This window comes from Ruditapes philippinarum, unplaced genomic scaffold (assembly GCF_026571515.1).
Source record: "Ruditapes philippinarum isolate M1 unplaced genomic scaffold, ASM2657151v2 ctg14047_1_1_1_1, whole genome shotgun sequence".
In the NCBI taxonomy this organism is placed as follows: domain Eukaryota; kingdom Metazoa; phylum Mollusca; class Bivalvia; order Venerida; family Veneridae; genus Ruditapes; species Ruditapes philippinarum.
The window spans coordinates 1-65,984 of NW_026857812.1; the positions used below are offsets into that span (position 1 = coordinate 1).

The 65,984-nt window shown below is 32.2% G+C and overlaps 4 protein-coding genes across 4 annotated transcripts; 2 read left to right on the forward strand and 2 right to left on the reverse strand.

The window, feature by feature from the left end:
* Positions 1–8,086: 8,086 nt before the first annotated feature.
* On the reverse strand, positions 8,087–9,850 carry LOC132751135 (uncharacterized). The gene has a single exon (XM_060741257.1). The coding sequence runs from the start codon at positions 9,848–9,850 to the stop codon at positions 8,087–8,089; it is 1,764 nt and encodes a 587-aa protein (XP_060597240.1).
* Positions 9,851–10,127: 277 nt separating this feature from the next.
* Positions 10,128–12,314, reverse strand: LOC132751136 (uncharacterized). The gene has a single exon (XM_060741258.1). The coding sequence runs from the start codon at positions 12,312–12,314 to the stop codon at positions 10,128–10,130; it is 2,187 nt and encodes a 728-aa protein (XP_060597241.1).
* A 10,458-nt stretch (positions 12,315–22,772) lies between these two features.
* Positions 22,773–25,316, forward strand: LOC132751138 (snaclec salmorin subunit A-like). Its single transcript, XM_060741260.1, has 2 exons — positions 22,773–22,927; positions 23,522–25,316. The coding sequence occupies exon 2, from the start codon at positions 23,552–23,554 to the stop codon at positions 24,326–24,328; it is 777 nt and encodes a 258-aa protein (XP_060597243.1). The 5' UTR covers positions 22,773–22,927; positions 23,522–23,551; the 3' UTR covers positions 24,329–25,316.
* Positions 25,317–45,165: 19,849 nt separating this feature from the next.
* On the forward strand, positions 45,166–48,206 carry LOC132751139 (uncharacterized). The gene is made up of 2 exons (XM_060741261.1): positions 45,166–45,304; positions 46,504–48,206. Exon 2 carries the CDS (start codon positions 46,569–46,571, stop codon positions 47,166–47,168), a length of 600 nt encoding a protein of 199 aa, XP_060597244.1. The 5' UTR covers positions 45,166–45,304; positions 46,504–46,568; the 3' UTR covers positions 47,169–48,206.
* The last annotated feature ends 17,778 nt before the right edge of the window (positions 48,207–65,984 follow it).

Consider the following 65,984-nt stretch of genomic DNA (forward strand, 5'->3'; position numbering starts at 1 on the left):
ACATTTAAAAATTTCGGGCATTTTCTGAAGATGTACTTAAATTTAGGGGAAAAAGTTTTGGGGGAATATTGAGTTGATGGGGTCATCTTGTTTAAAATTGACCCAGCGGAAGGGCCGGATATAGAGGAATTATTTGCGCGAGCATTCGTAAATTCTCAGGATTATGGATAGATGGTATCCGCCGAGGCACCAGAATGGGAAAAATAATGTTCAAAAACTTTGGGTTTCCTACATTTCCCACTGGGATGGACACAACCCCCAAAACAGCGTGCAAGATTTCCCATTTTGGGAAAGCATCAAAAAGTGGGCTGGCATGATGGAGGTTGTCAAAACAAACATATATTTGCATGTGAAATAATCAGACAATAAAGCTTAACCTGATTTTTTACTCTCTTTTGCTGTGTTTTTGTCTGAGATATACATGGAAATACTGTACATCGTTTTTCAATGTGTTACCAATCAAATACCATAACGAGATTGTAAAGATATCTACCTATTCGACCAATTAATTAATCTGCTTCTTGTTTCTTTTGTTGTTCTTATACTTTATTTTCTGTATCAATTATGCCTATACGAGAGAGAGAGAGAGAGAGAGAGAGAGAGAGAGAGAGAGAGAGAGAGAGAGAGAGAGAGAGAGAGAGAGAGAGAGAGAGAGAGAGGGAGAGAGAGAGAGAGAGAGAGTAAGTTAATAACTATTCGTATACACAAACTTACGTTTACAACCGTTTTTATGCGATAATAACGCATGAATTATCAACATTCATTACTGCAGGAGAGGTTATATATTCATAAAACAAAATCTGCTTGACGTGTTACCATTCTTAATTTGTTAAACATTTTCAGCACACTGTATTTTTAGCTTTTAATGTGCTGGTTTGACATTAATGCACATTTTAAGTATCAGTGAAACGCAGCATACTCATATTAACGGTTACAAACAAAGTTGAATCCTCGCGGAATTTGCTTTCCTCTCTTACTCACTTTCGATGGGGTATACAAGGAGTTAAAATATTTGTTCTTGGAAATCACTCATCCTCTTCATTTCCCTGACCATTCATAAAAAAGTGAAGGCTTTTTATTACATGCTTTTCGGTGGTTTATAGAAATACAAAAAATGTATATCAGTGATATAAAACTGGTAATTTCACTGTTTGAAACAGTGAAATTACCACTTTGATAATTTCACTGTTTTGAATTTAAGCCCCTTACGTTGTTTCAGTGAAATACCAGCGTGCACAATACTGGGTACCAACTTAATGACGTGACGTCGTAAATGACGTCACGTTGTATTATTATTTGGCGCACTTTTCATTCAGTATTAATAGGTTTAAATGTCTTTTTAAAACGTTTACTTGCATATAATAAAAAGAAAATTTGTTTAGTTTAGTGTAAGATCGAAATATATTTCACCTGTGAACACCAAAAGTTCATATTTCAATCGTGGCTGCGCCACTCGTGAAATATACCTTTTTGGTGCTCACTCGGTGAACATATATCCGATCTTACATTGAACTAAACAAAATCCTGTATTTATTACATGCTTTTCGGTGGTGTTTATAGAAATATATCAGTGATATAAAACTGGTAATTTCACTGTTTTGAAACGTGAAATTACCACTTTGATAATTTCCACTGTTTTTTGAATTTTAAGCCCCTTTACGTTGTTTTCAGTGAAATACCAGCGTGCGACAGTACTGGGGGAAACCAACTTTATTGACCGTGAGCGTCGTAAATGACGTCACAGTTGTATTATTATTTGGCGCGCTTTTCATTCAAGTATTAGGTTTAATGTCTTTTTAAAACGTTTACTTGCATTATAATAAAAGAAAATTTGTTTTAGTTTAGTGTAAGATCGAAATATACTTTCACTTGTGAACACCCAAAAGTTTCATGTTTCACTCGTGGGCTGCGCCACTCGTGAAATATACCTTTTGGTGCTCACTGGTGAAATATATTTCCGATTTACACTGAATAAACAAATATCTCTATATAATTGTATTCCTTTCACTAAATGTGTTTTGGCATTATAAATCTTAAACGTTTTATTTGTATGTCACATATTATCGGATGATGAACAAATAATGATATTTATCATTTTTACAAAAACTGAATGGGAAGATTCATTTGTCTCCGTTCTTTGCTCGGGGATTGCCTTGTGCCCTGTTCTGTTTCGTTTGGTGTGCTGTGGGCTCTTGCAGTGGTCATATTTCGGGCGTGTGGGGGTTGCGTTCATTGAATGCCGACGTTTTTGTAGTTCTTGTTTTTCATATTCCATTTTTTAATAAAAAGCATAATAAAAGTTTCGTTTTTACATAGACCATTTCAACGTCGTTGTTGCGTAAAATTTAAATATATAATTTTTCATTTTAACTGATTTGTAATGTACTCGCACAGTATGCGTTACCGGTTGTTTCTTGTATTAAAACTTAACAAAAGTCTTTTTGTGTTGAATATTAAATTTACTCAAATGAATGCAACGTTTCATGTCATTTTAGTGGGGTAAATTGTTTAATCTTTTTAAAATGCATTGGATTAATTAAATATCTTTTTTTCGGTAATGCGTATGCAAATGCTTACCGTTTTGCAAGAACAACAAAAAGGTTTTCAGCAATTAAATTTGATTATGATTTCTAACGAATTTAATACTCATTAAGCATTTTCCGAAATAAAACAGTTTTTTGGATAATTTTGTCCAAGGCATTCCTTTTATTTTGTTGTAGAGGTCAAAATGAATAAAGATGGTCGGACTAACACAGATTTTAAAACCCAAGCTTGGTAAAGATATAAAAATATGCAGTCACGTGTGAAGTTGAATAGTTCTTTATTTTTCCAAGCGCGTTTATTTTAATAGGCACTAATACGCATGTGGGCCATTATATAGCATGTTTCTTTGCCATCCATTGGAACTAAATACCTACATATCTACTACAACCAATTTGTTAAGCTGCATGACGTTCTACTATTGCTTACGTATTCACAGTAATAATGAGAAAATTATTGAAGTGGATAGCAATCAATTTTCTTTTACGATTTTACGATTTATTTAACCTTAGAAAACTTTTTTAATTAATGATCAAATATTTATTGGAGTAGATTCGTTCATTACCGGGCATAAACACGCCCCAACCTAAATTATAATCTTCTGTGATTTAAACAAACATGTTGACATCATAATTTAATTAATTCATTACAGCTCTTATAATGTTGCATTTTGTTTCTTCTTTTTTATTTACTGATGTGTAATAAGCCTGCAGATCAAAAGCTTTCGAAACAAACTATATAATTCGTTTTTACGTTATCAAAGAAAACAAAGTAATAAATCATTTTTGACATGCATATGCTATTGAGCTTTTTTTAATTTCATTTCTGTCCTTTAAGCGTACACAGTTAAGCTATCTTTAAACTCTCCAAATTCTTAATATCGGACGAATGTTTCCTTTGACCTTTTGATAATCCAATAGGTCGTTAACATGGCGTGTTGCAGGCAAGGTCGTCTTTATATGTCCTTATCGGCTTTGATTTTTTTGCCACTGTATTTAATATAAAGATGTAAAGTATTAAAATATGTGCTTAATTTCTTTTTATAAAAAGTTTTATAATAAAGTAATATAAATATATGCAGATGCCAAATGCGATTCAGTAAAAAAGGTACTTAATCGTCCTGCATATTATTTCAGTCGAAGGAAAAATGTAAGTGATTTATTATAGGGATTCTCCTCTTAGCAGTTTGTGCTTCACATATATCTATGTACATCGATATAACAGATTAACAAAAATCTTAGGAACGACAACTGTTTTTAAACTCTAAATACAATAACAAAACCCCATGATAGTGTCACTTTAGTGCTGTTACGCGTTAAGTCCTTCGAAATTTAATATGAGTTAACTAGTTAAGATGACGATATATATATATTCAATTGTCTTAACTTTGGTGTTTAAAGGCACTTTATGCCTCAGAAATAAATATATTTTTATTGTTTAGAAAAATCAAACATGTGTTTAATGTTGTTTTAATAATGGATTAAAAGCTTGTAAGATGTTTTACAACTGAAGAAAGTAGAGCTGAAGTAATTTTAATAAAAGAAGCAAAGTGTAACACAAATAGTATTTGACTTCCAAACAAAATACTAATCCCCTATGATAATACCTATTGCCAACAAAGCAAAGAACGCAAGAAAAAGAATGTTTATATTGTAATATGAATATTTTTGGAACTGCAACAAGAGACGAAAAAAAAGAGGAATGAAGATGACAGCTTTTCTGAGGCATATTGGGCCTTTAATTTGATGCAAAGAAATTCATTGATTTTTATGAATTTATGCATTTAAGTTTGTTTTTCATTTTGTAAAGAAATTTTGATAACTTAGACAATTTATGTAAGTTTTCCTTATTTTTTTTATCTTTAAATAATTCGTTGTTTTATTTGCTGATGTCTGGTTAATAGATATGCATTTTGTAAGATAAAAGCATGCATGACATATGTTACGTATCATCTAGACAAACATAAATTTAGAAAATAAATTCCTACCCCCCTCCCCGAATACAGCACACCATATGTTTTGATTGAAAATCAATATTTAAGACCTTCTACTACATGTAGTTCAAAGTTTTGCATCTGTCAACATGTGTTTGAAGCAATTTTTGAAATAAAATTTCTCTAGCAACTAGAGACATAGAGCTGCATTAACTTAGTAATAAGTGATTTTATTGATGCATTATCTTTTTTATCTGGATGTTTTTTGAAGAAATTTGAAATGGCAATATAAATGTTATTATGATCACACGGAGGTTATGACGGAAATTTGCAATTCTATTCTCAGATTAGAACAGATCTAAATACGAGGGGTGGTCAAGAATTACGTAGACTGGTTCAATACGGACCCATATAAATTATCGTATAAATAATCTTTTTCAATAAAACCGCGATATATAAAACAGCTAACGAGTGTGCACAACACAAACACATGTGCGCTCAAACTCATCCAACATAAGCACAAAAACACGCATGCTCAAATTATTATTTTTACTTAAATACTCTTATACTTTGATAATGGATCAACATATGCTGTGAAGAGACATGATCGTCATATCTAAATATTTAAGTTAAGTGATAGATTACCGCATGTCACTTCTTGAATTTTAAAACGACCATTATGTAATATAAAACATGCGCTGTACTTGCCTAATTGCTGAGACCCAAATATATACATACAAGGTCTCGGCAAGTACAGGACCTATTTTTATGTTATATATACATACAGTCACATGTATGATTCTTCTGGGAAGGACTTTATCTAATTTGTGAGAACTTGTTGCCCAACTCTTTCGCATTTTGATATATACTCATTATTTGTATAATATGTTTGTAAACATGTATTTAATGCAATAAAATATGTTTAAACTATTTATAATTGGCATGAAAAATGACTTTAAATGCATCGCTATAATGTTCATATTTGCATTTTAAAACCTACAAGAATGTATACATTACAGTAACTGTTAATATGACATAATATTTTTACTTTTACCATAAATCATTTACAAAAATGCCGAGGTCAATCGATTGCTAGAGTAGGCTGACAGGCTCTTTTAATTTTTCATATGAATTCTCTTAAAGCGGCCTATTTGAGCTAAATTGTGTATTATATAGTAAATTTATCAAATAACAAAATAGTGTTCATCCGTCCTTTGTCAAAACATTTTTTCCAAACATTTTAATGTTTAAGTTTTTATTAGCCATTTTCGATAATAACGGTTAACAAATTGTTTTTTATTGATTCAATATTCATGAAAAATTTAATTCAACGGGCTATTTTCCTACTTGCGATTTTTATAATAAAATTAAAATCCAATTTTCTCATGTTATATATATATATATATTATATATTTGTTCGTAATGCCGCAAATGTAATTTTGGAAGTTTTTTTAGGCAATATCTATATCACTGTATTGCCCTACATGTGTGGCGAAGTTTAATAACTTTCAGTTTTAGGACTGTAGATTTCTATTTCTTTGCCACACTGGAATTTATTTTATTTTAAGTAAAACACAATAATTTCTTGTTAACTTTCTTTATTTTATAAATCCAATTATTTTATTTTATTTTACAGACAATATTCCTTAATAATCCTCACATGTAATTTTCTCTTAACACAACTCATCTCAACTAAACTAATCCCAAACTAATCCCCGGTTTCCAATTTCACTCCCTTTATATAGGTAACAATTAACCTGAGAATAGCATGAAACTCGTGATACATGAAATATTTAAGTATCGACTCCGACGGATTCTGACGGAGTTCTTTCAGGTTCCGACGGAGTCTTGACTCAACCGGTCATCAACTGACTCCGATAACTTAATTGTATATATACACTCGCTATTTGCGCCACTCCCACCAAAGCGAAATAAACAAAGCATTGCAATAACTTCAAAGTTTTAAGTTCAAATTAAAGTGTTGAAATTTAAACAATATTTATCCTGTATATTCTTATATAATGTAATAAGAACATTTTCAAGTATTCAGATATTATACAACCGTTAATATTCATCTATCATATGTAAATTTGATATTATACTAGTAATTACTTATTACAAAATCATTTCAATCAAAATGTTTTCTAACAATATCATTTCCAAGTCAATATATACAGAAATTGTAAAATATACAAAATAAGATCAATATTTTCATGGCAGTCTCAAATTCTTGTGCTCATATTGAAAAGCAACACCAGTCTTTTTGACATAATTAAACACACGAACACATTTTTTAGTCTATTTGTCAAACTCAAAATAGTCACATTCAATATTCTCTCCTAAAACGTATTCTTGTCCTTGACGTATACATAACGTTTGTCTAAATGTAAAGTTCCACACTTTGGTTTTGTATTGAGACGTGGCTAGTTCGATTTGTTGATATTCTGGGTCACTGTCTCCTCCACTAGATTCTCCGTCACTTGAAATAATAACCATATCTTCATCACAAACGTTATTATTGATAGCGTCGTTGTCACTGCCGTCGTCGGAAAGATCTGTGTCTTTACTATACAAACAACAGTTGTTATTTTCATCAACAATACTTTCAGACGTCGAATTTTCTGTGTTTTGATCATAATGACTGTCAACGTCGACGTCAATATTATCTCCCTCGGAGAAACTTGTTCACGACACTATAACCGTCCTCCTTCTCACTATCACTTTCAGTTTCACTGTTTTTAATTTCTGTATTTTGTCCAGAATCCTTTTGGTTGCCATTTATTCCGTTGACGTTAACGTTGACGTTAACGTCACTTATTGAGTCACAAATATCATTCTGACGTTCACTACAACTATTGTTTATTTCAATTGGAACTTCAACATCCTTGCACTCAACACTTGCCTGACAATCATTTACGTCTACGTCTCTGACGTCATTTCTACTGACGTCATCATACTGACTGTTGTTTGTTTCATCAAGCATGTTCAAATCAAAACTGTCTAAAACTGGCCCAAAGTCGTTGTGTGTGTCGTTGTATGACAATAAATCTAATATAGAATCATCGTCGCTGACGTCATCGTAGTATGAGTTCTGTGAATACGCGTTTCCTCTGGTGGCTGATATAGCAGATTCACGTGACTTCAATGATGTGTAGCCATGTTTTAGTATCAAATGTTTGCACAAATATCCCCGACGAATGAATTTGGATGTGCATTCCTCAACAGGACAATTCCAATGTTCAACCTCTCTGTGTCGTTCTTTAACATGTCGTAGTAGATTTCTCTTATACTTATACATCTTTTGACAAGTATCGCATTGATACATTTTAATATTTTTGCGATTTTTCTAATATTTATCTGTAGGTGTCTACTGTGAAATGATGACACAATACAAAGTTTCTTCTTATTTTATATGCTATTTCCATGATTTGCACGATTTTTGTGAGAAAAACTTTGGGTAATTTTACACAGTAACTATGCTCCGTTGAGGTTATTTGTACATGTGAGTCTTGCGTAAACAAACAAATATCCGGCGGAGCATTCACAGTGTACAATCGTTAACGTTAAAGTGAACATAGTTTTTAATTAAACTCCGCCTTAACTATTCACTTTTTATTCGGATAACTGTTGTTTAATTGCCTTTAACGCTTTTGATGCTGCAGAACGTACATTACGTTCGGACATCTGATAACTTTGCATCTTGTTTTTGTTTCTGTTTGAACCTATTAATTGCTCTTCAAGCACATTTACATCACTTCTTTCTTTTGTAACTATATTATTTTGAGTTGTTTCAATGGGAAAAAGTAAATTCATTGGACGATTCAGAACATTTCCTGAAGCCAATTTAATTTGACATGATCTTATAGCACCATCTCGACTGACATTTAACTTCTCAATTTTTGCCAGTTTCCAGTTGCCTCGAGAAAAGTTTTCTTTTACAATAACAATATCTCCAATTGTTGGATTTACAGGCGACTGAATACGACTTGCTTTCAAACGTGTTTGCATTCTTTCTCGTAAGCTTAGTAAGTAATCATTTTTCCATATTTGCCAAAATTTATTTAAAAGTTTTTGACCTTTCTTCCAAATTTTCAACAACTTTTCCGAAGAGCTTTCTGTTGGCAAATATTCACTGTCATTTTCGTCCGAAACTTGTGGAATACCGATCTTTGGATTCAACGTAAGAAAATGACTCGGTGTTAATGCAATTGTAGAGTTTACATCATCACCAATATAGACTAAAGGTCTTGAGTTCACTACGGCTTCAATTTCTTTGATAAGTGTTTGAGCTTGAATGATAGTTAAGCGTTTTCGCCCCACAGCTTTTCTGAATGATCTTTTTACAAGACCGACTAGCCTCTCGTAAAATCCTCCCATCCAGGGCGCGAGCTCTATAATAAACTTCCATTGGATGTTTGCATTTGCAGAGTAGCTTTGAACTTCATGACTATGTAATATACAATGCCATATCTTATCTATCACTAAACTAGCGGCTTTAAACTGCTTTGCATTATCACTAATTATATGCGATGGAGTACCTCTTTGAGCTATGAAACGACGATAACCTAAGAGAAATTCTTCTGTGGTCATGTCACAAAATAGTTCAAGGTGCACAGCACGAGTTACTAAGCACGTTAATAAGCATACCCATGCCTTTTTCTCGTCACCTGTTGTTGTTTTCAAGTACACTGGACCAAAACAGTCTAGTCCTGTTCTTGAAAATGGTACTGATTCTGTCACTCTTGACCTCGGTAGACAACACAATGGTGGCATTTTATAGCAACCACCTTCGTGGCGTCTGCAGACAACACACTTATTTAACACTCTTTTCACTGTTGCACGACCATGTAAAATCCAGAATCTTTTCCTCGTTGTTGCAAGCGTCTGCGAAACACCGCTATGTAGTAGTTCTTTATGCGTTTTTTCCACAATCAATTCAGTAAAATGATCGTTTCTTGGAAGAAGTATTGGTTGTCTGGCACCTTCACTTAAATTTGCATTTTCAAGCCTTCCAGTGCATCTTAATAACCCTCGTTCGTCAAGAAATAGCCCTAATTGTTGTTGTCTATTTGTACCTTTTTTAGCTTGAATAGAATTGATGTCACTTTGAAAATGAGTTTCTTGAATATGCTTAATCCACATGTTCTCAGCTTCTAACAATTCTTCACATTCTAAATAACCATATTTTCTTTTAACTTTCTTTAGTTTCTGTATGAATCGCAACACAAAAGCTGTTACTCTTAGCAGTTTTGTAAGAGAAGAAAATCTTTTACTGTCAATGTCAAATGGAGGATTATTATTATGTTCTTCCGCATTAATTTTAGCTAACATTAACATTGTCTCTTTATTGTCTTGTTTGTTTGTTTGTTCTTCCATTTCAACTATTTGTGAGCTATCATCGTTTTTTTTTATAATCTGTATGCCAATCAGAGGAAGGCTTCAACAACCACTTAGGACCGTGCCACCAATTAGAGTCAGTTGCTATTTTTTCCAGTGTTGTCCCTCGGGATGCAACATCTGCTGGATTTTCTTTACTTGGTATGTATGTCATGTTAACATCAATGTGCTCTTTGATTTCACTGACTCTGTTCTTTACAAATAACGGTAATTTCTTATCCGACGTAACCCATTGTAAAACACATTTCGAATCTGTTCATAAAAATTGCTTTTCAATAGGCACTCTTAATTGCTCTTTAACAAATTTTAAGCACCTCAGTCCGATCAGAACTGCTAGAAGCTCCAACCTAGGAATTGTTAGTTTCTTAATAGGCGCAAGTCTTGTCTTTGCAAATATTACATTTACATCGGTTGTATTTTTCTCTGAAACATGCAGATATATCACTGTTGAAAATGCCTTTTCCGATGCATCACAGAAACATAACAATAAATATTTCTTAGAATGTCCTGTGAACGCACAAACGCATCTTTGAATTTGCAACGTGTCTATTTTGCGAATATCTATTAAAATAGACAACCATTTTTCTTGATCTTCTTTAGTCAAATTGTCATCCCAGTCGATATTTTTCTGCCATAATGATTGAATAAACACTTTTCCTCGTAAGAGTACTGGTGATAGCAAGCCAAGTGGATAAAAAACCGACGAAATTGTTTTCAACACAGTACGTTTTGTCCACTCCGGTTCATTTGATTTGTTTTTTGGACCTGCTATTGTAACTGTATCTTCATTGACATTCCAATGATGTCCAAGTACTTTAACACTTTTCGTATCGGCTCTGTCTTCCTTTGGAATGAATTTATTTACAAAATCACTATTGGTAATCCATTCCCGTAAATTCATCGAGGCATCTGCAAACATTGCCTTTGAATTTGTATATAGCTGTATTGCTTCACTTGTGTTTTCAGCTCCGGTGATAACATTGTCTACATAAATGTTGTTTCTTAGATTTTCTGCAACTGGATTTTCATAACATTTTAAATGGAAGTCTACCGTTGCTCCTAATAAGAACGGACTACTGATTACTCCAAAAGGAATCCTACAAAATCTAAATTCTTGTATATTGTCAGTAACTACAGTAGGATTTTTACAGTCTTTCAACCAAAGAAATCTTGTGACATCACGCTGACTAGGTTTTAATCCAATTTGCAAAAATGCTTTTTCTATATCGGCAACGATTGCTATTGGATGCATCCTGAATCGTAGTAACATACCAAAGAGGTCCTGTAGCATTAATGGTACCCTATACATGCACTCATTTAGACTTTTATTTTCTTGTCTTGTTCTCGCCGAAGCATCGTATACTACGCGTATCTTAGTTGTTGTTTTCTGCGGTGTGATAATAGCATGGTGTGGCAAATAATGTACCAAACCATCTACTGGTGATTTTTCAACTTTCTCTATAACACCTTTACTTAGCTGATCTTTCATAACTTCATCATATTTCATCATTAACTCACGTTTTGTTTTTAGTTTATTAACACAGCTTTTTAAGCGACCTATTGCCAAGTCCCTGTTCACAGGTAAGTCAGGAAATTCTTCAGTCCAAGGCCACGTGACTTGGTATCGGCCATTTTCAAACTGAATTGTATCCTGAAACATTTTCATTGCATGTTCATCATCTGAGATATTTTGTTTTTCTATAATACCTATTGACTCCACATTCCAAAAGTCTTCTAAATTTGGTTTCACAGGTACAACACTATCCACATCGGCAAATAAACTTGTATTTGTTGCATTATTACCATGCGTTAGAATAAGCATACATGGGCCATCGCTATCTTGATCAAAAGTTCTTCCGGTAAGGATCCATCCTAACTTGGACCCAAGAAGGAACAAACCAGGAATTAGTTCGATCTTTTGATACAGAATAAAATCCAAATAATAGTCGTTACCAACTAACATTTCTATTGATGATGTTTCGTTTCTAGTTAGTAATGTATCAGCTAAATCAACACTTCCAATAATATGTTTAACGTGCTCCTTATCCAAAACACCTGCTGGACTTCGATGCAAATTGCCACTTATTGTCGGAACTTTGTTCACACTGATTGAATGGTATTCACCATTTTTCAGTTTAACATCAATGTTAGCACATTTTGTTTTGATGCATTGCGTACTATTATTACCAAACGTTACAAGTTTTATTTCCTGTTCTCCCGTTACTTTGAGATGTAACTTTCTTGCTAAGTTTTCAGTTATATATGTCCGATGAGACCCAGAGTCCAACAAAAGTCTAACGGACTGTGTTGCAGAGGTATCTGGATTTTTAATATCTGTAATCGCCGTCTGCATTAGAACCATTTCATTTGACGACACGAGAACATTTTCCTCAGAATTTTCAGTCTCTTTATATTCTGTTTCTTCGTTTGCTAAATGCGTCATTGATTCCTTCACCTTGAATATTTGAGGACACAAACTTCTGTGATGCTTGTTCACTTCACCACAGTGTGCACAAATTTTGTTTGTTTTACTTACATTCACTTGATTTGTGACTTGTCTTTAAACACTTGAAGCAGCTGTCTTTCAATTGCTGTTTTCTTTCATTTATAGTTCGGCATTGTGTGCACTCATCGCTCCAATGTTTCTGCTGACAATAACGACATTTATCTGCATAATTTTCAGTCTGTTGTCTTTGTGTAAGTTGCTTAGGGTTATTCACTATAAGCACATGAGCAGAACTTGAATAACTTCTTGATTGTGCTGATTTCGAATAACTCCTCGGTTGGGGTGAATTTGTATTATTTCTTGACTGAGCTGAATATGTATAGCTCCTTAGTTGAGCTGAATTTTGCTTGTATCCTGATTGAATAGACGATGCATGTATTCTCTTTTCCAACACATTATCTTTTCTTTTCTGCTCTTTCCCTGGCAAGAATATATTCATTCAATCGTTTTCGGAGCTTGTCTATACTCCACTCATTGTTCGACCCATTTAATATTTCTAACTGAACAAGAACTTCCTAAGGTAGTTTAGCTCCTATCATTGACACAAACACAGCTTGATCAATATCTTTGATGTAACACTTCTAGACTGCGTAAATGCCTTTCAACTGTATCGAGCAAGCTTCTTAAACTTCCGGTTTTATTCGATGCTGGCTCAAAATTGATTAATTTATTGTAATGTAAGTCAACTACTTCTTGCACTTTTCCAAATCTTTCCCTTAAGATATCGATTGCAATTTTATAATTAGCGTCCGATATTGTTAGACCTGAGATCGCACGTTGAGCCTCTCCGAATACTTTATTTCGTAAATAATTGAATTTTTCACTATTTGAAAGTGATTGATTTCCATGCACTGAACATTTAAATGAATCCCAGAATTCACTCCATTTTGTCTTATCTCCTCCAAATGATATTAAATCTAGTTTAGGTAATTTTGTAGAAGAATGTTTACCTTTGTTTACTTCAATGTCCAGTAGTCTTTCTTGTTGTTGAATTTGTAGCTGCATGAGTTTTTGCATGTCCTTGTGTAGTGCCATAAACTCATCTGAATGTGTTTCTACACTTGATTCACTTTTAACATGTTTCATTTCGCTCTTCTCTTTTTCGTTGAGAAGCATTTCTTTAAATTGTTGTAGATTTATAGAGCATTCTACAGCTTCAGAACACAGTTCACAATCTTCTTCAGTAATTGTTTCAATTACTTTTGAATCACCTTCTTCGATTGCTGCTGCCAATTTTTCACTTTGAACTTCTAACTTTTCACAATACACTTTTAAAGTTTGAATACATTTATTTGTTTCCAGCACATTTTTCTCAATATTACAGCTTTCGATATCAATACTAAACAGATCGTTTCCAAAATCAATATTTTTCTGCAGAATATTTCTAAATTTTGTCCTAACACCTTTTAAATGTTTAACTTTAGTCATTTTTAGTTTTAGTTGAAGTCACACTCACCAAATAAATTTATCTAAGATAACAAACAATTCTTCACTGAACAATATCCAAATCATTATTCTTATTAAAAGCACTCTCCTTCACTTATTGTATCCACTGAATGTTATCCACTGAATGTTATCCACTGACTGTTATCCACTGACTGTCATCCGGTTCGCGGGACCAAACAATGTGGCGAAGTTTAATAACTTTTAGTTTTAGGACTGTAGATTTCTATTTCTTTGCCACACTGGAATTTATTTTATTTTAAGTAAAACACAATAATTTCTTGTTAACTTTCTTTATTTTATAAATCCAATTATTTTATTTTATTTTACAGACAATAGTCCTTAATAATCCTCATATGTAATTTTCTCTTAACACAACTCATCTCAACTAAACTAATCCCAAACTAATAACCCCGGTTTCCAATTTCATTCCCTTTATATAGGTAACAATTAACCTGAAAATAGCATGAAACTCGTGATACATGAAATATTTAAGTATCGACTCCGACGGATTCTGACGGAGTTCTTTCAGGTTCCGACGGAGTCTTGACTCAACCGGTCATCAACTGACTCCGATAACTTAATTGTATATATACACTCGCTATTTGCGACAACATGTCGGTTACACCTCCGGGTTATACATCAAAACATCTGTAATCAGTGAGTAAGTGAGTGATTCATTCATTCATTCATTCATTCATTCATGATCCACATTTTACTTTTAGTGATATATCCAAAGAGGGGTCATTTGTATTTTTCACACCATGCAATGCTATCTCAATCTGATTTTAGGGTAATAAAACTTAATTGATCGATCTGCACTTCTGTTGCGTAATATGTTAACTAAATAATGACCTGTGATGATTATGTCTTTCACAAGCTTTTTTTTTGGGTGGGGGGGGGGGTGAACATGCATTAGGGGCCAATCAGATATGTCATTGATTTATATTGCAATCCAAACAATTTATATGCAGAATGATAATTTTGTTTTTTCATTGGTAATTGAAAACGAGAACTATAATAGCCAAACCCCGCCCAATTTTATTGCTTTAATAATTATGTAACGGTAAAAGAAATTTTAGGCAATCATCTAATCAAAATCATATTTTTTAAATGTTTATTCATTTATGATATTCTTTGCTAATCTTCATGCTAAATACATTTGTTACAGAAATTTATTAACTTCTTATTGAAAATGAAAATGTTTTGACACATTTAGAAGGTGAAATTCGGCATTATGAAGAAGCAAATAACAACAATATTTTTTTAAATTATTTTTTTTTTAAATTATAGCCATAATGTATATATAATGTAACAAAAATATATATACTTGCCAATTACAGGTAAGGTGATACGATATTTTGATGATAGGCACTAATTTTCGTACATTTTGATATATTTATGTGAAATATTGGCATAACACAGTTTTTACAACACCTTTTTATAAAATATTAAAATAATAATAGTATAAGAGGCAAAATATCAGCGCGTTTTCAACTGAAATTGCAGATTGTATTAAGCAAATCAAGGTAGGGTGATTTCTTTGAAGACCTGTCGTATATGTGGCAGGATTTTAAAATGTATATTATCATTTTTACACAATAGACTAACCTGCATTTTGAAACTATAATCATGTTTTAAAATCGGTCGTGATTTGACAAATTTACAAGCAAAAGTTTGACGTTAATTTTCATAATTGGAAAAATCTAGATAGGGGGAAGAATTTTATATATACACGAGCTGTGAACTATAAAATAAATATTTCGAAAATATAAGAAATAATTAAAGGTAATGTGCTATAAGCATTAGTAATGAATTACAAACCCTGTTAAATGAAGCATGATTATGTTTGTTTAAATAACAACAAATATTTAGTGAATGGCGAGATGTTTTGCAATGGCGAAAATTACCGATATTTTAATCAACAATGGCTCGCGACTAATATTCATTTGGCGTGCGTATTCATACACTTGAGATAGACTTTAACATACATGTATTAAAAATTAATTAACATTTGTGAATGAATGAATGAATGAGTGAGTGAGTGAATGAGTGAATGAGTGAATGAGTGAATGAGTGAATGTTAGGCATATAGGGTTATATACATCGGACAAAAGAGGACAAAATTCTAAAACTTCTAAAGATTCAACGTGTTAAAGTAAGTTTTTGGAACAAACAGCATAATCCACGGTACTACTCGACTTACAGGTATTTTTCCCCATTAAATCACCTTTAGTCCTGCCATTTAGTATTAAAAAATTATTGAATTGCAGGAATTCTATGAATTTATAACCAAAATTATTACAGCTTTTATCTTGACTGACTCGTTCAAGATTAATATTTGTATCTTTAAAACAGTCCATGTCCGATTGAAATTCATAATACAAATCGTCTGATCCATTTTCATGAAAGAGGTCAAAATCTGGTTCTATATAATCTTTCATATTTCTTATTCTTGAGTTCCAATCTCCTAACAGACAGACAGAAGAATATTTATTACTGAATGAATCAAGTTCACCTTGAATTTCTGCAAAAGGGTCGCCAGTAAAAAAATCAAATGATTCAGGTGGCAAATACACGACACCATATAAAATATCATTACTTTTTGTTACTTGTTTGGACCGTACAAACCATAGAATAAGTTTACTTTCTGATTCAATAATGCGCACAAATGGTGTTAGGTAATTTTTAATCCCTAGACAAAGGCCGCCTGACCGTCTGTTCATTACATCCTTGCGATTTTTGAAATGCAATTTAGTGTTTTCAAAATTCACAATACATAAAGAATAAAGTTTGGTTTCCTCAAAACATACAATGTCAAATTTATCAATAAATTCACAAAAATCAGGACAATTGTGTTTACATGATAAACCGCATACATTCAAATTAAGTATTTTCAAACAGCATATATTGTTATTGTGTAAAAACGTTCTTATCACAACTACAAAAATCATTTTTGTAATACACATTCACAATAATTATTGGTAACCGAAGTGTCAATTTGCACGGTTAAATATCCCGACCTGTCCTAGATTTTGCCACTGGTGGTCACGTGACTGACTGTCGCGCCGGCCTTGGCAAACTAATCATGTTTATAGGTACACTTTCACTGGTATTGTTTGAAATGGAATTTTCGGCGATAAAACTCGAGTTTGGTTCATTATCGCAAAAACGTTTTAATTCCGTGTCTTCTAATGGCGAGTTTGCTTTGTGTTTATTCTGCTGCTCGTGTTGACGCAAAGGATCAAAACGATTGCTGGTAGGAGTCACAAAGTTTAAATTTTGCTTGGCAGATGTATACGATCTAGAATTTTGAGCACGATAAACCTTTCTATCGTTTATTGGATTCGATTTTGGGGAACCATTTCTGGAGGATATGGTATCTAAATTTGTATTCCTAGCCTGCAAACGGGGGTTCGAGCAGGATGATTGAGTGGTGCTGGCTTCTTTTGGTTTAGGGGGTCAAACAATGCCTCGGTATCAGGATCGTATGTGAGTCCGTTCAAATTCAGTGTGTCATTCTTAAAATGCACTGTATATTGATCTCTTTTGCCCTTGTATTTACGAAGCACAGGGAAAATCTTGCGTCGCCTAAGTTCAACATCTTGTGGGAAGTGCTCATTTATAAAATATTTGCTTTTCCTGGCATTTAATTTCACCCCTGCTTCACGTATTAGCTCCCTTTGTTCAAAAGTTTCAAAAGTCACTAAAATTGGACGTGTTCTGTGGTTTTTGACTATGTTGCCGTGACCCCTTACCGGACCTAGCCGTTGTGCTGTTTTGATTGCAATATGATCCGCTATAATGTCTCTTTTGAGATTTAGGTCATTGTCACGCTCTATATTATTGTATATGAAATTGTGCACAGTTGACAGACAATCCTCATTCGGTTCATCTTGTGACAAATTCCTGTATACTTTGGATTACTAGATTGTTTTTTAACTCATTACAGCGGAATTCATTTAACTGACTCCGGAGATCAATGGACATAGTTTTAAGTGCATAATTATTGACTGTCAGAACCTCGACATCAGAACTCAAATTTTTGTTTGTGTTCTCTGTATCTCGCATAAATTTAGAAAATGCCTGCTTGTGAGTATGTAAATCATCATGCGTATCACTCATGGATTGACAGGATGTTTCAACTTCCAAAAGTCTTTTTTTGATGTCTTTGTTTTCAATTTGTAAGCTGGTTTTGGACTTGAGCGACACTGCTTTCAACAGTTCAATTGAGCTCAATTTTTGCATGCTAGTATTTGAGGCTTGTTCTATGGCAAAGAGTCTTTGTCCATTTTACGTAACATGTCTATCAATAAAGACGTGTTGGGATCATGCGGCAAAAAGCCAGGGGGATAAGGTTGGAATAATGGACGAATACCTTGTGGAGAGTGTGTCACACATGATCTGGTCTGCTGAGAGTTTTGAGGAATTGGTGTTCGTTGTTGGTTTAGTTGTTGGTTACATGCGTCGGCCCCATCATTTATCAAGTTAGAGATGGCAAAGTCATTGTTCACAGAAGTAGCATTCTTGATGGTTACTCCACCCACTGCTCCTTTCGGTTTGTTTGTGATACATGTAGAATTTTTCTCCGACATTGTTTAAATACAGATTTGTCCAAACAATGAATGATAAAACACACTTTTTACTTTAAAGACAAATAAATCCACCAAATTTTCACTATAGATATCAATATTCAATTTGTTTTCCGATATTTACTTAACAAATTTAAAAAAACCGCCATATTCGACCGGAGCCTCGTTTTCAACTCGTTTCAATCCAATCAATTTATTAGCCGTAATTCCTTTATTTATTGGTAATTGAAAATCATAACTGCAATAGTCAAACCCCGCCCAACTTTATTACATGATGATTCTGTTACGGCCAATGAACTTTTAGGTAATCATCCAATCAAAATCATAATTTTTCATATTTTTATTCATTAATGTTACTCTTTGCTAATCTTTATGTAAATACTTTTGTTGCAGAAATTCATTAAAATGTAGAAAGTTGTTTATAGTTAACATGTCAAGAGTAAAAGAATGCACAAAATATGTGTGAAAAACTGGGTCTTTTCAAAAATAAACTGCCTGATCTTTTAATGTTTATTCATACAATGATTACCTATTGCGTTTTGTTTAAAACAGAATATATCCTCTCTGTGTGTAGTCGAAAGACCTTTTTTAACATTTTAAAAGAAACTGTATAAAATAATCAGTATTTGCAAATATCAAATTTGGGCATAATATATCCTTTCTTTTTTGTGATAAGGGGTCATTTGTGTTTTTCACACCATGCAATGCTATCTCAATCTGATTTTAGGGTAATAAAACTTAATTTTATAAAGTTACTCCAAAGACACTCCAATGAGATTTTGGAAATGACTGGACTTAAAATAATTTTTAGCGATTCATATTTAATTCGCTACCAAGGACCCATAACTACACAACCATGTATAAAATTGATTTATACCATGGGGCTTTAACCCGTCCAAAACAAAGCCATTGACATATCGCATGAAATGATGATGAAATTCAGGTTAAAACAATTTTTTGTTCATGAGTACGACCTGTTAAGACTCTTCTGGATCAAATTTTTACTCGTAAGTAATGTCATTCTTTATCAGGTATCCATGTCTATATAAACATGTATGATAAAAAAATAATATCAGGCCCGACAAGCCCAAAACCATTGAAATGTCACATAAATAATAATGAAATTCAATTTCGAACACTACTCAATAGTGCGAATTACTGAGAACCAATATGAACCATGTATTATTTTAATACCTTTCATTCCCATTGAGCTTTAATTAGAATAGTTACAATTAAGATATCTTATAGACTTCGATAAAATTCATCTTCTAGCACTGATTACTCACCTTGTGCGAACTGTTGAAACCCCTAAGAACCGAATGCATACTAAAATATGTTCACACGCTTAAAAAGGGGCCCTTATTTACACATCTACACCTTCATGATTTGCATTTTTTCTCAATTAACATAGATTTTTTTTTATCCCAAATGGCTATTATTATATACAGGCATACATTTTTATGATATTTATAAGTGATCAATGCAGTGATCAAATACAATTTATTACATATCATGTTAACTTAATTTTATGTGTGGTAGGTCAAGCAAATCAGGACACACAAAAAAAGTCATGTAAAGTTTTAAAACATTATTTCAGTTTATATTTAACTTTCTTGTCGTTCATATATAGAATCATGTGTGTAAATTTACTAAATACAGAAATTGACAGAGCGTTGTAACTCAATTGGATACCTCAATATTGAAAAAATATTTCTTCAGTAATCATTTTGGCACTTAAAAGGGCCGTTTACATTTATTACCGGATGAGAAATTTCAAGCTGTAAGGCAGAAGAACTGTTTTTCTCGAAAATTAAAAATGTTTGTTGAGACAATTTTTTGAATGTTGCCCATGTCGTTTCCAACAAAATGTATTAAATTTAAAGGATACTTCTTCTTGAGTTTCTGTCTGTCAAAGTAGGTCCTGTCTACACGAACAGACATTCATCTTGACATGAATAGGCAAGGTCATCTTGAATTCCTTTCTGTTACAGAGGGCCCTGTTTACACGAACAGACACAGTCATCTTGAGTTTCTATCTGTTAAAGGAGGCCCTGCCTACACGAACAGACAAAGTCATTGTGAGTTTCTGTCTGTTATAAGAGTCACTGCTTTCACGAACAGACAAAGTCCTCGTGAGTTTCTGTCTGCCAAAAGAGGCCCTGCCTCTATGAACAGACAAGTCATCTTGAGTTTATGCATTGGTTCATTTTATGAAGTGGTGGATAGTTGGTAAATTTTGTAAAAACAGGAACTGCATATCGTGTCAAAGATTATTTTCTTAAAACATTCACTAGAGATTATTCATGTGCAAATTTCAAAACTAATATGAAATGGATTGATTAAGATTGGACTAATTAAGAAGCTATTATAATAATCCTTAAACAATACACAAACGTGCATATTGAGACTTATGTCATTAAAATCGGCCAAAGACTGTCAAATATGGAAGTAAAAGTTAGACGTTATATTTTCATAATTTAATGATACGCAATGCACATCTTTTTGAATATTAATTTTCTTACAACATTCTCAAGAGATTGTCCATGTGTACATTTAAAGTCTAATATTTAATAAATAGAATCAGATTTTACAGATTTAGAAGCTAAATTTGGAAGTTGCGTTCCTGAAAATGTAATTACACCTGCAAATTACAGGTGAGGTGGTAAGATTTTATTTTTTTGCCATTTAAAGTCTTGTTTTAAAATAAAATTTCATATTTTAATGTGACAACAGTGTCATAACGAACAATACATTTTCATTTATGTAAAAATCGAGAGAAGATAACGAAATTAAGGGGCAAAAAGTTGGCGCACACATCTGAAATTAGAAATTGATATTATGCAAAGCAGGGCAGGGGTTAGATTTCTTTAAAAAGCAGCCTTATTTAGTGTTGGATTTCAAATCCTATTATTAAATTTCTGAATCAATACATAGACGTGCATTTAAATACTAACAAAACGAAACCGAATTTGATGTTAGATTTAAAATCTAATTATACAGTTCCTTAATTAATACATAGATGTGCATTTTGACTAATGTCATTGAAATCGACCAAAATTTGACAAAATTTTAAGCAAAAGTTCGACGTTATTTTTTCTTATATTCATGAATTGGTCCGCCAAATACGGATGGTGGTAAACTTTTTAAATATACGCAATGCACTTCGTTTTGAATATAAATTTTCTTACAACATTCTCAAGAGATTGTTCATGTGCACATTTAAAGACTTTTATAATTATTAAATAAATAGAATAAGATTTCACTGATTTAGAAGCTAAAATTGAATGCTGCATACCTGAAAATGTTATTATATCGCAAATTACAGGTGAGGCAATTAGATTATTTATTTTTTGCTATTTATAGGAGCTAAAGATAGAAAAAACCTACATTTTTAACAATCTAGCGGTCACATATTTGACTCAATCATCATCAAACTTTGTCAGGATGCTTGTCATGTAAATGCTCGGATGAGTTCGAACATGTGTCATCTCGGATAAAAAACTAGGTCACAGGAGCTAAAAATAGAAAACCTTGTTAACACTCTAGTGGTCACATTTTTTTTACTCAATTATCATAAAACTTGGTCAGGATACTTGTCTAGGTTATTGCTTGCATAAGTTCGAACATGGGTCACATTGGGTCAAAAACTAGGCCACATTGCTCAAATATGGAAAATCCTTGTTAACAATCTAGTGGTCACATTTTTGACTCGCCTGCCATGAAACTTGATCAGAATGCTTGTCTAGGTAATTGCTTGGATGAGTTCGATGAGCCAGGTGAGCGATTTAGGGCCATGATGGCCCTCTTGTTTTGGTAAAGGGTAAAACTGAGCCTTTTCTGTCAAACCTTTGACAAGAACGTTCAATAGTTTAAATTTGGTTGAACATCACAAAATATTCTTATGCTTATGAAATATATAATGATAATCGTTGATTTCATTATATTCCGTCGGTTTCCGTCTCGCAGGTTTCAAAAACGGTATGACGGTAGGGGTTCGGAATCGTATTAGATACATAGACAAAAATAATAAACTATCTTTGTGTTGATAGTTTATCGCACTGAATGGCAGTTAAACGTTATTTACATCACATGCAACGAAGAGATTTCAACTAAATTATATTTTTTTTTCGATAGCGCATGATAATGATGGACAACACTTTTACAGTAGAATTGCATTGTTTCATGCAATAATTTAACATATATATTTTCATAGTCACTTTGCAAATATTCGATGATCGTTAATTATTTGTCGGTAATTATCGGATTCTGAAGGAGTAACCCATACGGTTTTCACTGTATGGTACAACAGTATATGTATAAAGTAGAATTACAAGTAGAATTACCAGCATATCATTTTCCGTCTGAACTATGTATATGGATTAAAACGCAATCGTGGCCGACTCAAAGTTCAAGTGTAGTTATAAGTCAGCCGCTTTCACGTAATTGAAATAAGTTTGTGTTCAGTTTCATTAGTTGTGAGGGCTGGATAACAAGTTTGGAATACAGGCCTACAAGGTAAGGGCACTATCTTATAAAAACAGTTGCATTTCGTTTACAATTAAAAAAATCATTATTGTTTTATAAATTTATGAGTTAATGTATGTTGTAATTTACAATTTTCCCGTTAATATCATCAATATTCTGAGTAACGATAATGAATTATGCTCATTGTTACAGCTTTTATTAAACGACTGGTTTTCACTGAGATATATCCTCAAAATGAAAGAATAATTCAAATATTAGTTTTAGATATCAACCTATTTGCAAACATAACTTAATACTGAAAAAATGTATTTATTTAATTTATACCTTATTCAAAGAAGAAAATTATATATTAATAAATTAACATAATTATACTTATCTTTAGAGTAAGTAATGAACTGATTTGATAAGAAAAAAACTCATTTTCATCAATTATTTGTAAAGATTCAATAAAATCAATGTTCAGATGCTTGATGCATTTTTTTATTTCTGAAAAGCAAACACAAACCATTTAACGACATATCAAACAAGGTGGAAAAAGATTGTATAGCCAAGTTCATTTCACTTTAATTGTTATGTGAAACTCCTCGCATTTTCTTTACCTACTCTTTACTTGATTATTTGTAGGTTAAAGAACATTCAACTTCATTCAATAGGATGAGCACTGATCATATATCCGCCATCAAAAAAATGAATCGTACAGTGTTACTTATCACACTTTTGGTGATAGTGATGATAGTTGTTTATTGTGTGCTAGGAATAGTAATTGTCAACATTGAAAACAAATATCGTACCTTGAAAGATGAGAATTCCAAGATAACTGACAAATTGTGTCGTTTGAGTAGATGCAATGATTGGACTGAATGGTCACAATGTGAAACAAGTATGTATGGCGGGCGGTTTGGAATCCAAAAACGAAACAGAACATGCGGTGGCAATACCGATACGTGTTATGGAAGTTCCTCTATTGATGTACAGTTTGAGTCTACAATTTGCGAGCAAATTTGTCCAAACCAGTACCAAATGTATAATTACACATATAATTGGATTTGCCTGAAGATCTACGTAAATCTAATGAATCGAAGTGATGCGGAGAATACTTGTCGTCGTGACGGTGGGCATCTTGTTAATATCGACTCTGAGCAAAAGGCTAAATATATAGAAAAATTACTGCACAATCATTCGATAGACTGTGGAGGCATATGGATAGATGGTATCCGGTCTGAAGGCAGTCATGAATGGAGACACAATGTTCAACCTACAAATCCTTCCTTCACCTATTGGGATGAAAGGCAGAACGAACCTAACTTAAATTCTGGTGAACTGTGCAAGGTTTTCTATTTTGGAGCGATATCAAGATTGTGGCGATGGCACGATGCATATTGTAACAGGGAAAATAAGTTTTTATGTGAAATAATCAGACAATTAAACTAAACATGATCTCGATTGATCTTCGTGTCTAAGTACTTTTCATGTATGTTTCCAAGTTAAGGTACGTAAACTTTCCAGCGTACAGTGATAATTTCACGGACAATGAAATTCCGGGAGTAAAAATCTAAAATTCACATAACAATATATATAGTTATGCGGGTATAAACTTTTCAAGTTCTCGAAGTTTCGTATACGAAAGAATTTACCTATGTTGAAATTAATTGATACCCCTTTGATGTTTTTTAAGACCGTTGTTTGCATTTGATGTGTTCTTTTTTAAGTGTTTTGTCTACTTAGGTATTACGGCGCATCAATACAGATTGGGTCATAAGGCGATGGAACACACAATTAAATTAAAGCTAGTTTTATGACCTTAGCTCTAGCAAGCGCATGTTTTGACATTGACAAGCTTTATCTTCTCTATTCTAAAACTAATCTACTAGCTAATCGTGTTAATATGTGAACTTTGGTGTAAATTTAGAATAAACAAGTTCATACATATTTTCAAATTTACTTCTGTCATACAACATAATATATTAATTGGTGTTCGTGTTCAATATATTCAAAGACATCGTTAAGAGATACATGAAACATATAATGAAATACAATATTTCAAGCACAGACCAAATAATTTAAAGTTAAAAACTGCTGTTGTTAAAATATTTACACTATACTCAACTGAGAAATACTTTTAAAAAATATCTCAACATCTGTATAGCATACATGTAACTAAATATTGTATTATAACTGCATTGCTTAACAAACATGCTTGATAATAAAATGGCTGGTGGTAAAGGCCCTCCATTACTATCATTTTATGCAAGGCGAACATAGTATCGAAATCAGTAACGTACTGTGTGAATAAAAACGTGTTCTTCTTTTTTTAAGCTGCAAAACATAGAGCACTGTATATAACCATCAAATATTACACTGTATTGCACGATTGTAAATAAAATATACCTTTCTGAACTAATAAATCATCTGCTATTTGTTTCTTTTGTTTTTCTGTTTCTTCGGGATCATTGATTCCTATACATTTAGCTTTTTGGACTATTTATTTTTGATATAGATTATAATACACCTGGTCATCCGTCCGGTACCTAATGACGCAAAATTTTCGGAGTGTTCCCATATGCCGACGGAGCGACAATAAGTGTGGTGTGTACACTTAACAAATCTTATAAGTTAGCAGGAATAATGTGTGTCAATAACTTGAAATATATGCAGTTTAAAGACATGGTGTATATTTTCAATATATCTAATTTCATAACAAACACAAATTTAACACACATGTCCCGTAAATGTGATTGTCCGTAAAAAGTAAATGTCGGGAAATAAATGCATCTGTGATCTCTATTTTAAATCAACGTGTGCTTAGGTTGAACTTCATGCTTAGCTAGGGACTGGTTCGCGGATTCCCTTGTATCTAAAAGCTGTCTCTATAGTCTGCTGAGGTAAGGATCCTAATGGAAACAAGTGCTTGTACTTTCGTAGATTATCCTTGACCGCCCGGTCTAAAGAGAATCAATTTAAAATCGATGACAACATGCTATTTTGATTTATCGTTGTAATTCATTTTTGAGATATATTTTAATCGCTGGTTGCTTGCAAATGACTTGTTGCACTCCACAGTGGAGTTCAGGAAGACTGTTGTCACTAACAATGTGTTCACTAACGGTAATCTTAGCGCTTATTTTAACCAACAGTTTTATCAATATCTAAAGAACAACTGTACATATGATTGCAGTTGATACACGATTTCTTACGTACACACGGCCAGATCGCTAACACTCTTCCTGAACATTTATTACAACATCAACGTAAGGGAACATTACCAAAATCTCTAGACAAGAAGCAATAGGAGCTATACGGATATCTGATACAAGCTTTACAGGGTGAAATGAACCGCCTCATAAAAAAAATGTGTGCCACAAACCAACGCCTGCAAAAATTGTCCAATAGTGAATAGATTTACCCAAGTATTATAAAAGAGATTGGGTTAAATCCATGAAAAGTCCTTGTCTTTATAAACAAAACATATTCATATGTAATTCTGATAAGTATATCCATCTTTACAATGGGTATTGTTTGTTATATAAGTTCGTGCAAAATAAATAATAAGATGGGACTAAATTGTAAAAAAATACTCTACTGTAGATATGTCATGCATAAACTTTCTCCCCCCCCCCCCGAGTTAATTGAGGTTTCTTGTTATCTTCATGTATTTTGTTTATTTTATAAACCATCTAGATTAAAATTGACTGATTATTTGAGAATAAGTACAGTTTTCTTGGTATGACAACACTTAAACACGTCAAGGAAGAAACATTTTATTTTCGGTCATTGTGGTCTTTTATAACGTATTTGTTTTGTAATAGATATGCAGTTTTTAAACTCGTGTGAGTTTCAATAGATAATCACATACTAGAGTTGTTTAATCATTTACCTGTTCCTGTTCTAAACTAAGTCTTTCGTTATCAGCTTTACACACATGAATTGTAAACCAAACCGCATACAATAAGTTCATTTCCGAAGTTTGACGGAAAGGGCCGAAAAGATGCGATTGGTTTATCAGATTAATATTTTAAAACTAGTGGTAATAATAGGGAAAATATTTCGTTCAATTAATTTCATTTCAATTTGTATTGATGAGGTGACTGGTAATGCAGAAATCGAGAGCTTGGTGCGAAAGGGTTTTAACTCATATTAGATAAAGAAGGAGTTACAACCCTTTCGCACCAAGCTGTCGATATGCAGTTTATCGACAGAAATCAATGTAATGACATGATTAAATAATTATAGATCTTTTGCAACAGTCAATCAATCAATATACATTTATAGTTTTGCTAATATCAAAACCAATAAAATAATGTCATATAAGGTAAGGTTAACCTTGCAACAAAGTATTGTTTGGCAAAATTGAAGCAACTCAATAATTTCCGCGAGCATTTTCGTTAGTTTCTGTAACGGGTTATGATTTATTCAAAAGTAAAGATCTCGATACTTTGCTCGATGACGTTTTGGTAAGAAGGACGGAATTGTGATCATACAGTTGCAAGTTCGAAGCTCGGACGACGCTTTATTTGTTTAGTGTTTGTTTCATTTGTAGCATTTTTTATTCAATTTTACCATTAAAAACAATATATATCTTTACATTTCATTATTATCAATTTTTAAAGTCGTACAATAAGTGACTCGAGTGCATAGAACAAAGTGGTCAAGTTTGGCTTAATATAAAAAGATGTTATGCAAGAAAACATAAAAATGATTTACTTGATTCAAACCGACAACTAATTGAAAGTCTTACACCTTGTCATCTTCTAGTAAATTATGGAGGGCGTTCGTTGCCAAACATGTAAAGTGTTCCTTTTAAAATTATGTTTGAAAATGCGAACTTGTATGCCTACCATTTTTTTTTGTATTCATGCATGGCACATAATATGCCTCTTAATATTATCTTTTAATTGAAGGTTCCCGCCAAACGTCAACAAATTTACAAGCTTGTATCTTCCATTTCATACAATACATATTCAAGTAGGCACACTTATAGATATTTATCTGTACCTGAAATATACGAATGAAATGTAAAACTCAAATACAGAAAATAGAGTTTAAGAAAGCATGTTTCCAGTTGTATAACTACAAGAGTACGTTTACACAGTAACATGTTTAAATGACAAAAGTACATTCACAAAGTTAAACGATTTTAAGTCATGCATGACGCCCGCCCCTCTTTGAGAATTAACGAACTTCTATTGCGGACAGGTATAAAACCCGGCGCCTTTCCCCTATTTCTAAATAAAAGTGAAGGAAAACACACGGTATTCTTCCCAATATATTTTTGTTGCATTTGTTACAAAAGTTTTATCACAAGCCACACCACTTGAAAATTGCTGATTTTACCACAATATGATAACAAGATAGCTTATGCATTAACTTATTATCTAACCTCGTGTTTTCCTCGTAATTAAAACTGAAAATTCTTAGTCCTTGACACAGGCTATTTCGACAAGTGTTGTCTTGCTACGTTAACTTAATTTTCAAATGTCTCAGGTCAATATTTTTCAAACAATAGCCAAGTAATCAGTTGCATGTAATATCTTTAGCTCGTATCCTAAAAATTCATAAAGGTAAGCCCCAGTCACATTAGAGTTTACGACCAGTAAAGACCAGTTCACGATCACCGGTGATCTTTAAAATCTTTAAAACGTCTTACGACGGTCATCGGTGATCTTCGATAGTCGCAGGTTATCTTATTTAGGTCCCACGGCCAATTTCAGTCCATAGAGAGGTTTATGAGCTTGCACAAAAACCTCTCAACGATCAAACAGTTTGCTAGTGATCTTATAAGGTCTTAGGCTGTCGCACGATCGTCGCTCGAAAGTCCGACAATCTTACGACAGTCTTTACAAATTGCCACTAATCACTGATAATCTTGAGTAGTCTTTAGTTATCGTGTGGTGGTCGTACGACAAGTTGTAGGTGATCGCATGACAGGTCACGGGTAGTCGTAAGTAATCCCAGGCAATCTTCATACGTTTGCTGATGACCTGTCGTGCGATTGTCAATGATAATTGGTCGTACTATAATCGCAGAAGTAAATTTATCTGTTCAAAAAGGGCTTGGTCGCAGACAATCGCCGATGATCGTCGGTTTTACGTCGCCGGTAGTCGCAAGTAATCGTAAGCTTTAGTGTGACTTGGGTTTAAGATATATAGACGTGTTGATACGCATGCATGGGATGTGTAATAAATTGTGCATATAATGGTTTATAACGCATAGCTAGTGATCAAAATATCGATGTTCAGCTGTGAAAACATAATGTCAAGACTGTTTGAATGTGATTATTTGTGGATAGTCCCGAAGTAAGAGGCTTTATTGTAAAGTCAGGTACGTGTTGTACTTTTTTCTCACGTTTCTATTTTAAAGTCACACTTTTAAAGAAGATAGTCGTACTTATATTTTGAAATCTGTCTTTAAAAGCATAAAACTGATGAAAGTTGTTCAATGTAGCTTAAAATACGTTCTTTTATTGATATTTTAACTTCGGAAATAGACAATCAGTTTTCATCGCCATCGGGATATTATTTTTTTATAAACTAGGGATTCTTTTATCCTTGTCATAACAGGACAATATCTGGTATTGTGGACTGGAAAGCACGGGATCTAGGATCGTAGCAAACAGAGGGAAGCAAATAAGCCAACTTTGTTGTGATATTTATTATAACTTATGGTACTAAAAAGTTATAACTATTAATTATATCATATACATTTAATAACCAGTATATCGATTTATATACCAATGTACACATAAACTAACATGTAAAATTTGTAGCACAGACAGATTTTTTTTTTTGCATCAAACACCAAACAACTTGTAAAAAATCAAACCTTTAAAAATGGCCTTTAGTTGTGTGTAAGGCATTGGTGCCAGATAAATAAACATATTTTTTTTTACTTTTATTTGTATACATTGCAGACATACTCACTTCACTGTTACCAAATATGAAAGTGAAATTTTAAAACTTGATTGCATTTTACACCATTAGTCAAAAACATTGATGGTAATTGCCGTTTTTGAACTTCTTTTTATACACAATTATGGAGGGAAGGTGTTTTGGTGGACATGAGATATTGCTGCATTTTGCATGTTTTTCTTGTGTTTCTTGCAAAAAAAGCATTACAACAGATTTTAAACTAGATTTTGCAATTCAAGAAAGGTGCATTAAACCTTACAAAATGTTGCTATAGTCTTAAAAATATAGCAAATTCAAGGTATGATTTTAGGTTTGATGTATATGACATCTATGCATTGCCAAAAATGCATTTTTACATAGTGTTCATCATTTTACATTGTGAGGCTACGTTCATTGAACGCCGCCCTTTTTAACAAGTTTTTCTTGTTTAATTTGTCTTTTCACAAGTGTCATTAGCTTGAAATGCAATCTCTGACCCATTTTTGAAAATAAAATGAAGTTGTTCTAACTTTTGATTTCCTGTTTACAACACACTTATTTCATTTGGGGACCTTACTCAACTTTTTGTTGAATGAACGGCAGTGAATATTACATGATAATTTATGCATGGAAAATGTCTCAAGTATGCCACATTAAAGGGCAAGGAAGAGTGTAACATTAAAGGTAGATTATTTTGTTATGTTTCTCTTTTGTAAGATTTTTTTTCGATAATTGTTACCCCAAAGGAGCATACACACTGGTTCCGAGGTTCCTACATGAAGATAATATTTCAGTTCTGTATAAAGGTAACTCGACAAAAAACAGTACGGAAGGCATGCCCGTAGGTGTCACCTATTAATGTTTTTTGTCGTCCATTTTGTTACCATGTGGTATTGATTCTCCATTCTGATTGGCTTAGGGCAGGAAATATACGGTTAGAAATGGTCTAATCTCAGGAAATGAGAACCGTCTGGTTATCTCAACAGGTAGAATCGTCGACCTATGTTCGATTCCTGGGCTGGAAAGGTCACTTTCTTTATCATTGATCATGAAATTCTTCCTACAGTCATTCGCATTGTACATCTGCTCTGGCATGTACAGAAGTTATCAGTTGCTTGTAAAAATGAAGGCAACTAGTACTGGAAACTGCTTGGCAACCTGTGAAGAAACGATGCGGTGGCTAAACTATGCTGTGGTAAATTCAGTGTGGCTAACGGTCGTGATCCGGACTTTAAACTGTAGGAATAAGCACAATCATTGTAATTTGACTTCAAATACATTTTTTTTCATATCTTACATCAGCAAATTAAATCTAGCAAGGGAGATACCATGAGAGCAATTAAAACAAAGCAAATACAGGTAATAGACAATTGTCGACCTGGTTTTAAAAATAACTAGGCCGAATATTATATAGTAATGTTAAGAAACACAGCACCAATGGGGTTGGATGGGATTGTCTCTCCTTCAAGGAGTAGGGTAAGATCTAGGAAAACCTATCAGGAAGATAAATCAAAGAAAACTGCATATTTTATGTTTCATTTCTTGGTACATTTTACGTGTATCTTTAAGAATTAAATTACATCTTAGGAAATGTTTGGATTTCATAACAACAAGTGTAAAAGAGCCTCATCATTAAATTAAGGGACATGGACACACTATCAAGTGATAAAGATGAAAACTAAGAAAGCGACTGTAGGCAGAAAAATTATTTTATTCAAGCCTCTCTTCAGATGCACTCTGTCCTTGTTTCATGGTTCATTAGTGTGTGGTTTTTTATGCGTTCTTAGCTCCCGGAGTACAAAGTTCCAAAGATGGGCTATTGTGATAGAAATTCAAATGTGTGTTAAGTAATGTTTTAATAATGTACAAATCACATGTTGATTAACTGACGAAAGTACACTGAACGTGTAGTAATGTGTTGTAAAGTAAGCAAAATGGAAACAGAATAGTATTTTGACTTTCATGCCAAATACTAATTCACTATAATCATGCAAATTGTCAACATATCAGAGGTAGCAGAAGATATTAAATATTTCATAAATATGGCTGACAAGTTTTGTTTTGGAAATTGTAATATGATATACCAGTAATAATTTTTAGAAAAATAAATTGATAGCATTTCTGAGATATAATGGAATTTTACTAAAACAACATCTCTGAAACTACTTAAAAATATCTAAGCTGCTTTTAGGGACCTTCGTTGCCGTGTGGTTTAGGTCGTCGACTTCAAATAACTTGCGAATCATCGCTGTTGGTGACATTGGATTTTTTCATCTGAGTAAGCTGTCCTGCTAATTTACGGAAAGTCAATGGTGCTACTCAGGTGCCTGAAATAACGTACTTTAGGGGATTTTAGTTCTCCATCCATCAGTAAATCTGGTAAATCACCATATGACCTTGATAGTGTCGCTGTGACTTAAAAGCCAAGATAACTAACTAACTAACTAACTAACTAACTAACTAACTAACTAACTAACTAACTAACTAACTAACTAACTAACTAACTAACTAACTAACTAACTAACTAACTAACTAACTAACTAACTAACTAACTAACTAACAAACTAACTAACTATAACTAACTAACTTACTAACTAACTATAACTAACTAACTAAGTAACTATAACTAACTAACTAACTAACTAACTAACTAATTAAGTTAAACTTTCTAATAAACTAACTTATGAACTAAGTTAAAGAAACTAACTAACTAATTAACTAACTAACTACCTAACTTCTTGTAACTAACTTACTAACTAACTAACTAACTAACTAACTATCTAACTTCTAGTAACTAACTAACAATAAACTGCATTTTCTTATTTTCAATTTGAAAATAATGCAATATCTTCCGTCTTAACTATGTATATAGATTAAAATGCAATCGTGGCCAACTCAAAGTTCAAGTGTAATTGTAAGTCAGCCGCTTTAACGTAATTGAAATAAGTTTGTGTTCAGTTTCATTAGTTGTGAGGGCTGGAGAACAACTTTGGAATACGGGCTTACAAAGTAAGCGCACTATATTATAAAAACAGTTCCATTTCGTTTACGATTAAAACATAAAAAAATCATTATTGTTTTATAAATTTATGAGTTCGTGTATGTTGTAATTTACACTTTTTTCCGGTTATATCTTGAAAGTTCTGAGTAGCGATAATGAATTATGCCCATTGTTACAGCTATTATCAAACGACTGGTGTTCACTGTGATATATTCTTAAAATGAATGAATAATTCAAATATTTGTTTTAGATCAACCTATTTGAATACATAACGTCATACTGAAAAATGTATTTATATAATTTATTCGTACGTTATTCAAAGAAAAAAAAAATGAACATATTCTTATCTTTAGAGCAAGTAATGAACTGAATTGATAAGAAAAAACCTCATTTTCATCAAATATTTGTAAACGTTCAATAAAATTAGTCAATGTCCAGATGCTTGATGCATTTCTGTAAAGCAAATACAAACCATTTGACGACATGTTAAACAAGGAAAAAATGATAATATTGTGTCATTGTTATTTGATACTCCTCTTCTCATATTTTCTTTACCTATTCTTTACTTGATTATTTATAGGTAGATGAACATTCAACTTCACTCAATACACAAGAAAAGCTTTGATAAAAAAAAAATGAATCGGACAATGTTACTTATCACGCTTTTGATGATAGTTGTTTATATTTCAAGCAGAAGCTTATATGTTGTTGGCGAAAATCTTGCCAATAACAGCGTAGATGGAAAAACTCTTATTGATATGGGAAGGAAAGTTGATAAACCTGTCTTAAGTCTGCTAGGAACAGTAATTATCAACCTTGAAGACAAATATCTTACCTTGAAAGATGAGAATTCCAAGATAAGTGACAAACTGTGTCGTTTGAGTAGATGCAATGATTGGACTGAATGGTAACAATGTGAAACAAGTATGTATGGCGGGCGGTTTGGAATCCAAAAACGAAACAAAACATGCGGTGGCAATACCGATACGTGTAATGATTGATGTACAGTTTGAGTCTACAATTTGCGAGCAGATTTGTCCAAACCAGTACCAAGTGTATAATTACACATATAATTGGATTTGCCTGAAGATCTACGTAAATCGAATGAATCGAAGTGATGCGGAGAATACTTGTCGTCGTTACGGTGGGCATCTTGTTAATATCGACTCTGAGCAAAAGGCTAAAGATATAGAAAAATTACTGCACAATCATACGATAACTACAGGCATATGGAAAGATGGTATCCGGTCTGAAGGCAGCCATGAATGGAGACACAATGTTCAAACTACAAATCCTTTATTCACCTATTGGGATGAAACACAGGGCGAACCTCACTTTCGTTCTGGTGAGCTGTGCAAACTTTTCTATTTTGGAGAGACATCAAAATTGTGGCGATGGCACGATGCATATTGTGATAAGAAATATAAGTTTGCATGTGAAATAATCAGGCAAAAATATTAAACATGATCTAATTTGATCTTAATGTCAAAGTACTTTTCATGTATATGTCCAATTTAAGGTATTTAAACTTTCTAGCGTACAGTGATAATGTCACGGACAATGCAATTCCGGGACTTAAAAATCTAAAATTCACATAACAATATATATAGTGATGCAGGTATAAAACTTTAAGTTCTCGATGTTTCGCATGCGAAGGAAATTTATCTATGTTGAAATTAATTGATACTTTTGTTTTTTAGACCGTTGTTTGAATTTGATGTGTTTTTTAGTGTTTTGTCTTCTTTGGTTTTATGGCGCATCAACACAGTGTGGGTCATAAGGCGCCTAAACAGGAAAGATGAATTAGGCAAATCTTCAAAGCAACACCACGCATAAGTTATTCAAACCCATTTAGTCGCCGGCTACAATTCTAATACCGCTGTCATTAAAGGCAACCCTTCGGCCACAAAAAAGTAAAGATTATTAAATGTTACACATAATTAAAATAAAGCTAGTTTTATGACGCGCATGTTTTAACATTGACAAGCTTTATTTTTTTCTATTCTAAAAGTAATCTACTGGCTATTTGCGTAAATATGTGAACTTCAGTGTAAATTTAGAATAAACAAGTTCATACATGTTTTCAAATTAACATGTATGAAACAACATATAATATGTCAAAGACATCGAAAAGAGATACATGAATAAAGGTTCCATTTTAAAACATATAATGAAATACAATCTTTCAAGCACAGATCAAATAATCTAAAGTTAAACACTTCTGTTGTTTAAATATTTATTTACACTTTGCTTAATTGCGAAATGTTTTCAAAAGAAATAATCTCATCAATACATCTGTATTATAAACGTGTAACTAAATATTTTATTATAAGTTCATTGCGTATCACACATGCTTGAAAATAAAATGGCTAGGGGTAAAAGCCCTCCTTTACTATCATTTCATGCAAGGCGAACATAGTATTGAAATCATTATCGTTACTCTCTTTGTGAATAGAAACATGTTCTAAAGTTTTTTAAGCTGTAAAACATAGAGCACTGTATATCGCCTTACCATCAAATATTACAATGTATAACATGATTGTAATAATATATCTTTCAGAACTAATAAATCATCTGCTAATTATTTCTTTAGTTTTTCTGTTCCTTCGAGGTCATTGATGCCTATACATTTAGCTTTTGATGACTATTTATTTTGTTTTCGACGTACATGTATATTATAATGCATCTGGTCGTCCATCCGTCCGTTTGTTAGCACGTTTCGTTTGCGGTATGTATATTTATGAACCGGTGGACTACTGGGCAAAAATGTTAACCATAAATAGGCCATGAAGAGAGCGCAGGTTTGTCTTTCCTCAGGTCAAGATCACAATTCGTCATTTTGTATGAATTTCAAAATATTCCTTACAAGGAGCGATGTGCAGGTTTGGGCTTCCTGAGATCAAAGTTCACCCCGCCTCGGAAATTACTTGATTTATATAGACATATAGAAAATCATATTAAAGTTTCATGGTGTGAAACTACAATATCTTGAGCTTAGATACATAGCATACATTTTGACCATTACAAAACTGAGTCCCATTGATTCAATATTGATCCTGTCCCAGGGGTCACTTGATCAATATAGAGTTATAGAGGAAAACACATCTTGGACTTATTGTATAAAACAAAGAACCTCAGAGCTTAGAAACTTAGCATGTAACATCAATTTATGGACCACAAAATAACTGGTTTTAATCATGCCTCTTGGGTCAATATTGGCCCCGCACCGGAGGTCACTTAGTTGATATAGTTTTGTATATGAATACATATTTCTGTCTTATTTTGTGAAACTACAATGCTAGTAAATATATATATATATTTGCCATATAGCACTGTCTTGTTGATATCTACAAAACCTAGAGCATTTTCTAAATAGAAAATCTTTTATTTATGTATTTAACGTAGGATTTTTCTAATCTATATTTAGTGGTGTTGTCGTCATTCGAATCTGCCTGGGTCAACTGTTTCGGTTCACTGAATTTCTGTATTACTGCGCCTTCTAAAACATTCATTATGCTTAAGTGTTGATTTGCGGAATAGCTGTTTTCACATGTGCATTGCTTATTGTTGTGACTTACTTCGTGTTTTAATACTTTACTTACATTCTTGGCCATTATCATTTCTGATTGTTGTATTTCTAACGTGTCTGAACTCTCTGTGAAAGTATTAATATGATTATCCTTCTTTGCTGTAAGTCTTTTACTTCCGTGATTTAATGTTAAGTCTTTTTCAGAATGGCATAATTGATATAATCATGGCCCTTGGGTCAATATTGGCCCGACCCGGGTCACATATTTTATGATGACGTCTATAGGAAAACTTATTGAGTCTTAAGTGTGAAACTACAACATGTACAATACCCAGAGCTTATATATTAGACATATAACATTTCCTTATGGACCTCCACAAAACTAATATTAATTTTAAATCATGTCTCGTTGGTCAATATATGGCCTGACCAGTGGGACTCTTAAATCATGTAGACTTATATAGAAAAAAGCGTCCATTTAAGTCTTATTTTGTGAAACTACAATGCCAAGAGCTAAAATATTTAACATGTAGCATTACCTTTTGAACCTTGTGCAAACTTCATTAATCATGCCACATGGGTCGATATAGTCCCGACGACGATGACAACAGGAGCAAGAAATACTACTACTATTTCTACTTCTTCTATAACTTCTACTGACAATAACATTAGCAGTAGCAGTTGCATCAGCAACCACCTCAATAATAGCAGTATCAGCAACATCAATAAAACACAATGACAACGATAAAAAAACTTATTTTAATCCCAGTATTGTTTATTTTATTATGAGAGTCGTATTTTTGACTTCATTTATACACAAATACTAGGTTTAATAGTTTCATCTTCTTTTAAAATGGAAATAAAGTTTATACGATTGAGTGACAAATACCAATTTCATCAGCATATGTTTGTTTGTTTGGATTTTTACGGCACGTCAACACATAACTGGCCATATCGTGCCGAATGCTATAATAGGCTTAAAATGTTATGTTAAACTTTGTAAATGCCAATAGAAATGAACCAATTAGATCCTAGAATACAAGTTTATCTCTTTCAAATAATCAATTATGTTTTTTGATGGAATTGTATTAAAAAGTTCTTTGAGTGAATTTACAGAATAAAATCTATTACGGGCCTGTGAAAAATCATGACATTCAAGAAGAAAATGCTTGACAGTAAAAATTTCATTACAACCTACACCAGAAAGGGGCATTGTCATTTGTAAGGAGATAAGAATGGGTAATTTTTGTGTGTCCAATTCGGCATCGAAGAAGAACTGTTTGATCACGGCGGTTTGACAGAGATAGAGATGGTGACACAACAAGAGCGGGTTAATATCGTGAAGTTTATTAAAAACGGGCATTGTCCCAATTTGCTTTCCATTCAGATGAGTTTATTTATAGCCGGTCTAAAAATCACAAGCAGGTAACAATAAGTCAGTTTTTTGAAAAATTTAATGATTGTTTAGCTAAAGCATCTACTTTTTCATTTCCTCGTATTCCTACATGACTTGGAATCCAATATAATTTAACATATTTTGTTTTTAGTATATCATGAAATCGTAAAAGAAGTTTCTTTACCATGATATTGTCAGATTTTTTTTATTTTTAATGGATATTAAAAACAGAAAGCGAGTCAGAAAATATCACAAATTTATCGTGGGTATGCTGTGCTATGTATGACAATGCTAAATCGATAGCTTTTGCTTCAGCAGTAAAAAATTGATGCATTATCTGGTAACCTCATACTAGATGTAAAATTATTTTCAAACACAGCCGCACCTACTTTGCAACCTTCTTTTGAACCGTCCGTATAAATATGTATAAAATTTTCATGTTCTTCCTTAATTGCTAGAAACTTCTCTTTGAAATGTTCATGTGAATTTGATGACTTTTTTATATTTGAAAGGTTAATATTTATTTCAGGGGAATTATAAGTCCAAGGTGGAACATCCTCATCGTCATTTTGAAGGATACTGACAGGATTAATTTTAAGTTTATCTAAATCATCTTTTAAACGAAGGCCTAATGGTTTAATTTCCTTTGGTTTGTTAACAAATTTTTCAATATAACTTGGTTTGAAAATAATATTTTTGGCTGGATTTTTGCTATTTGATGAAATTCTAGTTGCATATTGAAGTGATAGCTTTTTTCGACGAAGTTGAAGCGATGGTTCCCCAGCTTCCGCATATAGACTTTCTACAGGTGAGGTGCGAAATGCACCTAAAGCTAACCGTAAACCCTGGTGATGTATGGTATCTAGCATGTGAAGATATGATTTTCTTGCAGACCCATATACTACAGAACCATAATCTAATTTTGATCGGATAAGACTTCTGTATAATTTCAGTAATGTGGAAGAATTTGATCCCCAATTTGTACTTGATAAAACCTTAAGTAAATTTAAAGCTTTAAGGCATTTAGTTTTCAAATGTTTAATATGTGGTATAAAAGAAAGTTTTTTGTCAAATATAATTTCTAAAAACTTAGCTTCATCAACTACTGGAATTTTAGAACCAGATATGTAAAGTTCAAGTCATAATGGTGTTTCCGCAATCGACAAAAATGACCACATTGAGTTTTTGACTTTGAAAATTTAAAACCATTTTCTATTGCCCACTTTTGGATTTTTATCTAAATTTTTGTTGAAGTTGCCTTTCAATTGTTCTCATACTTTTCGATCGATAGCAGATAAGAAAATCATCTACATATAGAGAACAATCTATGCCTGGTGTAAGAGCGCTAGCAATATTGTTTATTTTTAAGGCCAAAAAGTGTAACAGAAAGTATGCTTCCTTGAGGAACACCTTGTTTCTTGTTGGTGATCCTCAGAAAAAGTTGAACCAAGTCTTACTTTAGAGTGCCTATCGTTTAAAAAATCCAGAAATGAAAAGAGGAAGTCTGCCTTTAAGTCCAGCATCCTTTAGATCTTTTAGGATACCATATTTCCAAGTAGTATCGTAAGCCTTCTCAAGATCAAAGAAAATTGATACCAGGTGTTGTTTATTTACAAAGGCTTCTCTTATAAAAGTTTCAAGTCGTACAAGATGATCGTTTGTACTTCGCTGTTTACGAAAACCTGACTGAAAATTAGTAATAATTCCATTATTTTCTAGATACCAAACTAACCGATTATTTATCATTCTCTCGAATGTTTTGCAGAGGCAACTTGTTAGTGAAATTGGGCGATAATTTGTAGGGTCAGTTGAATCTTTTTCCAGGTTTAGGGATAGGAATAACCAACGCATTTTTTTCCAAGTGTTAGGAAATTCACTCAGAAACCCAAATTCTGTTAAAAATTTCAAGAAGCAAGTCAAGAGATTGGGGCGGTAGATGTTTAAGAAACTGGTAGTAAATTTCATCCGGGCCTGCAGCACTGTTTTTGCAGTTTTTTAATTGAATAAATTAAGTCGTCAATAGAGAAAAGGGAATTATAGTCTTCGTCATTTCTTGAAGTAAAATTAATATGTTCTTTCTCAGCTTTTACATTTGTTGTTGTTGAAATTCATTTGAATAATTGTTTGAAGAAGAGTTCTTTTCAAATGTTTTATCACCCAAAGTTTTTGCAATATCCGTTTTTGTTTTGGCATATTGGCCATCACCAGTTTTTAAGTGAATAATTAGACTCTGTTTATACTTACCACTTATTTTCCGTACTGCATCCCAGACTTTCTTAATAGGAAGTATTTGAATTAATATTTGAAACATATGATTGCCAGGATAGGCGTTTAGACAAACGAATTGATCTTCTAGCTTTAGCTTTAAATATTCTATAATTTTTTCAAGGTTTTCTGTTGTAGGGCGATGTTTCAAACTTTTTTAGTGAAGCTTTACGTATGCAAAACAGCTTTTTTTACATTCATCGTTAAACCATGGCTTTTTGATTTTGTTTACTATTATTTTTGACAATGGAACAACTTTGCAGGCAATAGTATGTAATGCTGAAGAAAAAGTTTCAGCTATATCAGCAGAAGTGAAATTAAATTCATTTTTTGTTAGATCAATGGAACAGAGACTAGAAAATGTTTCCCAATCTGCTTTCTTAAATTTAAAAAATTGACGTCTTTCATCTGGTATAGAGTCATTTGATGTAAGTAACAATGGAAAATGATCACTGCCGTACTGGTCATCTAACACTTTCCAATCGAAGTCCAAGAATATAGCAGAGTGGACAATCGAGAGGTCGATGCAAGAAAACGTACCTGTAGCTGGATGTAATATGTAGGTGACCGATTGTTTAATAAACAAAGCTGAAAGTTATCTATCAATTTTTCAAGTTATATTACCCTTGTTATTTTAGATGTACTGCCCACAATAGGATTTATGAGCATTAAAGTCGCCTAAGAGAAGGAAAGGTGATGGTAATTTGTCGAACAATACTCTCAAGCTCATCACTTGTTACCTGTTATATTTGGAGAAAGGTATAGAGAACATAAATTTGTTAGAGGTCGATGTAAGGTCGCCTGCACAGCTGTGGGCTTGTAATTTGTGTTAAGTTTTAGTTCTTTTTGTGGAACGCAATTTGCGATAGCAATGCTTGTCACATACCTGATGTTTATGGCGTTACTAATGCATATAGTTTATATAGTGTATAACCTTTTATAGAGATATTATCATTTAGGAGATAACATGGTCTCCTGAAGACATAACACATTTGGAGATAATTTTGATAAAAGTAGAAGTAAATCATTATAATTTGACTTTAGACCACGGCAATTCCATTGTAGGATAGAATGACTTCTATTATCCATTTTAAAGAATATTTATATCATTTAGGAAACTTTATTGGACTTCTGCTATTCGGAGTTGGAGGAGGGGAGAGGTAAAGATCATCATCCTCCATCAATTGGGTGTCGTGAAGTGGATCGAACCGATTTTCTGTGTTGATCGGGTTCCGCATTGCTTTTTTCAACCGATCTGTGATGACAATTCGCTCTTAAGGCGATTGTTTTTTAATAACTTTCTCAGAAGATGCTATTTGAATGTTTGCGGTTTGTTTCTTTGGAGAATACTTTAATGGTGACTGAGTCTGCACAGAGGTAGACTGCTTACTTTGTGAAGCTGTATGCTTTGAAGGTAATGGTAACTTAATTGGGGGGCATTGACATAAGTTGACCTGTACTGCAGAGTCAACCATCTTAACAGGCTTTGTAACTGCAGCTGAATACGACAGTTGTTTTGGTCCTTGTGATTCAACAAGCTTTCGTGAAAGGAAATATTTTGCGTATATACTTCTGACGTAGAATTTCTTTTTCTTTTAACCACAAGGGGCATGACCGGGAGGTGGCGTAATGCTCTCCTCCACAGTTGGCACATTTAACAGGGACGTTACAAGTCTCATTTTGTTGTCATGGTTTGAACTGCATCTGCGGCAAATAGTCTGCCTTGCACAATTTGATTCATGGTGACCAAATTTGAAGCATTTGTAACATTGCATTGGGTTTTGGAATGTAAACCACAACGCGAACTTTAAGGTAACCTACTCGAATCGATGATGGAAGAATGGGTGTAGAGAATGTAACTATAAGGCTATTCGTTGGCACTCTATTACCATCTCTTGTAGAATAAATGCGCTTGATATTTGAAACTTGCTGCGATTTTAACTCTTCAGCAATATCATTCTCTGCCATTCCAGCAAGGTCAGCACATTTGATAACGCCCTTGCTGGAGTTCAGAGACTGGTGAGGCGCGGCAGTTGAATCGATATTGAAGAAGGTTGTGCTTTTCAAAATATTTTCTGCTTGTTGCTTTCGCTCTACCTCTATCAAGAGTCCACCATTGCGGAGTTTCTTGACAGATTTAGGCGTACCAATTAAAGCTGAAAGTTGTTTTTCTCTAATGAAAGGGCTAAGTTCAGTTAGTGATTTTGAGCTATTTGATTTAATTATCAGAAAACGGGGAAAACTTCCATCAACTGAATCGTTACAAATTGAATCTTCTTGCGATTTTCGTTTTTTGGTTTGGGAATCCATGATAAAGATATGAAAAATTCGTCTCCCGGGTTCCCCAGCCACCTCGGACTCCAACATGGGGATGTGCGATGGAGACGGATATCCAGTCTCCGCACAACAAGGCTACCAGAGAGATATACTCGTATAGATTTTAAATAATTACAATTTACACAATTAGCCCATAGCCACCGCCTTCTTTGATATGTTATACTGTATTTATAATGCAAATGTGAAAAATTGTTGTAATATAACGGCACCCATAATTACAGTTTTAGTAGGAATTGAAAGGTATACTAGAATCACAAGTAGGAATCAAATTATGTGCTTTGAATTGTTTTTATTTCGGGATCGTGTAAGTTCAATGAAATCTGCAATTGATTTAGAAATATATATCCAAGGGCAGGCATGACCAGCCGATTGACCAAAAAGCCGGGCTCGCTTGGCCACCCGTCTACCCTAAATCAGAGGCCAAAGCAGTGTGTTGGGAGTACTGGAGATCCCTGGGTATTCCTCAACTACCAGGACCCTCTTTTCTAGGTTACGGGACGCTGCCCACGGCAAACAGGCAGTCAGGGTGTTGGCCATATGTCCGTCATACAGGCGCACAACAGCGCACCCCCATAACGGACATATGTTACTCCTCCTCACTACGTAGAGGTACCCTAAAGAGGAGGATCAGCATATGTGAGATACCTTTAATATAAAGTTGAGTTGACGATTACCTGTTTGAGATGCCTACAATATGGTGAATGTTACATTTCATGTTTAATTTATTTCATAAATTACTTATTTTAGCATGTCAATCAATAAAACATGTTTCTGATTTTTGTTACAGATCTATAATTAAAACAATTCAATGTACGGTCTCGTAATAATAGCACAAAAAGTACACATTGCGTTTTAGTTTGAATCAACTAAATTTCAATAATACCGGTATTTGCATATCTGTTTAGTTATCGAGTTTTTCCCAGGTATGTCGAGGGTGTGATAACTTGCGGATACTGGTGTCGATGGCTGGATGAGGTCGAACCGAACCTGGAACATATTCAATATCAAATATCACTTTTAGCTTTCTTTAATAGCACAAATTGATATAAAAAGATTTTCATTACAGTAACTACATAAAAAGGGCATAACATTCTCTACCACACATTAACATTTAGATAGTAGCAAAGCAAACCTTTAAGACTGGAACTTCAATCATAAAAAATACCAATTATAACATACTATCTAGTGCTTTAACTAAACGAAAAATGGTCGGATTTGATTAACAAATGATACAAATATTCTATTTTTCTAGACGTAAAGCATGTATTGTATAAAGAATAAGGAACAACATGTCCAGCACTTTTAAGAGTTGAGAATTGAGAATCGCTCAAGTCGGTGCTAGGGGGCGTGAGGGATGTTACACTTTTTCATTAGTTCTCATGTACAAATTCAAACCGAGTCTGCAATTTTCATGCAATTTTGCTGTTTTAAATGCTTCCGAGGGATCATTTTGTCAGATATTTTCACATGATTACCTAACCGTTCGTTTAATTTTTTTAAACTTGAACACTTTTGATTATGTTTGTTCACATCTTGTACAAGTGACATTGGTTTCCTGCATTTTTATTACCTAATTATGTACATGGCACATTTACATTTTATGTTTTATGTAAGAGCGAACATGTATAAGACCGGTATTCTATTCATACGGGAGCGCGACGTGAACGTTTAGCGTGAGCGTGAAACTTGAACATGAGGCGTGAGCTTTCACGCTTACACTATTCCATTCATCCGGTTAGCGTGAAAACAATTGTTTCGTTCAATTTTTTTGGAAAGAAAATATATCATTAGATGATTGGACGCAATTTCTTACTCTCTTGGGTGGTTTTCCTTTGTCATAAGCATGCTTGCAAAAACTACACACACGTAAGTTAACATTGTTTTGCACCTGAAATTAATTTATGTTAGGTGTACATTTCAAGCCAGGAATGTTGAGAGAGTCAGCAATTGTCTGCAACACCCGGTCTTTGATGCCTGTGTCCCTGTGCTCCTGAAGGGACTGGTCGTACAGAAAAGGGCATTTTTTAATTGCTTCAATAAGTTTTTCTGTTGCATCTGGCATAGATAGAAGACCTTTCATGGTGGCTTCTCGTCCGCGAATGCCGTGCGTGAACTTGAAAAATCACTACATGTAGCGACCGGTTTCACGCTTGCGTTACACGGTCACATGTCATAAATTCGCGTTTCACGCTTACGTCGCGCTCACGCCGATAAGGAATAAATACAATAGAAAATCGTTTGTTTGATTTTTCACGTTCGCGCTTCACGTTCACGCTACACGTTCCCGTATAGATGGAATACCGGCCTTAGTGATTAAAAGCGAAATACGTGTGACTGAATATACTTTCACCAGTTGAGTTCTAAGTATTCCAATTGAACGACTTTGTTTTTTAACCTTAAGTAAAAGTTATGCCCCATCCGAAGAAGTAGGGATTTATTGCTTTCCATTGTTTCGTAGGTCAGCGCGGTCAATCGATCCATTATAAAGTGATATGGCCTACAATTCTCAAATGAAGCATAATTATATTGCTTGTTTTGCGACCAACATAGATCTTTCTTCAGAAGCTTCAAGTGAATAGAGTGGCGGCGTGACCAAGTCGGACTAGTAATCTAAAGATCGCTGACCGCGTTGGTTCAAACCACGCAAGCCGTTGTTTTATTGAGCAAGAAACTTTACATTCATTGATAAATACTGGTTGGTTCCAGGAACGGATTCGATAGTGTTTTAATAAGCTTAACGCTTCCAACACAATCGAACTAAAATATTTTTGTATAAACTAAGTGAAAACCAACATGGTATTATAAGTAATGTAATTTTTTTTCCATATTAAATATATAAAAGTCCTTGTCTGTGTATAGATTAAACACTTGTTCACACATTCGAAGTTCAAGTATTTTCGCATGATCGTTTTAAAAGGTTATTGAGATATGTTTTGTTTCACTTTCATTAGATGTGAGGACGAGCGAATATATTATTTGGAATAGGTATTACAAAGTAAGCACACTTTGTTATATCTACAGTGTCATTTTAGTTAAAATAGAAATATATTAATATCAATTAATTAATATATGTATTAATAGGCTATTTGCCATATTAAATAAAATAAAAATAAAAACTGCTGTAATATCTTAGTTTATGTATCTGCATACTTTTCCGAATGACAAAAGATATTTATGCTCTTTGTTAAATTTTTTGTATACCTACTTTTTTCGCATTGATATACTCTTTAAAGGACAAAACATATTAAAACTGTTGAGCAAGATATCAACCTTATTTGCATACATGCATTCATGTTAAAATTGTAATAATGCAATTTATTCCTTAAACAAGCCAGCAAACAATTAATACACAAATACTCGTGCTTATCTGAGCATGTGACAAACCCATTTGATAAATACCTCAATATCATATATCACATTTTAGTACATCTTTTTCGTCTTCTTCTAGTAAATACCACACTCCTTCACTTCACTGAATATTAATTGTGGGCACTGGCTAAACATATGTACAAAAGCGGAAAAATTAAAACTTTGTACATAGTATGATTGATGAATTAATTTTCCAATATTAAGACAAGAAGAGTCACAGTGACAACTGATATGAGTGATATATTGTGACTCCTGTATGTGCATTAGGTATTCCACTGACCAATGTTTCTTAGGTAGAGGGAATATTGGTACAACTCTTTAGATGTGGAAATGTGTTTCAAGCAATGTGGGCATTTATAAAATATAAATGTCTTTGTTTGGTTATTTTGGTTATGGAAAGAGCAACTATTTTAGAAACAGGAAATAACTTAAGTTTGTGTGAACGAATAGATCTAAATTCATGTTGAATGTCACACTTTATCATTTTTCACAAGAGAAGACATGATAGTACTTGATATTACGTGCTCTTGACTAGTGTTTTCCAGTAAATGCAGGCTGAAGAGATTGGTCAATGGTATATCGGGTTATGGTTATGAACTGATTCAATTAAATTAACAAAACAACCAATACATATTTCTGATATATTATTTATTCACAAGGAAATCCTATACATGCTCAAATGCTTGCTGTTTTTTGATAGTCATGTTGACGACCTTTGTTTTCTGTCAAAATGAATGGATTATAACGCCAATTTTACTACACTTATATAATCTGATACATCTCCTCTCACATATGTGTCACCCATGTTTACTTGATTATTTATAGGTAGACGGACAGTCAACTTAATTCAAAAAGATAAGCAATCGTAGATCATATCCTCTTCATCAGAAATGAGTCGTACATTTCTTTATATGACACAAGTAATGTTAGTCGTTTACAGTTGCGGTAGAAGCTTTTATGTTGTTGGCGAAAATGTTGCCAATAATAGCGTGGATGGAAAGAATCTTGTTGATTTTGGAAGGAAAGTTGATAAACCTATCTTAAGTCTGCTGGGAACAATAATTATCAACCTGGAAGACAAATATCATAGCTTGAAAGATAAGTACTCTAAGATAAGTGACAAACTATGCCTGTTGCGTACATGCAATGACTGGACTGAATGGTCGCAATGTGATACAAGCATGCATGGTGGGCAGTTTGGAATCCAAAAACGAAACAGAATGTGTGATGGCAATACCAAAATATGTAAGGGAGGTTCCTCATCTGAAGTACAGACTGAGTCTACAATTTGCGAACAAATGTGTCCAAACCATTATAATAGCACTTATCGTGGACATTGTCTGAAGATGTACTTAAATCAGAAGAGTAGAAGTGATGCGGAGAATACTTGTCGGCTTGATGGCGGTCATCTTGTTAATATTGACTCCATGCGAAAGTTCCGTGATGTAGAGGAATTACTGCGCGAGCATTCGGTAAATTCCTCAGGATAATGGATAGATGGTATCCGATCTGAAGGCAGCCATGAATGGAAACATAATGTTCAATCTTTGGATCCTACATTTACCTACTGGGATGTAGCACAAGGCGAACCTCACCTAAGTTCTGGACAACTGTGCAAGGTTTTCTATTTTGGAATGACATCAAAATTGTGGCGCTGGCATGATGGAGGTTGTACAAACAAATATATATTATTTGCATGTGAAATACTCAGACAATAAAACTTAACCTGATTCTTTACCTGTTTCTGTCTGAAATACACATGATACAATGAATGTATATAACACTAGACCTACGTCAATTGAAATATTAATCTTGAAAAATTATTTCAAGTCCCATCATGTCAAAATGCCTCAGTGGAGACCCTTTAGGACTGTTGTTTGTATTTTAGTTCTTTTTCAGTTTTTGTTGATTTGTTTGTGTGTTTACGCCGATTTTGAACACATGTTTTAGCCATATCTCAGTGTCATACAACACAATAATTTATTATAAACTTCATGACAATTGGATTTACACTTTCGTTAAAAATATGAACAATACAACGTAAAATAGTTTTAAAATGTGGTAATTATATGCTTCTATGCACAGATCAAAGTGCTACTTATAAAATTATAAAAGAAATAGATTGTGCTGTTTTATAATTTTGTAAAACAATGAATTGAGTACATTTGGTTCAGTATATCTGGAATTCATGAATTGCAGTTTTAAATGCAGTATTAAAATGTATCCAATGAACCCTTTGATCATATTGCTTACTCACCAACTAGTTTTTCATGCGCTAAGTAGTGAGATTGCTTTTTACATGAATATATTGTATGTTCTGGCATTCGGTATAAATTTAAAAGTTCGTTAAATTTTCGATATCAGTAATTTTACTCGGTTTGTGGTTAGATACTATTCTTATTCTCTAGTTTTAAAAGCTGATAACATGGAAACACTGTAAACCGTTTTTTAATGTGTTACCAATGAAATACCATAACACAATTGTTAAGATATCTTCCTATCGGAACAAATAAATCATCTGCTTTTTGTTTCTTTAGTTGTTCTATTGTTAGACCCATTCCTCTAATATTCTAGAGGGAGAGAGGGAGAGAGAGAAATAGAGTGAGAGAGAGAGAAACAACAAAACTTACCATTTTTATGTGGCATGTGAATGCTATTATGCGCAGATGGCTACTAATAAAAGAAAATATATTGTTGTGTTTGAATCTTGGAAATTTGGCAGGTATTGAAACATACTATTTTAAGTAATAGAAAGAGCATCGTAACACGAGGCTTTCTGATTTGTACGAGGGGGCGTATCCCCCAAGTATTAATCAGATTGCCGAGTATTTTGATGTTCTTTCGCTTTTGTATCATAGTCAAACATAAAAACAAGTTCCCTGTTTCCCTTTACTTTTATATGGAGTATTTTCATTGGTCCGAGGTTTTCATGTGACCAATGAAAATACTCCATATGAAAACAATCTGCTGCGCCATTTTACTTTCATTTTGGATTGAGAATTTGACATATAGGAAAAAGGTGCGTTATAGTTTCATATGATGCTTTGATTGAACAATTATTACAAATAATAATTTAATTTTATCATATTTTAATAAGCAATACAACGAAATATTCTTTCACTGTGAATTTAGTGTGTTTTACTCGTGAGAGTTATACCGAAACAGTGCAATCAGATCTCTTCCGAGTTTCATTTGTTGACAGTTTGGGCTTGAATATCACTTGCTACGTATAATCAGCGAAGGTGCCAGTGTTGTTTACTTAAAGAGTATTTATTTATCTAAGATTTGACACCAAGGTTGTAAAGATTGGTGACAATTTGATGAATATAGGCGCTGACAATCGAGATGCTAGTGATTTTTCTATATAACATGAAAGTAGAGTTAAATACCTTTTAATTTTTTAAGAGTCATATTTTTTCCATAAAATTTATTTTTGTCAATACTTATGATGTTTGGATGATGTTTAAGGGTTTTGGGTTGTAAATGGGGAACGGGGGTATAGTGTAAGTCATGACCACGTGACGTGCACTTGTGTAAATAGAGACCAAATGGTCACTGAAGTTTAGTGTTGAAATCGATTTTACGGAGAAATGAAAAGTATTTTGCTGAGAAAGGAAAAGGATTTTGACCGGATATGAAAAAGAGTGTGCTGTGAAATGTTATTAGGTGTAAAACTTTTTGTGAGAAAAGAAAAAAAATGGATTGTAAAAGTTATAATAAAAAGTGAATTAAAAGAAAAGAAAGAAAGTGTTTCTCTTACTTTCATTGTATTTACGACAAGCCCTCGCCTGATTTCAACAGCCACTTTGTAATGGATTGGTACTATGATGTCATTCAGCAAGGAGGAATCTAAATGATCGGTTGATGATTCCAGGTATCAAAGGCTTATACTTGTTGTTTATCTGACACAGAAGCTAAATTATTTAATATTATAATAAGCCAAATAAAACTTCAAAATAAATATAAGTAAGGGCCATCAGTGATGACATGTCTCACCTCATAATCGTTAATTGCATGTTGCAGCTACGGTGTAGCATGAGACACAAAATATATTAACAGGGTAAACCACCTTTTTTTTATTCAAGGGCCTTAACTAGGCTAAAAATCCTTCAACCGGAAAACCCGTGAAATATGCGTAAGTACTTGAGCTGCTACCAATTAATCCTGTAAAGTTTCATTGACATTGCATAAGTGGTATAGGAGGAGAAGTCCGGATAACTTTTATTTACACCTATTCTATTCAAGGGCCATAACTGCGCCCAAATATTATTCAAGCAGAAAAACCGTGTAAATTAGCGCAAATACCTAAGCTACCAACCAATCATGTAAAATTTCAGTAAAATTGTATTATTGGTATACGAGGACAAGTCCGGACAAACTTAAAAGTATATGTAAGGGTCGTAGCTGAGACAAAAATCCTCAAACCAACATAAAAACGATAATTTGAACAGATCGAATTGGTACTTATCAATCCTGTAAAGGTTGGATAAAATTGCACCAGTAGTTTAAAAGAAGTAGTACGGACAAGATTCTGTGTAGCTGACAACACACGAAAAAACCTTTTTAATTCAAAGGTCATAACTTATTAAAATCCTTCAACCAAAAACCCCGTGTAATATGCGCGAGTAATTTAGCTGCAGATTAATCCTGCTCCGTTGAAATTGCTTTAATGGTAATAGAGAAGTAGTCCGGACAAACTTAAAAAATAAAAAAAGATATTAAAGGGTCATACTCTTACTCACTGTCGATGGGGTACACATGGAGATATCATATTTGTTCTTGGAAATCACTTTTCCTCTTCATTTCCCTGACCATTCATAAAAAAGTGAAGGCTTTATAATTGTAAATTCCTTTCACTAATGTGTTTTGGCATTATAAATCTTAAACGTTTTATTTGTATGTCACATATTATCTGGATGATAACAAATAATGATATTTTATCATTTACAAAACTGAATGGGAAGATTCATTTGTCTCCGTTCTTTGCTCGGGGATTGCCTTGCGCCCTGTTCTGTTTACGTTTGGTGTCCTGCTGGGCTCCTTGCAAGTAGTCCCATATTTCCGGGCCGTATGGCGGGTCCCATAGTATGGCGGGTCCCAATTTCCGGGCCGTATGGCGGGTTGCGTTCATTGAATGCCGACCGTTTTTGTAGTTCTTGTTTTTCATATTCCATTTTTCAAAAAACTTCATAATAAATGTTCGTTTTACATAAGACCATTTCAACGTGCGTGTTGCGATAATTTTGAAATATAACTTTTCTTTTAATCTAAGAAAGTTTGATAATTTAAAATGTACCTCCTGTGCAGTATGCGTTACCGTTGTTCCTTGTATCAAAACTTCAACAAATATCTTTTGTATTGATTTTTACTCAAATGAGTGCATATAACAATAAATTCAGCAATAAATTTGATTATCCTTTCTTAATGGATTTACATTCAGAAGCTAATATCATTAAGCATTATTCCGAAATAAAACAGTTTTTGATAATTTGTCAAGCATTCACTTTTATTTTGTCTGTAGAGGTCAAAATAAATAAAATAAAAAACACAGATTTACATAACCCAAGCTTGGGTAATGATATAAAGAAAAAATCTACAGTAGCATGTGAACGTTGAATAGCTTTTTTTAACCGTTATTTTCATAGCAACTAATACAGCATTGTGACGCCATTACATAGCAGTTTCTTTGCCATCCATTGAAACTTATACCTACATAACCTACAAAACAATTTGTAGAGCTGCATGACGTTCATCTATTGCTTACAGATTCACAGTAATAACTGAGAAATTATTGAATGAATAGCAATCAATTTTCTTTTACGATTTTACGATTTATTTAAACTAGAAAACCTTTTATAATTAAAGATCACAAATATTTATTGATAGATCGTCATTACCGCATAAACAACGCCCTCCCCCAACCTAAAATATAATCTTATATGATTTAAACAAACCATTCTCTTGTGAAATCATCAATATATTTAATGCATTACAGCTCTTATAATGTTGCATTTCGTTTTTTCTCCTTTATTTACTGATGTGTAATAAGCCTGCAGACCAAAAGCTTTCGAAACAAACTATATAATTCGTTTTTACGTTATCAAAGAAAACAAAGTAATAAATCATTTTTGACATGCATATGCTATTGAGCTTTTTTATTTCATTACTGTCCTTTAAGCGTACACAGTTAAGCTATCTTTAAACTTTCCAAATTCTTAATATCGGACGAATGTTTCCTTTGACCATTTTTAGAATCCAATAGGTCGTTAACATGGCGTGTTGCAGGCAAGTTCGTATTATATATGTCCTTATCGGCTCTGATGTTTTTGGACTGTATTTGATAATTAGATTAAAGTATTAAAATGTATGCTTCATTTTTTTATAAACGTTTATAATAAAGATGACAAAAGCGATTCAGTACATATTATTTAAGTCGACGAAAAAATGTTAGTGATTTATTATAGGGATGCTCCTCTGAGCAGTTTGTGAATCTTAGGAACGACAACTGTTTTTTTTTTCAACTCTGTAAATACAATAACAAAACCCCATGATAGTTTCACTTTAGTGCAGTTACGCGTTAAGTCCTTCTAAACTTAATATGAGTTAACTAGTTATTGCATTAAGATGACGATATATATATCAAATTGTCTTAAACTTGAAGTTTAAAGGCACTTTACGCCTCAGAAAATTTTTTTTTATTGTTTAGAAATATCAAACATGTGTTTAATGTTGTTTTAATAATGGATTAAGAGCTTGTAAGATGTTTTCAACTGAAGAAAGTAGAGCTGAAGTAATTTGTCATAAAAGAAGCAAAGTGTAACACAAATAGTATTTGACTTCCAAACAAAATACTAACTCCCTATGAAATTACCTATTGCCAACAAAGCAAAGAACGCAAGAAAAAGAATGTTTATCTGGTATATGAATATTTTTGAAACTGCAACAAGAGACGAAAAAAAATGAGGAATGAAAATGACAGCTTTTCTGAGGCATATTGGGCCTTTAATTTTATGAAAAGAAATTCATTGATTTTTTGAATTTATGCATTTAAGTTTGATTTTCATTTTGTAAAGACATTTTGATAACTTAGACAATTTATGTAAGTTTTCCTTAATTTTTTTTATATATATGAGCTTTGAATAATTCGTTGTTTTATTTGCTGATGTCTGGTTAATAGATATGCATGTGGTAAGATAAAAGCATGCATGATATATGTTACGTATCATCTATTTAGAAAATAAATTCCTACCCCCCCCCTCCCCGAATACAGCCAACCATATGTTTTGATTGAAAATCAATATTTAAGATCTTCTACTAGTTCAAAGTTTTGCATCTGTCAACATCTGTTTGAAGCAATTTTTGAAATAAAATTTCTCTGGCAACTAGAATCATAGAGCTGCATTTACTTAGTAATAAGTGATTTTATTGATGCATTATCTTTTTTATCTGGCTGTATTTTGATGAAATTTGAAATGGCAATATAAATAATGTTCTAATGATCACACGGAGGTTATGACGGAAATGTTCGCAATTCTATTCTCAGATTTGAACAGATCTAAACATAAATAATCTTTTTTAATAAAACCGCGATGTATAAAACAGCTAACTATTGTGTACAACACAAACACATGTAGGCTCACGCTCACCTACACAAGCACAAAACACAAAATCTCAAATTATTATTTTTCCTTAAACACTTTTGTGCGCTGATCATGGATCAACATATGTCATGATCCTCATATCTAAATATTTAAGTTAAGTGATAGATTACCGCATGTCACTTCTTGAATTTTAAAACGACCATTATGTAATATAAAACATGCCCTGTACTTGCCTAATTGCTAAGGTCCAAATATATACATACAAGGTCTCGGCAAGTACAGGACCTATTTTCATGTTATATATACATACAGTCACATGTAGGATCCTTCTGGGAAGGGCTTTATCTAATGTTGTAAGAACTTGTTGCCCAACTCTTTTGCATTTTGATATATACTCATTATTTGTATAATATGTTTGAAAACATGTATTTAATGCAATAAAATATGTTTAAACTATGTATGAATGACATGAAAAATGATTTTAAATGCATCGCTATAATGTTCATATTTGCATTTTTAAAAAATACAAGAATGAATACATTACTGTTAATATAACATAATTCTTACTTTTACCAGAAATCATTTACAAGAATGACGAGGTCAATCGATTGCAAGAATAGGCTGACATGCTCTTCTTTAAATTTTCCAAATGAATTCTATAAAAGCGACCCTTTTGAGCCAGAATGTATATTGAATAGTAAATTTATCAAGCAACAAAATGGTGTTCATCCGTCCTTTCCAAACATTTAAATGTTTAAGTTTTTTATTAGTCATTCTCGTAAATAAGAATTTGAACAACTGTTTACAATTAGCTCTTGTTTGTTTATGTAATATTAATGAAAAATTAAATTGAACGGGCCATTTTCCTACTTGCAGTTTTTATAATACAATCCAAATTTCTCATTTTTTATATAATAATGTAGAATTATTTTTGCTTAATTTTGAAGAAAAATGATTTCACCTCAATGTTTAATTTTCTTAAACAAGATTGTAAAACGTACCTGGAAGCTTTGTTCAAACATAAGCGCGTTTGTCAAGTTTAAGCAAAGTTTTATTTGTTCAAGAAATAAAAGAAATGCTTCGCACATCTATAATGATGATTTCTTTAATGAAATGTGCGTTGTTTTGTTTTTATGTAATAAACTGATAATATCGTTGATAAGCCTTCAAGGATGTAAATATTCAATGTTTAGAGTAGCATAAATTTTATTTATTGTTATAAATAAGGGGTATTCGTATATCTGATTAAAATTAGATGGAACTATCACGTGCCAAAATGTGTAAGCTGATAATTCTTACTGCTCATTTACGTCATTAGTTGATAACTAAATGAAAAGTTTTATAGACAATAGTTGATGAAAAATATACAATCTACTTTATAATGAACTATTCTTTTGAATTTAGTTTTATAGAGATGTTCAAAAACATAAACAACAAAAATTATCAAAGTTTTAATATTCTTGAAACCTACTCGTGGTTAGAAATGGTTACATCTTATAATATTACAGTTGAATATATCCGATTTGATATCATATTAACTTTATAATTATCACAAATGAAACATTGATGTTCAAACGTCACATTTTAGTCGCGTCATATAAATAAAGAAATAAAAAAATCTTCTGAAACTTTATAATAATTATATCTTTATTGTTTTTAATCTCTTACATGTACAGGAAGCATCATGTACGATTTTTCTAGAGTTATACTGGTTATTATGTCTATACTGGAGCAAAATAGCCTTTGATAATTATTCTTAACGCATGATGCTCACTAAATTCCAACAACTTGATTGCAATTTGATAATACACTTGTTGTGTCTGCACATGTGAAACATCATCTTACATCGATCATGAAATTAGATAATGATGTCTTAAAAATTTTACAAATATTGCATTTTAATGAAGATAATCGGCGTTAAATTATCATAAAATTGCGATAATGCCTGCTGGCATAAGCTGAAGTGGTTGTTGATAATAAAATATTCTTTCTGCATACCTGTTCTCCAGTCAAAGAAGATTTATAATATTTTAATTGTGGAAAGTTTTATATTTGTTCGTTATTTTTGCAATGTAGGAAATATTTTAAGGACGTTTTGAACATTTTTTTATCGGTTTATATTCATGTCGATTGGTATTTAAAGCAGAGACACGTTTGTAGTATTTTGCCACTAAAGTGTGAAAAAATGCAAATTGCAAATGTCAAGAAAGTTTTATTGAATTTGCTCATTCTTAAAGATCAGAAAAGAGTTTTGTTTTCTCTTCATGTCTGCATAAGTCTAATAAACACTATGAATCACATACCCGTACCACTTTTGTAAAATTGTATTGCACAGCCATGCATATATCTTGACGTGGCGTCATATACGTTATACAAACATAGATTTTAGACGCGTTCAATTTTAACATTACACTATAGCCGTGCCAATAAAAAGGTTCTTTTTCAATTCAAACGATCCTAATCACTGGTATGTGATAAATAGAACTGAATTTATTGAACTTGTTTTAAATAAAATTATATTGTGCTCGCCAGAGGTTATTGGTTTTGTTGTAAAGAAATATGGTTTAACCGCCAGGATTTTTCAACAAACTGAATTATCATATTAATCATATAGTCAAAATAAGTTCGACAATTGTTTCATAGTGATTGAAGTCGTTGGCTTCAACGCGAACTGTAGAAAGAGTGTTAGATATTTTGACTATGAATTTCCCCTTGTTAATTTAATCAATGACATAGACAGCATAAAATGATGGATTTTGTCGGTTATGTAAAACAAGATTTATAACATATAACAGATTCCAAAAAATCTTTCAATTTCCGCAATATGTCAGATAAAAGATATTTCATGAAACATTAAGTATAAATAAATAATCAGAAATGTTTTGATTTATTATAAAATTGGACTTAAAAATGTGTTATCTTTTGAACGGAAACAAAATAATAGTGTTATATCTGTCTCATTAAGAATTGTGCAAAATGCATTTTCAACTCAATCAAATAATCTGGAAAATGGGTGATCCCTTGGAAGCATTAATAACAAGAAAATAACATGAAAATTGCCGACTCGGTGTAGTTGAGTATGTACATGAGATGCAACATCCCTCACATATCCTGGCTCCGGCTTGAAATAATTTATAATTGATCTTCAACACTTCAAGTGCAGGAATCAATGGTCTCGAAATATATAGGACCAGAAAAATATAACCATACTGAAAACCCTAAACAAATGTGAAAGTTTTAAATTTCTCTCTTGCAACAAATAATATTCCATTTCTGTCCGGAGAATATTTAGTTGTTTCATTCGTGACGTGGATGTTTAATTCAACATTAGATTTATTAAAGACAATATTATTCAGATTAAAGAATCTTGTCCTACTGCGACTTTGAAAGTCAAAGTTTTGCAATTTATATTATTGATATGTCATAAATTGATTTTGGGAAAATTTGGAATTTGATTATTTTGCTCTGATTGAGATTTACCGTTGATCTAATACTTTCGTCAGAAACATTCGGTTCCACAATTTTCGTATCTAAATGCATATTTCAATGTCAATTCTTTTGCGTAACCACCGATTTCGATAATGTTAGCAAAGCATTTATTGTAATCATCTGTAATATACCTATTCCTTAAGAAAGACAGGACGACATTCAATCGCATATTACTATTTTATTAGAGTGCTGCCGATTGAAAAAAAAATCAGATCAAGTGTACACAATATCAAATAATTCGTGTGTATTTCATTTGATACACTATAGGGAAGCTATTCATATGTATTTCTAAGGATTTTTCAATACCGTAATAAAATAAAAGTAATAAAACAGATAACAGAAACATGATCCTTAGTACATTTTTATCGTATTTGTTCATTTGTAGTTTTATTTGCAATACATTTGTAGTTTTATTGCCAAATTTGTCCTTTAAAAAAAAAACAAAACAAAAACATTAAAATCTGAAGTATAAGAAATAGAAAAATAATGTATTCTCATTGTCAACATTGGTGTTTGAGCAATGCTGTAAAATATGTAAATGTTGAAAATTATTTTATTATATTTTTTCATCTGAATATAGTTAAACTTAATGTAACAAAGGATATAAACAAATATAAAAATATCAGATTTACACCAAAGTACACTACTTGAAAGCTAACTTTTAAAAAAACTACTTTTTTCTGCAATTATATGTATATATGTTGTCACATTCACTTAAAATTCCTATTATGTTGAACTCAGTTTTTATTTTGACGTTTTTGAATATTTTGTTCATGTGTCCAATGAAATCAAGTTATGAAGCATGCTTGATGCATCATAACGCTTGGCAGTGTTAGTCTTTCATAGGAACCATATACTTCCTTAAGTAACTAGTGACTAATATTACAATTAGTTACTTTCCTTAGTAAAAAGTGACTTCCTTTAGAACCATTGTTATCCATAACTACCACTATCTTTTAATAGTAAGCTGTGATTAAAAAGTCAACATTAAACTTTCCGTATCAGCAAGTAATTTCCGAAGCAACCACTGACTTATCTAAGCAACAACTAAATTCCAAAGTAATCATTGACTTTCAATAGCAACCAGTGACTTCCAATTCTTATAATTTAATTAAAAACGAGTTTTGCTTTTACATGATGCATATTATTTTAGATGAAGACTTGTACTTAAATATCAGATAACCTAGGTTATCAAAAGGTGATCCGTGCAAAACGTTATTTGCAGTTTTTTAGGATAAAGCAAATTACACATACTATTCTAAATAACACCATAACATCAAATTACACCTTTTTACTCTGGGAAAAACAATGGATGTCTATCAATATAAGTAACTAAAGTTTATCCGCCAGTTTTAATCTCGTATTACCAGAAACCTCTGTGAAAGCTGTCAACAGAAAGTCACATATGAGATGAATGAGATATGATCTAAAATGTTTATTCCTTCCATTATTGAAAAGAAATATCAAAACCGTATTCTGCCTGCGTATTTTTGTTGCAAACAGGGAATCAATACTGCATCTGAAGCAATATACAAAAAGAAATACTGTGTTTATGTAAATTTTGAATAACACCCAATTGTCTTCTCGATGAACAGAAGTGAAGAACTTTTACAGGGACGATGTAATCGCATATTGAACAACACGTTTGTATGTTCAATCATTCTATCTGGTTATACATTGTGCAATATTATACAATTATTGACTAGTTAGCCATTGAATATGATGTGATATTTACCGACAGATGACATATTGACCGAGGCGATAGCCGAGGTCAATATGACTTCTGCCGGTGAATATCACATCATATTCAATGGCACACTAGTCAATAATTGTTTTATTATATGAATAGACTAAGAATTTAAAAACAGCACAACGAGTACAACTTTATATACATGTACAAATTTAGCCTCACTGAAGCGCGGGAAAACAGACGCACGTGTTAGGCGTGCAACGACTACTCGAACGCTGCACATACAAAGTTTATACTCATCATTGCGGTGTAGCCTTTAAGTATAATAGTAAAATAATGATATTTCAATCGAGAAATATGCCATAAAGAACAAAACGCAACAATGATTTTTTAATTAACACGCCTAATTAACAGTCTACGGTGTATGGTCATTGAATATGAGTTTCGATCTATTTTTAGACTGGGAAAATCCAATTCAGCCAGTGAATATGATACTTCACCCAGTGAATATGATTTTATAAAACGTTTTGTTGACTACTGTTTGGACCAATGAGATTGCAGCTATATTTAGATCATATAATAATCAATATTATGTTGATTTGTCATCTAAATTTTATTTTTTCAGATTTGTTACTTTGTTTACTCGTTGGTACAACCGCAAGCAAAGACATCTCTTGTAATGGACTTATAAATTGTACAATGATAAGCACAAAATGACAGTATAGATATAATGATTACAATTGGCAGTCGCCATGCGGTGTTTGTTACAATATAAAAGAAAAAATAAAAATGTATTCACGAAAAACATTAATGAATTAATGAATTTCAAAATAAATTAGAGACGTGAAAATCCTTTAATATACTTTGTATGTCTCGTACTATAACTACAAAATCTGTATGATAATACATTACTATTAATTTATACATGCTTCCCATTCATTTATTCCCTTCGCAACTTTTATGTTTTTTCCCAAAATATGCAATAATCAATGGGCTGAAACTCAAAAGTATGAATAAACAAAATGTACACGATACCATCTCTACAAAATTTCGACACAAAAACAAATGGTAAATGAATGGTTATGTCAATGTGGTAGTTGTAAAGTTTATTTCATTATAGCTAGTAAAAGACGACTTAACCAAAGCGAGCCTGCAACATTTTCAACAATATCGTTTCAGCGATTTAAAATGATTTATTCCTATTAAATAAAGAAAATCTGAATCATTTAACATTACATGTACTTTATTCATATCTACATTGTGCAATATAAAATATTTTGATTTTGTTTCATCCAAATTTTATATTTTCTGATCTGTTACTTTGTTTACTCGTTGGTACAACAGCAAGCAAAGACATCTCTTGCAATGGACATATACATTGTACAATGATAATCACTAAATGACAGTAAAGATAATATAATTACAATTGACAGTGGGTGATTGATTGTTACAATCTAAAAGTAAAAAATAAACATGCATTCACGGAACAAATTAATGAACTAATGAATTTCAAAATAAGGTAGAGACGTGAAAATCCTTTAATATATTTTGTATGCCTCGTTCTATAACTACAAAATCTGTATGATTATACATTGCAATACATTTACACATGCTTTCCATTCATTTATTGCCTTAGCAACTTTTATGTCTTTTCTCCAAATACCCAATAATGGGCTGAAACACAAAAGTATGAAGAAACAAAATGTATACGATACGAACTCTACAAAATTTCAACATGAAAACAAATGACAATTAATGGCTCAATGTTGTAGTTGTAAAGTTTATTTCATTATAGCTAGTAAAAAACGATTTAAGTAATCAAAGCGAGCCTGCAACATTTTCAACAATATCGTTTCAGCGTTTTAAAGGCATTTATTCCTATGCAATAAAGAAAATCTTAATCATTTAACATTAAATGTACTTTATTTATATACAAGTTATTCTGTTTGTAAAAGAACAACATGTATACCTGCTGGTGATATTGTCGATTTGTTAATATATGTCATTGGGAAACTTAAAATCTGAATACGAATAATAATTTAAAACCATAACACCAGCGAAATAAACTTTATTTTCCAATAGGTATCATATAAATAAATACATTACTCAGTACAGTTTCGGGAATTAAAGATGCACAATTGATGAATTAAGAGCATGTAAGATGTTTTCAGCTGAAGACATTACCACTGAACGTGAAGTAATTTGTCATAAAGGTAGCATTGCAAAATAGTATTTTGACTTCCAAACAAATTACTATCAATTTATAATTCACTATAATTATACAAATTGCCAGGACAGCAAAGAAAGGTTTTTCACCTCTGTGGCAAATGATTATTTTTTGAAACTGCAACAAAATATCAAAAAAAAAAAAAATAGTTTTGAGTTTTCTGAGGCATAATGGGCCTTTTATGCAAAGAAAAGATAGATTTTTTTAAAACTTATCATTTAACATAAATTCTTACATGTGACCAAATGGTAGAATTCTAATATATCTTTCTGCTTTGTTAAGATATGTCTGGTTAATAGATATGTACGTTGTAAGATAAAATAAATAAATAAATGAATGAATGAATAAATGAATTCAATAAATGAATGAATGAATAAATGAAATAAATACATAAATAAATAAATAAATAAATAAATAAATGAATGAATGAATGAATGAATGAATGAATGAATGAATGAATGAATGAAATCTTCTAAAACATTATAATAATGATATTTTTATATTATTTTGTCTCATACATGTAACAGGAAGACATCATACACGGTGTTTCTTGGGTTCTAAATGTTATTATGTCTATATTGGAGCAAGAAAACCTTTGATGTACTAAACACATAATTCTCACTAAATTCAAATATTTTGATTGCAATTTGATAATACACTTGTTGTGTCTGCACGTGTAAAGCATCATCTTACATCTATCCCGATATTAGATAATGATGTCTTAAAAATTCTTCAAAATATTGTATTTTAATGAAGATAATCGGCGTTAAATTATAAAATTGCGATAATGCCTACTGGCATATGTGATGTCAATAAGTTGAAGTGGTTGTTGATAATAAAATATCCTTTCTGCATACCTGTTCTCCAGTCAAAGAAGATTTATGATATTTTAATAGTGGAAAGCTTTAAATAAATTTGTTTGCTTTTTTCAATGTAGGAACTTGTTTGCGTTCTGAACATTTATTTTTTATCGGCTCGATTGGTATTTAAAGGAGAGAAATGTTTGGAGAATTGTGGACTAAAGTGTAAGGAAAATATAATATGTCGAGCTTAGTTTTAATAAACTTTTCCCTTTCTTAAAGACGTCGTTAAATCATTTAAGTTTTCCTTTTATGCCTACATGTAGACATGATTGACGTCTAATAAACACTATTCATCACATAACCGTGCCGCTTTTGCGACTTTCTAAAATTGGTATTGCACGGCCATGCATATATTTTGACGAGACTTCATTTGCGTTATACAAACATAGATTTTAAACGCGTTCCATTTTAGCGTTATACTATATAGGTGCGTCAATGAAAAATGGTTCTTTTTCAATTAACAAGATCTTATTTTTTTGTATGTGATGAATAGAATATTAAATTCGTGTAAGTTCATTACTTAATTTATTTTACTCGTTGAATAAAACAATACTATGCTCGAAAAAGGCTCGCATGATATAATTTTATTTATTCGTTTAATTAATTCAATTTTAAGCTTACTCCCAGTCAAAATTCCTCTATTCTAACTTTTAAATGGGTTTTGTTGTAAAGAAATATGGTTAAACCGCTAGGATTGTTCAATGACCTGGATTAACATATTAATCATAGAATAGTCAAAATCACTCCTTTCAAAGACTGGGACAATTGTTTAAGAGTGATTTAAGTCGTTGGCTTCAACACGAATTGTAAATAGAGTGCTAGATACTTTGACTATAATTATCCCCGTGTTGATTAATCAGTGAGAAAAAAAACCCCACAAAATGATGGATTTTGTCGGTTATGTTAGACAAAATTTATAACATATAACATATCCCAAAAATCTTTACATTCCCGCAATATGTCAGATTAAAGATATTTTATGATGCATCAAGTTAAAATGAATAATCAGAAATGTTTTGATTTATCATAAAATTTGATTTTAAAAAAGTGTTATCTTGGAAACGAAAAATATATAAATATATAATATATAACTAAAAAATATGATAAACCTTCCTCATTAGAATTTTGCAAAATGCATTTTTAACTAAATGAAAAACCTCACAAAATGTGAAAGTTTAAAGTTTCTGTTATTTTTTTTATTTTTTATTTTGTTGTGTTTCTTGTTAGCTACAACAAATTTTATTCCATTTCTGTCCGGCCAGTACTGGTAATGATAAACTTCTTCTTCCTATAATAATGAATAGGTGAATATTTAGTTTTTTTTTTTTTCGTGCTGCAAGTGTTTCATTTTACATTAGATTTGTTGAAGGCAATATTATTTAGGGTTAATTCATTTGAAAGTCAAATTGTTGCAGTTAATATTATTAATGTCATTTATTGATTTTGGGAAAACCTTGAATTTGATTTCTGACAATAACCTTCTGCACCATTATTCTCTCAACTAAATGTATACTTCAATGTTAATTCTTTTGTGTAACCACTCATTACGATGACATGAGCAAAATATTTACTTTAATCGTATATTAATAATGAAATATAATATCAAAATATCAAAAAGCTACTGACTTTCTGTTATAAAATTACAGATCAAATGCTCTCAGTTGAACATATCTGCCTTTTTTAAAAAAAAATCTGCAATTATTATATCTTAATTAAATAAAAGTTGTATAACAAATATTAACAGAATCATACGGAGCCCCTTAGGTGACATTTTCTAACCTTTTATCCCTGAGACTTAATTCGTTTTTACGAAATATTAATTCGTTTTTACGAAAAATTTCGTAATTACGAAATATTTATTCGTAAAAACGAAATATTATTTCGTAATTACGAAATATTATTTCGCAATTACGAAATAATAGTTCGTAAAAACGAATTAATATTTCGTAATAACGAATTAATATTACGTTTAACGAAATAAATGCTGTGCTTGAACGGAATCAAAATATGCACAATAGCCTCTATCTTGTTAGCTCATTGACTTGATACCTTTCTGTTTTTTTAATTAGTGTTTTTATAATCGCATCTTGTTAATACATAATTTTAAAGGAAATATATTTTAAGTGAAAATCTAGCCAGCCCTTTAAGTTTTACTCATGTGTCTGATAAAAGAAAGTAGTAGTCATTTGTTTTTTAAAGAAACATGTCAGAAAAGATTAATTGTCTCAGAAATTTAAACATTTTAATGTTTTGCCAGTTGTTTGTAATATGTTTTTGGAAAAGGTAAAAAGAGGATGTTTCGGATTGAAAAATGACTTCTCATTAAAAAACAGTGTTCACATTCAAATGTTATTACTTGAGAGCCATTAGACTTATAATCGTTATATTTGGTGGCAATGTTGACCGGCTTGTAAATGACCACTTTTGATTGTGTGATTAAAATGTTCTATGTCAAGCTCACAATGACTTTTAATAGAACTCTATGTCAGGCCAATTACTTAAGTAAATGATTTTGCTTTCTTTCATCATTCTTGAATGAATGTATCGTGACTGGGTATTGTTACTAGAAAACGAATTATTATTTCGTATAAACGAATTATTATTTCGTAAGTACGAATTATGATTTCGTAATATCGAATTAATAGTTCGTTAAAACGAATTAATATTTCGTAATAACGAATCTATATTTCTTCAAACAAATTATTATTTCGTAATAACGAGTTATAATTCGTAAAAACAATTAATATTTCGTTAACACGAATTAATATTTCGTAATAACGAAGTATTATTTCGTATAAACGAATTAATATTTCGTAAGAACGAATTAATATTTCGTAAAAACGAATTATTATTTCGTAATTACGCATTATTATTTCGTAATTACGAATTATGATTTCGTAAAAACGAATTAATAGTTCGTAAAAACGAATTAATTGTTCGTAAAAACGAATTTATATTTGGTAATAACGAATTAATATTTCGTAAAGACGAATTATGATTTCGTAATTACTAATTATTATTCGTAAAAACGAATAAATATTTCGAAAAAAACGAATTAATATTTCGTAATGACAAATTATTATTTCGTAAAAACGAATTATAATTTCGTAAAAAAAACGAATTATTATTTCGCAATTACGAATTTTTATTTCGTAAAAGAGAATTAATATGTCGTAAAATGATTTAATATTTCGTAAGAGCGAATTGATATTTCGTAAAAACGAATTAATATTTCGTACAAACGAATTAAGTTCCGGGTAAAAAGTGTAGAAAATGTCAAGGGGTTCCGTAGTAACAAGATTATAAGCACAGTACTTATCGTTTTTGTTCATTTGCAATATTATTTTTGCAAATACTTAGCTCTTAAGAACAATTAAACCTAGACATTCTCACAAGTGCGGAATACCAACGGCACGCTTGTCAGAAAACGTTATTTTCAATGTATAATTTTGCGCACAGAGGGAGAATGCAGTAGCTTATAGATTAAAAAAATCTTTTTGAACATTCTACTAGAGATATCTGGAAGTCAATGATTACAGAACAATGAACTGAAATAGTATGGTTCTTGTGCACTGCACTTCACCTTAGTGAGATATGTCTACTTGTAATGTTTCAAATCAGCATCTGTAATACAATGTGGCCATACCACGTCACTTTTCGGGTACGGAACACACCGATTTTTCACCCGATTTAGGTATGTTTTTTATTCATAACTTATTTATTACTCAACCGATTTTGATCAGATAAGGCGCAGAGTACCCGTAATTATACATCATATATATCAAAATTCTGAAAACCCCTGAATGGTTTTTGAGAACATTCGAGAACAGTTTTCTTTTCATAGCCGGGGCCGAGGGGAACGGTTCACACTCATTTGTCATAACAAGCGATTTCTAGCAAGTCATATGTATTTTGTCACTATTTCATAGAAAAATGCGTGTTAAATCTGATATATTTACTAAGTCCAATGTATCGACTGAATGCAGTGATGTTTTAGCATATTTTCATAAAGTTATGTTGAAATGATACGGAACACACTGTTATTTCAAAAGATACGGTGCACACACAATTTCTGTCTTTAATAAAATATATGGAAATTTCATTTAAATTATAATTTGAGTGATTTTTTCCATAGTTATACATTTTATTAATTTAAACGAGAACCCTTGGACCTGTTTTGCAATGTATCATTATGCTTACAGTTTGATGTAAACAGGATTATTAAAAAATAAAAGAACACTTTGAGAGTACGTCGCCCAAAATTCGATTTTAAATGTTGATCAATTAATATTTGGCTATAAAATGTTAATATATTAAGGAGGGAATGGAAGACATTCAACATTTTGTTTGGAAAAAAATGAAAAACTTTTAAAAGACCACTGGTCGAAGAAAAAAATGATTTTTTCTTGTCTGTTTTTTTCCAACCCACAATATCA

Excerpts from the sequence above, each read along its gene's own strand:
- LOC132751135 (XM_060741257.1), bottom strand. The coding sequence starts at position 9,850 with ATGGAAGAACAAACAAACAAACAAGACAATAAAGAGACAATGTTAATG.
- LOC132751136 (XM_060741258.1), bottom strand. The coding sequence starts at position 12,314 with ATGACGCATTTAGCAAACGAAGAAACAGAATATAAAGAGACTGAAAAT.
- LOC132751138 (XM_060741260.1), top strand. The coding sequence starts at position 23,552 with ATGAGCACTGATCATATATCCGCCATCAAAAAAATGAATCGTACAGTG.
- LOC132751139 (XM_060741261.1), top strand. The coding sequence starts at position 46,569 with ATGAGTCGTACATTTCTTTATATGACACAAGTAATGTTAGTCGTTTAC.